Source organism: Lutra lutra, chromosome 4 (assembly GCF_902655055.1).
Source record: "Lutra lutra chromosome 4, mLutLut1.2, whole genome shotgun sequence".
In the NCBI taxonomy this organism is placed as follows: Eukaryota; Metazoa; Chordata; class Mammalia; order Carnivora; family Mustelidae; genus Lutra; species Lutra lutra.
The window spans coordinates 56,931,054-57,003,142 of NC_062281.1; the positions used below are offsets into that span (position 1 = coordinate 56,931,054).

A 72,089-nucleotide genomic window follows, 5' to 3' on the forward strand; every position below is an offset into this window, starting at 1 on the left:
GTTTGGTCTAAACATGAAAAAGCTGGGCTTGATTTTCCACAAATAGACTCCTGTAATGAAATAATGTAGAAATGTGTGTTTTTAACACTTTTTTCCATTCAAAAGGCAAGTTTCTAACAAATGTACTTTGTGCTGAGAAGTTTGCAAGTCAGGTTCACTGCAAGAGACGATAGAAAAAAGCTTTAAATCTTCTGAATTTTTTTTGTAACTATGCCTTTGACCATTGCCAATTTATGGAATACTTGAATTAAGATGAGCCAGAGGCTGGGCATTTGGTTTATTTTAATATGTCATATGGCTAGTTCTTGGAAATCAACTGATATTTACTTAGCTGCTTCCTTAGATCAAGGGCTTTATACTTTGTTACTCATGTAGCAGAATGCTGAAACATGCTGAATTGTAATCTGTGAGGAAAAAACAAGGGCACCATGGACTGTTTAAGGAAAAGTAGAAATCCAATTATAAAATGCACTGAGTTCCTGGGAATGTGAGACTACTGTCATTTACCTTTGATGGTCCTGAGTTAAATGGAACCCCTCATGTTAAAAAAAATGCAGAATTGTTTGCTTGAAATAAAGAACTTAATATGAAATTTTTGAGAATTTGTTGAATATAAATAAGGCATCCTTTTTTCTTTCTCTTCTAAATTATGTAAATATAACACAATTAAAAAAAACAACCTTAGGATGTTTTTAAAATTTATTTGGTAGGATTGTTATGGAAATCATATGCATTTCCCATAATATATGGCTTTGACCAAGTTTCTACATAGTGTACTACATTTTAGAAGAGCCACAAAGTATGTATATATTCCTGAACCAGAAATGTCCATCAACAAGTGAATGGATAAATAAATTACAATGTGTCCCTGTCATGGAATACTACTTGTCAACAAAAAGGAATAAACTACATAAATTCAATAACACGGATGAATCTCAACAAGGTATGCTGAATGAAAGGCCAGACATAGAAGAGTATATCCTGTATGGTTTCATTCATGGGAGTTTCTAGAATGTGGCAAGACTAAACAACAGATTCAGAAAGCATATCCATGTTTGCCTCACCAGGGATGAGGGATGCATAGTGACAGAAGAAAACTTTTCTGAGTGATGTAAATGTTCTGATCTCGATCACAATGGTACTTACACAGATGTATAAATGTGTCAAAACACATGGAACTGTATATTCAAAATTGATGTGGCTTATTCAGTACAAATTATACCTCAACAAAGTTGATTTAAACAAAACAAAACAGTTTACCAGGGTAGATTTCTGATCACGTGGCCCACCATGGAAGTATCTGGACACTTCTTTAAGCCACTAAAACAAGACTTATGGTCTTCTTGAAAGTTTCACCTCGTTAAGTACTGAAGTGCTTGCAGCCTGCCTTTCAACCAGAGCTTAAAGTGGAGGTTACCTTGGAGAAAAGTGAAGGTCCTTGGAGAAAAGGGAAAGGACATCTATCCAGCACCTTCTCAGATCTGCAGAAGGTGCTTTCAATACATGTATATATAGAGAGTAGTGTTTGAGAATTTCTGTCACAGAAGAGATTTCCTGTCATCAGGAAACTTCAAGATAAGCCATGTGGTGGGAATAATACATATTCAAGAGGCCCGAATGTGGTGAAACTATTCCACCAAAAACAAGGGCAGGAGATTGTGGGTTCCATAGGAAAGAATTTGGAAACTTAGATGCAATAGACCGAGTGGTTGGACTCAGTCAATGGGGAACGTTCATGGGATTTGTGATGGGACCCGACCACATAACCTTCTAAGTCTATAATAAAATCTATTAAGGTTTATAGCAGAGTTGGTGGTTTTGATCAGGGTGATCCAGAGTAGACAAAAGAAGTTAGCAAAGGCACGGGAGTCAGACTATGGGGCCCACTCACTGGGAATTTCAACAGACAACTTGCAAGGCTCCCAGGTTTGCCCATGATAAAGGCCAGGGTCTTCCCACATAAATCTGAAACATTTATTAGACTTTCTGGTTTATACAATATTATTTGTACAAGATATGTGTAACAAATTCTTAAAAATTATCTCAATGTAGCAAATGAGAATCATAAGACATCTTAGAGTAAGAGTTAAAAGGGATGGCAGCATAAAGGCTGGCTCTCAGTCTGTTGAAATTTATATACTCAAAGTATGACTTTGCTTTTGTTATTGTGGATTATGGGTAAATTCCAAAAAATCAATTATTTGTGTAAATATGTATTCTGAAACCAAATTTGTGTGAAACTGTGTTTTGGAATAATTTATTATGTGACATTTCTACTTGAGGTGGTTAAAATTTTAAAGATAAATTTAAGCAAAAATTTCAAGTGTTACTATTAAAAGTTTATTATGTAAATATTAGATTTGCTGTTATGAAGTTTTTAAACTAACACCATTTTGAATTTTTACTATAATTCTCTTAAGAGTTCTCTACAGTTAAATTCTTAAATGTTTCCTTTCTGTATTTAGGGGATAATTGAGACCAATACTTGGGGCCAGGAGTGATCAGAAAGAAAATCATCTTTCCTTATAAGTATGGAAATTTTTCTACTACCCCATTAAATATAAGCATTACCTTCCTTACAAACACAAAATTACCATGCTGTCAGGTAAAGAAAAGATTAATTCTGGTTTTCTTTTTTTTTTTTTTTCTTCTCAATTAGTGTTTGTGAGAACATTGAAGAACTATACTATTTTTCTTTTTCCTGAAAGGATAAATAACTTTAATTAGCCTATAGAAATTGGCCTAGTTGTTTTTGTTTTTGGTGTATAGATTAGGCTGTGTCAATTGCTGAGTAACTTTTTTTTTTTTAAAGATTTTATTTATTTATTTGACACAGAGAGAGAGAGAGAGAGAGAGAGAGAGAGAGAAGGAGAGAGGGGACACAGCAGGGGGAGTGGGAGAAGACAAAGCAAATCTCCCGCTGAGCAGAAAGCCAGATCCTGGCTCCATCCCTGGACCCCGGGATCATGACCTGAGCGGAAGGCAGCTGCCTAATGATCGAGCCACCCAGGTGCCCCACTGAATGACTTTTAGAACAAGATTTCTAATCTTCAGGTTAAAACCCATTGGTGGGTCATAAAATAGTTTAGTAGGTTGTGGTCAGCATGTTTTAAAAATAGAGTGATAGAAAATACCAAGAGTTCATCACATACAGCATTGTTTTGGGAAACAGTTTTAAGCTATATACGCACATACTTCTGTGTGTGTGGGTGTGTGTGTGTGAGAGAGAGAGAGAGAGAGAGAGAGAGAATGGGAGTGTGAGTGTGAGTGCTGGGTTGTAGGATAAAAAGTACTTCTCATTGTGGGTTGGAACAGCAACAATATTTGTGAAGAGTTCATACAAATATTTTAGAAGTTCACCAAGAAGTTTGTAATGACTAAGATAATTTGGCATCCTTTCAGTGAAGAAATAGGTAGCAAATTATTGTTGAATTGAACACTCATATTCACGAATTTCCTTACAATGGTTTTGAATAAGGATATGAGGTTCACAGATGGGTCTCTTATATCTTTTTCTGAAGTCATTGCCTACTTTTTTTATTCCTTGCTTACACAACATTTCTTAAAACACTATATCGGTATATTTTCAGGATATTTCGAAAATTAAAACATCATTGAACTTCTGTGGTTCAAATTTTGATGAAATATAAATATTCCATAATTTCTTTCCTATTTTCTATTCCCTTTGCCTGCAACACTCTGGCATCCAGTAGCATGTCATATAGACATAGTACTTTGGTCATACAGACAAGTACTTTCTAGTTGGTCATACAGACAAGTGCTTTTTATAATCCAGCTATTATTTCCAATATGTCCCCTAGAGAAGGGTTTCCTGAACCACCATATCTAAAAGATATCTCCTCAGTGTGTCACAAAAATATTTTTTTCTTTTTAGTAACACTATCACTTCTCTGAATTATCCTCTTTAATAATATATTGATTTTCTTTATTTTTCTATTTTGTCTGAAATCCACCCATAATTCTCTCAGAATGTAAGCACCCCCAAAACAAAGGTCCTTGCTCAACTGTCTACTGCTTGCCTTAAAAAAGTGTCTAACACTGTCATTCCTCAGTAAATAATTGTTGACTATATGACTGATTTAATTTCAGAAATGATAAAAATTTGCTGACTGTTTTATAAAAAATTTCTAAAAGTGAAAAGGAGGATAACTACAGCGATATAACATTTATAAGGAAAACTTTTTAACCCAGCTTTGCCCTCATTAGGCCTTATCTATTTATTTTATGTTTACTCTGAGTAGGCGTGTTCAGATTCCAAAACTTGAATTACTTAGGAAATAATCAAGGGGGGGATGAAAAGCTTATGAACAACCTGGGCCAGCAAGCACATTTAAAACTGGAGTCAACTATAACCATCATGGAGACAATTAAAATACTTGGAGTTTATAACTAAGGTGGATACTTTACTATGTTACTGTTGTTGTTTTAGGAGTCAACATGAGCCCTCAGTGTATTAAAACCTATTAATATACAACCGAAAGATTTTTTTTGTAAGCAAATTAATAAAAGTAGATGTGTACTCTCTCTATTACAGGATGGGGAAACAATATATCTCCTTAAGTGTACTAATTTGTATGGAAAATAGGTAAAGTATGCTGAAAAGAAATAGGACAAAACCCTTGAGCTAAAAAGAAGCTGGTCTTATATAAAAGGTTAAATACTTCAAAAATAACATTATCTGGGGAAGATTTTGCCTCTATGGGTAATTAAATTTAGTCTTAAAAATTTAGAAATACGTAACATTTAATAAACTAGATGCGTTTTTAGTAAAATAGTGATATTGATACATTTTGGCTGTGATGTAGCTTTCTTAACTAAGATATTACTGTGATTGTTATTTGAAATAACCTATTTGAAATAGGCTGCAGTTATTTGGCAGAAAGATCCCATAATAAATATGTTACATCCATTTTAATACCAAGGAGCAATTAATAACTTTCAAATTGAAATTCAGTTTATTTATATACATCCTTCTCCAGATTCTCATTAAGTACTACCCCCGTTTGTTATGTTTTAACAGATGTATGAAACACCAAAGGGGAAATATGTCAAATCAAATTGTTTATTATTTGATCTTAAAAGATGATCAAGAGGAGCAAATGTCCAATGTTTAAATTCTAGGACCTAAAATAAATATTTCAGAAAGACTCTCATCTTTTGTTGATTGCTAAAATACACCACAGGATGTCACTTTTTCATGACTTAATTCAATGTTAAGAAAAAAAAAATTCTTGAAAAAATTGCTTTGTCTGACAAAGACAGAAGGTCTACTGAAATAAGCATTATATATATATATAAAACATATGTATATATATGTACAATATTTGTATATATTGTATACAATATGACATCACTTTGGCAGCACATATACTGAAATTGGAATGATACAGAGAAGATCAGCGTGACTCCTTACAAGGATGACACACAAATTTGACGTGTTCTATATTTTTGGTATAAATGAAAGTTAAGAGAGTAAATCCCAAGAGTTCTTATCATAAGGAAAATATTTTTTTGTCACTGTATCAGATAGTGAACGTTAACTAAACTTGTAGAAATTGTTTCATGATATATGTAAATCAAGTTATTATGCTGTACATCTTAAACATATGCAGTGGTGTATATCAATTTTGTCTCAAGAAAACTGGAAATATAGATTGATTACATCACAAATGCACAAACTGAAAGGTAAAAATAAGAATAGCAACAAAATAATGTGAGTCTATCTTATTGAATACTGAGCTGGTAACTGGTTCTGAACAATCTACTTTCTTACAAAAACTCTAGGAAGTGCTTATACCAGTTATACTTCTTCTCAATTTACAGATGTAGAAAGTGATGATGTTTTCTTAGTTGAACCTCATAAACACTTATATTAGATGTGCATAAATACCAGTGAAAGAACTTTATTTCCAAAACATGACATGGATACAATGTTTTGGGGGATAATATACTTTTTCTATTACTGCCACAGAAACATTACTTTGGTTAAAAAGAGAACGATTGATTGGTTGATTGACTAGTTATGACAACCCTATTTACTCTCACTTTCAAATCTATTATCCAGAATGGTTCGGGGCACCTGGATGGCTCAGTTGGTTAAGTGACCAACTTTTGATTTTGGCTCAGGTCATGATCTCAGGATCATAGGATTGAGCCTCATGCCAAGCTCCATGCTGGGTGTGGAGCCTGCTTACACTTCTCTCTCTCTCTCTACCCCTCCTCCTGCTGCTACAGGTTTCAAAATGTTTGTAAGTAAGAAAGAAGGCCCTTGATAAATGCAGTGTTTTACTCTGTCAAAATGTAATAAAACTTTAATTAAAGTGACTATTGCTAAAGCACAATTAAACCTTTTTAAGGGCATGGTCTTTGGGTTTTTAACTCCCTTATGTCTATTTCAGTTTCCTTCAAATAGCAGGGAATAAGGTCTTCAAGGAGATCCTAAAAGGATTTATGTCTATGGTTAAAAACATTTTCCAGAAATACTCAACAACTTATGTTTGCTTATTCTGTTAAGGATCCACACATTATAAATTTAAAGCTAATTGACCATTGCCATACTACTCTTAACTTCCATTCTTACAATGAACAAAATAGTGACTGGGGGGCAAGTGGAAGATTTCCAGTTCATCATTGAATAGTAGGAATCACAGAGAAACTTGGTAATATAAGATTTGAGGTAGTTTAGTGAAGCCAAATGACCCATAATTGTCATACTAAGAACCCTCAAATACATGACTTTCGAAAAAAGCAACAATAAATATTATTAAATTTTTTTGACCCTTGAAATGTATGCTATTGCTCTATGTAACTCATATATTTACTAGTATATGCTCTTTCCCTGGTGACAATGATTGGTTCAAGGGTGGTACAGTCAGAGGGAAAAATAGACACTCATTGATTGGTTGTAGGAAACAGTCTCTTCCTGAATTAAAAAAGGAAGCTATGTAACCCAGGTGCAGTAAGCATTCCTGTCCATCACAAGGGAATCTGGTTTACAAGTGAGACTGCTACAGAGGAGGGTAAAAAAATGGCTGAAAAATTGGTTAGGATCACTGGTCAAGCTAATCTAGAGATTAGATTAGTTTTAGACTTTTCAGTTGTATTCAGCTACCCTATTTAATTTGCGTTGGATTTTTTAAAAAAAGAGTTCATTTATTTATTTGACAGAGAGAGAGATCACAAGAAGGCAGAGAGGCAGACCGAGAGAGGGAGGGGGAGCAAGCTCTCCGCTGAGCAGAGAGCCTGATTCGGGGCTCCATCCCAGGACCCTGAGATGATGACCTGAGCCGAAGGCAGAGGATTAACCCACTGAGCCACCCAGGTGTCCTGCATTGGATTATTTTATCACTCGCCACCAAAAATGGTTTAGCTAGTAGTCACCATATCTACTAAAATGATATTTACAAAATCTCTCCTAACTTTGATATGATTATTATGCTAACTTACTTCTGACACTCAACATATTGTTTCTCTACATATTCTTTAGTGAGCCTTGAGTACAGAAAGAGACCAAGTTTCCTGCAAGAATCTATTCCATTAAAAAAAAAAAAAAATCCCAAGGGAGTTTGTAGCCATTATAATTGAGGCAAAGGAGAGAAGTATTGCATATTGATTTAATGTGATTGGCCTTTCTTCAAAAAGAAAATGTTATTGAAAGTAGAAACATTTTTCTGTTAGCCCACAAAAACATCCTCAGCCCCAAAATACTTGGGTTGCCTTTCTATGCTCTTAAAGATATTTATATAGGAATTAAACCACACAGCAAGTTGACCAGCCTTTGGGAGTTACCTAAACTATTTATACAATCTGCTCATAGAAAATTAAGTTCTGTGTTTTAAAAAGTTACTAAAAAATAGACCAATAAATCTATCTAGAAATATTTTGTGGCTAAAATTAAAATTGATTAAAATGAATAAAGAAGTATTGGAAATGGACAAATATACATATTTTTTTAGGAAAGGGAGGAGAGATGGGGAGAGGCAGAGGGAGAACCCCAAGCAGGCTCCATGCTCAGCACAGAGTCTGATGCAGGGCTTAATCCCAGGACCCTAAGATCATGACCTGAGCCCAAATCAAGAATCAGACACTTAACTGACTGAACCACCCAGGTGCACTATACATAATGCTTATTTAACTTTATATTCATAAATTGGTGTTTAGGCTTTCTGAGGAAACTCTAAAATGCAACACAAATTAATGTAAATTTGTACACGGTATGTGTACATACACATTTATTTACACCCAAATCTCTGAAGGTAAAGCCCATTATTTGCCAGATTTGCAAAGAGATCTAGTATCTAAGAAACATTAAAGATCAAGGGCATAGAACTCAATTTTTGTAAGTTCCATTTTTTCTTGGGAGTACTATTGTCTATTACATCAGTCTCTAAATAGGAACAAATATTTGGTAGTTCACAAATCAAACTTCATGTATAATAAATTACTTAACAGAGAACATTCTGGAGTCTGTCTCCTAAGGTTTGAATCTTAGGTCTGCCACAAGTGACAACAGACAAATACTAATTTCTAATTCTCTCCTTTTACTTTTTTGTAAATTGGGAAATTTATAGTGCTTGCCTTTCCTTGTTTATTGGGCTTCACGTTACACTTGTTTATTGTGAGGAATATGGAGAAAATTCATGTAATACATTTAGAATATTGCTTAGTACAAAATAAATATTTATATATGAGTTCTTACAGTAATACTTGTCTTTTTGGGAGGAGGGAGTACTTGTGCAGATATATCTATGTCTATATCTATAGATATAGATATATATGTATGATTTATTTATTTTAAAATTGACCTGGATTGTAGAATAACTCTATTTTTACCTTTTTGAGGAACCTCCATACCATTTTCCAGAGTGGCTGCACCAGTTTGCAATCCCACCAACAGTGTAAGAAAATTCCTCTTTCTCCACATTCTCACCAACATCTTTGTTTCCTGAGTTGTTAATTTTAGCTATTTTGACTGGTATGAGGTGGTATCTCATTGTGGTTTTGATTTGTATTTCCCTGATGGTGAGTGATACTGAACATTTCTTCATGTGTATGTTGGCCTTTTGTATGTCTTCTTTGGAGAAATGTCTGTTCATGTCTTCTGCCCATTTCTTGACTGGATATTTGGATAAAGGAGATGTGGTATATATACAGTGGAATATTACTCAGCCATCAAAAAGAATGAAATCTTGCCATTTGCAATGACGTGGATGAAACTAGAGGGTATTATGCTAAGCGAGATAAGTCAGTCAGAGAAAGACAAATACCCTATGATTTCAATCATATGTGGATTTCAGGAAACAAAACAGGGGATCATAAGGGAAAGGAGGGAAAAATAAAATAAGATGAAATCAGAGAGGGAGAAAAAAACACAAGTCTCTTAACTCTAGTTAACAAACGGAGTGTTGCTAGAGGGGAGGTGAGTCAGGGGAAGGGATAAGCGGGTAATGGGTGTTAAGGAGGGCACACGATGTGATGAGCACTGGGTGTTATATGCAATTGAAGAATCACTAAACTCTACCTCTGAAACTAGTAATACATTATATGTCAACAAACTTGAATTTAAATAGTTTTAATTCTTTCCTTCTTTCTCCATTGTAGGGAAAAATCTCAGTTCAGTCTTCTTCTTGTGTGTTTCCTTTACTACTCATACAGTAAGTGTGTATGAGTAAGTACAGAATACTTCATTTCTTGCACTTCTGGACCACCAAATGTGTGGGCTTTTTCCCCCCACAAGTGGTGGTCTGAGACATTGGCTGGGTGTCCTATAATTTAAGTCAATCCTAATCCTACCTGGAGGTGGTGTCGGATCCCACAGGTTAGTGGCTCTGTCTCCTAGACTGCCTGCCTCCCCCAACTTCAGATGCAAGTCACGAGGAGTAGGTCCTCGGGTTACTCACGACTTCTCTCTGATTTGGCTACAAATCAGAGGTTCTCATGATCCCTTCCTCAGTTTCAACTGAGTTGTTAGAGTGGCCCACAGAAAGAACTCAAGGAAATTCTTGTTTATCAGTTTAGTGAAAAATATGATAAAAGATAGTGCTGAAGAGACACATAGGGTGAGGTCTGGAGGGTCCTGTAGAGTTGGAGTAAGCCACCTTCTCAGTGCGGATGTGTTTGCCAGCCAAGAAGCAATTCCAACTCATTGTGATTCTAAGGAGGCTCCTTCACATAGGCAGGATCAACTTTTTGCTCCATTGCCAGGTCCTCTCCCTTCTCCGGAGATTGGGGGATGGGGCTGAAAATTTGTAGCTTCCAATCATGTCTTGGTCTTTCTGGTGACCAGTCCCCAGGAGCCAATGTGAGAGCCCGCACAGAGTTTCCTTAATAGAAGATGAGCTTACAGTGTTCTTTTCACTTATGAAATTACAAATGTTTGAGGAGCTCTATACTGGGGACTGGAGGCAGAGACCAATAAATACATTTTCTGTGATCTCACAGTAGTAAAAGTATAAAGCAAGTACACCAATTTCAAAACTTTGGTTATTTTGAGGGGTAAAATAAGGTGGAAAATATATAAAGAGGAAGGGAGAAAGAAGTGACCAAATACAGTGAGAAATATAAACAGGTAAATGATTGTATTTAAATTGTAAATAAATTGTATCACATTATTTTCTATAAGTTTGAACTATATTAACAAAATATAAAATATGTATGAGCCTATATTCTAGAAATTTTAGTGAATATGGGCAACACTGGTAACTTTTTACTTGTTTATTACTGGTTCAGAACTACAAGTTATGAGATTATTCCAGAAGACCTTTTTTTTTTTTTAAAGATTTTATTTATTTATTTGACAGAGAGAGATCACAAGTAGACGGAGAGGCAAGCAGAGAGAGAGAGAGAGAGGGAAGCAGGTTCCCTGCTGAGCAGAGAGCATGATGCTGGACTTGATCCCAGGACCCTGAGATCATGACCTGAGCCGAAGGCAGCGGCTTAACCCACTGAGCCACCCAGGCACCCAGAAGACCTTTTTATTAAGTAGTTTCCCAAGTACTTTTAAAGATACACTGAATATATTGTTCACAATTTATAATGACTATATTGGATAACTGTAAAATAAATTCTTTCTTTTAGTAAAATAAAATATTTATACATTGACAAAAATTAAAATAACTATAAAATAAAAAATAAAATAAAAAAATAAAAATAATTAAAAAAATAAAAATATGTGTTGTCAGTAAATACATTTTCATTTATTAATTTTCTAGTCTGACATATAAAGAGGTAGATTATGCTGCATTAAATTGCTAATTGGGACAAAGTACAGCATCCCTTCCTGATCAAAACTCTTCAAAGTGTAGGGATAGACGGCACATACCTCAATATTATCAAAGCCATCTATGAAAAACCCACCGCAAATATCATTCTCAATGGAGAAAAACTGAAAGCTTTTCCGCTAAGGTCAGGAACACGGCAGGGATGTCCGTTATCACCACTGCTATTCAACATAGTACTAGAAGTCCTAGCCTCAGCAATCAGACAACAAAAGGAAATTAAAGGCATCCAAATCGGCAAAGAAGAAGTCAAACTATCACTCTTTGCAGATGATATGATACTATATGTGGAAAACCCAAAAGACTCCACTCCAAAACTGCTAGAACTTGTACAGGAATTCAGTAAAGTGTCAGGATATAAAATCAATGCACAGAAATCAGTTGCATTTCTCTACACCAACAACAAGACAGAAGAAAGAGAAATTAAGGAGTCCATCCCATTTACAATTGCACCCAAAACTATAAGATACCTAGGAATAAACCTAACCAAAGAGACTAAGAATCTATACTCAGAAAACTATAAAGTACTCATGAAAGAAATTGAGGAAGACACAAAGAAATGGAAAAATGTTCCATGCTCCTGGATTGGAAGAATAAATATTGTGAAAATGTCTATGCTACCTAAAGCAATCTACACATTTAATGCAATTCCTATCAAAATACCATCCATTTTTTTTCAAAGAAATGGAACAAATAATCCTAAAATTTATATGGAACCAGAAAAGACCTCGAATAGCCAAAGGAATATTGAAAAAAAAAAAGCCAAAGTTGGTGGCATCACAATTCCGGACTTCAAGCTCTATTACAAAGCTGTCATCATCAAGACAGCATGGTACTGGCACAAAAACAGACACATAGATCAATGGAACAGAATAGAGAGCCCAGAAATGGACCCTCAACTCTATGGTCAACTCATCTTCGACAAAGCAGGAAAGAATGTCCACTGGAAAAAAGACAGCCTCTTCAATAAATGGTGTTGGGAAAATTGGACAGCCACATGCAGAAAAATGAAATTGGATCATTTCCTTACACCACACACGAAAATAGACTCAAAATGGATGAAGGATCTCAATGTGAGAAAGGAATCCATCAAAATCCTTGAGGAGAACACAGGCAGCAACCTCTTCGACGTCAGCCGCAGCAACATCTTCATAGGAACATCACCAAAGGCAAGGGAAGCAAGGGCAAAAATGAATTTTTGGGATTTTATCAAGATCAAAAGCTTTTGCACAGCAAAGGAAACAGTTAACAAAACCAAAAGACAACTGACAGAATGGGAGAAGATATTTGCAAATGACATATCAGATAAAGGGCTAGTGTCCAAAATCTATAAAGAACTTAGCAAACTCAACACCCAAAGAACAAAGAATCCAATCAAGAAATGGGCAGAGGACATGAACAGACATTTCTGCAAAGAAGACATCCAGATGGCCAACAGACACATGAAAAAGTGCTCCATATCACTCGGCATCAGGGAAATACAAATCAAAACCACCATGAGATATCACCTCACACCAGTCAGAATGGCTAAAATGAACAAGTCAGGAAATGACAGATGCTGGCGAGGATGCGGAGAAAGGGGAACCCTCCTACACTGTTGGTGGGAATGCAAGCTGGTGCAACCACTCTGGAAAACAGCATGGAGGTTCCTCAAAATGTTGAAAATAGAACTACCCTATGACCCTGCAATTGCACTGCTGGGTATTTACCCTAAAGATACAAACGTAGTGATCCGAAGGGGCACGTGCACCCGAATGTTTATAGCAGCAATGTCTACAATAGCCAAACTATGGAAAGAACCTAGATGTCCATCTACAGACGAATGGATAAAGAAGATGTGGTATATATACACAATGGAATACTATGCAGCCATCAAAAGAAATGAAATCTTGCCATTTGCGACGACGTGGATGGAACTAGAGGGTATCATGCTTAGCGAAATAAGTCAATCAGAGAAAGACAACTATCATATGATCTCCCTGATATGAGGGATAGGAGATGCAACATGGGGGGTTGAGGGGGTAGGAGAAGAGTAAATGAAACAAGATGGGATTGGGAGGGAGACAAACCATAAGTGACTCTTAATCTCACAAAACAAACTGAGGGTTGATGGGGGGAGGGGGTTGGGAGAGGGGGGTGGGGTTATGGATATTGGGGAGGGTATGTGCTATGGTGAGTGCTGTGAAGTGTGTAAACCTGGCGATTCGCAGACCTGTACCCCTGGGGATAAAAATATATGTTTATAAAGCTGTAAAAAAAAAAAAAAAGAAAAAAGAAAGGATGAATACCCAAGTTTTGTAGCAACATGGATGGGACTGGAAGAGATTATGCTGAGTGAAATAAGTCAAGCAGAGAGAGTCAATTATCATATGGTTTCACTTATTTGTGGAGCATAACAAATAGCATGGAGGACAAGGGGAGATGGAGAGGAGAAGGGAGTTGAGGGAAATTGGAAGGGGAGGTGAACCATGAGAGACTATGGACTCTGAAAAACGATCTGAGAATTTTGAAGGGGTAGGGGGGTGGGAGGTTGAGGGCATCAGGTGGTGGGTATTGTAGAGGGCACGGATTGCATGGAGCACTGGGTATGGTGCAAAAATAATGAATACTGTTATGCTGAAAAAAATAAAAAAAAATTAAAAAGAAAATAGACACATAAAAAAAAAAAAACTAAAGCAGAGATAGTTCCTGCTTTCATGGAGCTTAGAGTAATGAAAAATATTAAAATATAGTGTAAAAAAAAAATAAATTGCTAATTGGATATTTAATTGGTTATAAGAACTGCTTTTTTGGCTGGGTTTTAGTTATAGTTAGAATTTTAAAAAAATCTGGGGATATTGGGGTGCCTGGGTGGTTCAGTCTTTTAAGCATCTGCCTTTGGCTCAGGTCATGATCACAGGGTCCCGGGATCAAGACCCGCATCAAGCTCCCTGCTTGGCAGAGAACCTGCTTCTCCCTCTTCTCCCTGCTTGTGTTTTCTTTCGCTATCTCTGCCTCTCTCTCAAATAAATAAATGAAAATCTTAAGAAAAACCTGGGGAGATATATATATATATATATGTTTATATATATGTTTATATATGATGTAGATGGATACATAATGCTGTTTACTCATTCCTATGATGGGTAAGATATTTAGATGATTATTTAATATGTACTATGTGCCAAGAGCTGGGATGGACTCTGAGGAGTTAACATTATAAATTGATTACCTCGAAGATGATTTGTAATCAAATAGCTACAAAATTGTGAATTATAAATTGTTTATATATCTGTGTAAAAGTGTTATAGAAGCCAAGAAAAAGGTGTGAAAACTTGCAGACTGTGATTTATGTGAATTTCTTTCTCAAAAGCAAGACTTTTAATTCCATCTTGGATACCTCTCATGCTGTCGTCTATGCAGGGGCAGGCTCCTGTAGGGGGAGGTGAAATGGTTGTTATTCACACACAACAACTAATGAAAGAGATTCTCTTGGAATTGTGCCAACTGATGGCTCTTTGCAGAGATAGTAGTAATTTGTCTAAATGAAGATAGCTGCCTTGATTAATGAGATAAAAAATATAGAAATTTGTGAGATTAGATTCTCTGTTAGAAAAGCAACATTTCATAGAATAAGCATGCTTTTGATATAAAAAAACACACTTTATTTTCTATCTGACACTCTGATTTGCTGTCAATAAAAGAGAGCAAAACTGGTTGTACATGTATCTTTTCTTTCTTAGTCCCATATTTACTAGCCACACCCCTTTCCACATATGGAAATGTTCATACACAAGGGGATATGTGACCAAAAATGAAGGACCCCACCCAGTGCAATGGGGATATGGTAATTCATAGGAAATGATGAGAAAAAGCTAAGCTAAGCTATTGGGAAAATTTTCTTTATTAGATAACAAGATAGTCAACATATAAATATCTGGTTTCTTACAAGATTCAGACTATATATTCCAGAATTTAATAATTTAAGTACAGATATAAACCATATATAAGAAGGAATTAATAATAGAAAACAATAAATAATGAATACAAAAATATAAGTGAGATAAATGAGTCTAGTGTACATTACCTAGTACCTTTGCCACTGTTACATGGTAAAGTCTTTTGAATTGATTAATTAGTTTAGGATTGGAGTGGAAAGAGGGTACTTTAGCCAGCATTTGAAAGATTGTTACAATTTTGTTAAGTGGAGGAAATACAGGAGGTTATTTTATTCATTCATTCAGTAATTCATCCACTTAGTCAATTAGTACATAAAAAAAATTTTTTGAGCATCTAAGAGGGACATCTATGTAGCAAAATGGGCTTGTCACTGTATAGACAGGTGTAAAGCAATTAGAAATGATCTCTGACTACATGGAACCATGCTGTAATATTAAAACAAATAACTTTTAATTTAGAATTCAGGTAGGCCACACAGACAGCTTGTTTGTGAAACAAATGCTTACAACTAGAAAAATGAATGGAGTGCTGGGACCAATATGTTCCCCAAAAATGAACCTTAGGAGCCTTTTCTTGGTTGCCTGACCACAGTCTTTCTTCCAGTGGCCAAATTCAATGTCCCTCAGAAAAGCCCTGCTTGTAGGTATAGATGAACTTCTTCAGTTCTCATAGAACATTACATGGCTTGATCACCCTGAATGCACAGAAACAGGGATGGGGGTACTTGTCTGTTGAGTAAAGACTTCAGTCTCTTGGGCCCCAGAATATCACTGCCTTGGCTGAGCAACATTCTCACAGGTAATTTTGCACATTCAAACTCCTCTTTTCACTTAAAACAAATAGGCCTTCATACTGCAATGAGAGGCGGATACCACTTGCTTATGTTCCCCTCTCATAAGTTCTCAGGTACACTTTCCCCCCAAATACATACATACATACATACATATTTTTTATTTTTTATTTTATTTTTAAAAAATATTTTATTTATTTATTTGACAGAGAAAGACCACAAGTAGGCAGAGAGGCAGACAGAGAGAGAGCAGGGGAGCAGGTTCTCCGCTGAGCAGAGAGCCTGATACGGGGCTCGATCTCAGGACCCTGGGACAATGACCTGAGCCAAAGGCAGAGGCTTAACCCACTGAGCCACCCAGGTGCCCCCAATACATAAATATTTTTTAAAAACGTAAATTAATCAATACCAAAAGAAAAAAAATCTCATTCTGTCTCTTTGAGAAACCATCATAAACCATATAACAGCTCTTACAAATATTTCCTTCAAATAGGAAAATGTGATAAATAAGCTTATAAATCACATCAGAAATTTGCCATAATAATTTGACAAAATCTATTAGAGAAAACCCCTAAAGCATTCTAGATGATAAAATCATGTGCAATACTTGATATTCATTCAGTAGGGAACTCAAACATTGAGTATGGGAAACATTTTCAGGTATCCTAAGCCTTTGTCCAGTCAAGTGTGATACATTTTCTAAGTAATCTAGGCAGGAATGATCTAACCTAAGAATTTTCTTTAATTATATTATTAGTATCAGCAACCATAAAATTACATTGTGTTCTCCGTTCTATCACATTTTTCTTTTTGAAATGCAATGCACTAACATTTACTTCCATGGATACAAAAATACACAATTATGGACAGTGAATATAGGTGCTAAAGATGTCATCAGCATGGTATAAATCCAGATATACGGAAATTTTCTTAATGTTATTTTATATACCTCCAAACAGTCTTATTTAGTTAAAAAAAAGTCTCAGAATATGTGCATAGAAGCATTTGTAGGATGGAAATGTGTGCTCTGGGATTCTTTTAATTGTAGATTCTGTGCAGAGGTGTTTGTGTTGATGAAATCTTGCTTTCATGCCTTTCTGTACAATGCTCTCAATTTCTTTAGATGGAAAGATTTCCATATTTGAAATATAAGGCATTATGCCCAATACGACCCAAGGAATGCTATTGTCAGAAAACATTACATGGCATCTCCTCCTCAGACATTTTAACTCCTCAGGGGAAAGCAAATGTCATAAAAATCATGCCAGGCTCACAATAGTGAGAATCCAATATGGCTACCTAACTCCTAGCTTCAGATTATGTTTCTGTTTTGCTAACCCAAAGCCTTTTTCCAATGTCCATATTTAATAATGTGACCATTATACATAAATTAAAAAAATAACCTGGAAGCAAATATGAAAAATCAGGAGACTAACAGATGAAAAATACATCGGCTTCTGTGGTTTTAACAACTGACATGTAATTAAGCTAACTCTTAACCTAAGCATTATTATTATTATGTTTTAGTATCTATGGACTTTTTATTACTTGACATGACATGTGCCAATGTGCTATTCACATACTTCTATTTTCAGTTTCATTGTTGTCACACTTACACTGTCATCTTTTCTGTTAATAATTTAATATAAAGGTAACCATGGAGAGCTTCTAACCCGTATGTCTCTGTGTATAAAAAGTTTAATGAAAATAGGTTCAGCAGTTTTGATTCCGTTTTCTGTTGTTTGGAACTAACTGAAAGTCGTGATTATTTAGTAAAACTGACCCTTTCAAAGGAATCCAACTGAGGCCAAATTAGAGAAACTTCTTATCTTATAAGTAGTAGTTACATTGAAAATCTATTCTGAAAAAAAAAAATCTATTGTTTAGAGTAGTCACCCTCATTAATTACTTTAGCTGGATCTTCTGGAGAACTTGCTGTTTCCCCTTGCACCCTGATGTTATGGAGACAATTTCTTTTCTTAAACTTCATGAACCAGCCTCCGCCAGTTTCACATTTTCTTCTGCAACTTCCTCACCTCTCTCCGCCTGAATAGAATTGAGGAAAGTCAGGGCTCTGCTCTGGATGAGACTTTGGCCTGCTCATCCAGAGACTGCTGTGGCTGGTTTGATCTTCCATCCAGACCACTCATTCTTTGTCCATGTGGACAATAAGGCCCTTTTGCTTTCTTATCACTTGTGTGTTCGCTGGAGCAATACTTCTATTAATCTCCTTCAGGACCTTTTCCTTGCATTCACAACTTGGCCAACTGTTCAGCACAAGAGGCCTACCTTCCAGCCTGTCTCAGCTTTGGACATACTTTCCTCCTTCATTTTAACCATTTCCAGCTTTTGATTTAAAGGGAAAGACTAGTGACTTTTCCTTTCATTGAAACACTTAGTGGCTGTCCTGGGATTATTAATTGGCCCAATTTTATTGTGTCTCATGGAACAGGGAGGCTCGAGGAGAGAGAGAGATGGGAAACTAGCCAGTGGAACAGTGACACAACACAACACTTACTAAGTTTGCTGTCCTGTTTGGGTGCAGCTGGTGGTGCCCCAAAACAATGAGCAATAGTAACATCAAAGACCACTGATCACAGACAAATATAATACTAATGAAAACCATAACAAATATAATAATAATGAAAAAATTTGAATTTTACAAGAATGTGAAATGTTACCAAAATGTAACAGAGAGACATGAAATGAGCAATGCTGTTGGGAAAAGGGCAGTGATAGACTTGTTCAGCACTAGGTTGCTACAGATCTTCAGTTTTGTAAAAAAACGTACTACCTGCCAAGTGCAATAAAACAAAACACAACGGGGTGCCTGGATGGCTCGGTAGGTTGAGTCCCTGCCTTTGGCTCATGTCATGATCCCAGCGTTCTGGGATCGAGTGCTGCATCAGGCTCCCTGCTCATTGGGGAGTTTGCTTCTTCCTCTGCCCCTCCCCTGCTCATGTGCTCAATCTTTCTCTCTCTCTTGCAAAAATAAATGAATAATCTTAAAAAAAAATCCCAAAACACAATAAAATGAGGGAGACAAACTATAAGAGACTCTTAATCTCAGGAACCAAACTGAGGGTAGTTGGAGGGGAGGAGGGTGGGAGGGATAGGGTGGCTGGGGGATGGACATTGGGGAGGGTATGTGCTATGGTGAGTGCTGTGAATTGTGTAAGACTGATGATTCACAGACCTTTACCTCTGAAACAAATAATACATTATATGTTTAAAATAAAATAAAATAAATAAGGAGGTATGTTATATAACAACTAGGTTGATACATAGATGACCCCAAGATGTACAGTGGCATCATCTGGGGTTCTGCACATGGCTTTGTTCATGGACTATGCAGACAGAACAGAAGAGGAAAAACTCAGCAACTGAAACGTTGACCGCAAAGAGATTTTGAGAACTCCCAGAAACAACTAAGCAAATACTTGTGGATAGAGAGTTAGATGCTATTTTTAGTGGGTAGATATTTTTAAGACCATAGACGTATGGGCTGCATTCACATTTTATTTTATTTTATTTTTATCCCGATGATCTTCTTTTAGGTGACCTGTGCCTCAGTTCAACCTTTCATTTACCTCAGAACATAACTGGTAATCTGTCCTTATGGGATGAGAGACTCACTTCTTGGTACTGAGATTATCCTGATTTTGCTTCAGATGCACATTGGGGCAGGTTATGCAAATAGACAACTGTTATAAATCTCAGTAGCTAGGCTGACACTCTGCAAGGATGTGTGAAACTCAATTTAGCTGTTAGAAGTGATTTATTATTTATATTTCCAAATATGTATGTGTCTCTGAAAGGTCTGTTTACTGCTAGCTCAGTGAAATATACATGTAAATGAGTGAATCACTGATTCTACTCACGGACCCACACGATTGTGTTTCATGTTCTGATCATTAACTGGACAAAATGTGGCCACTAACTACTGATTAAGTCAAGCATTTTCCAACTTCGCACAAAGTTATAGTACTAGATTCACCTTCTTGCCTTAAAAATCCCTGCACAGGATGACAACATGAAGCTTCTCCCTGTGATTAGTTGTCTGTTATATTTAGACATCCAAGGAACTCTGGCACAGATGATCTGCTTTATTCCACGTGCAATCTAAACTTTTCTTTTAGAGTTTCTATCCTGACTTGACTCACCAATTATCTGCACAGCTCCTGGTGCTTTTGTATTGCAAAAGTTTTTCACAATAAAGTTGATAAACAGCTCTTTAAGTTCCATGTGCTCGATTATTTTCAACAATTCCCATGAACAGAGTGTGTATCTATTATTTTATCTGATCTATGACACCTTTGAGGAAAAAAAGAAGCCATTAACTAATGGGGGCAGTAGAATAATCCCCATAAACTGGATTTATGTCCTCTTTACCTGTGATGCATGGGAATGTATTACACAGATTAGTGAAAACCTCAAGAGCCTCATGTACTCTTTGTATATATGCTTATATCTAATATCAATATTTATATCTATCTCTACATCATGTATATTTCTATATCTTGTACTTTGCAGATTATGCAAGACAATCAAGTACAGTGCCTTATGTGTCTACCTGTCACCACCATGGAATGATGTGACAGTCAGTGGCAAATAGTAGTACAGTTTTTGGGCTTATTATCTCTCTGGCTGGTATATACCAGCTATTGCCTTCTTTGGAAAATTTCTGCTGTGACGACTGCTTCTCTTTCATGACTTTACAAGATTTTTTTGGACTGATGGTGATCCAGAAAACTTTAACTAAAAAAAAAAAAAGAATTTAAAGAGGACCACACAGAGATATCTCCTGTGCCCATTTCTAGGTATAGTTTTCACTAGTTACTAAGTGAGAAGGAGCTGGAGGTTGAATTTTATATTACCTAGTGCTGGTTACAACTGTATTATGTTTGATGTATTTACTTGATTTTTTGAAGATTTTATTTACTTATTTGAGAGAGAGAGAGAGAGAGATAGCAAGAGAGAGCCTGAGGGGGTGGAGGGTTACAGGGAGAAGGAGCTTGATCCCAGGGGCTTGACCTCAGGACCCCAGGATCAGGACCTGAAGCAATGGGAGACGCTTAAGGACTGAGTCACCCAGGTACCCCATTTACATTTGATTTGACCAAGAAGAAAGTTTTTTAGTGATGTTATTTAGATAGAGCATTTTCAGTAAATCTTTGTTGTCTTTTAAACAAGCAATCTGGAGTTAAATAACCCTTGAGATATTGCTAAAGAAAAATATTTAAATCAGCCAGGGCTCAAAAGACATTGGCTATGTAAATTCTGATGCTTGCACATTATGGGGAAGAACAGTCTGCCACAAGATAGAAATACAACAAATTATTCTCTCTTTCTTACAATTGCCTTTCAATGTGGTTCTTCACAAAATTTTTTATGCTGAGAATCTGGAATATTCTGTTTGAGTAAGTACTATTCATTTAAGATAATTTTCCATGAACTATACTACCTCTCATCGATCATTGAAACAGGGCTTTAGCTTTCCTAGAATTTAGTACACATGATGACAGGTGTTCAGAAGAACAACTGGGTATCTAGGCAATGTGATGGGAAAAGTTTGGAATTTGGACTTGGGTTCACTTAAATTCTTTACACTCATAGGGTCATCTGCAAAATAATGATAGTAATACTGACTTTTTTTCAGAGAAAAAATATACTGTTTAAGAAAAAGCCTTCATACACACTTCAGAATACCAGTTCTCCTTAATGATGATTGTCACGGATCACTTTGCCAGTTTGTGTGAAATGTGCTTGTCTCCGCAGCAGTGATATGAAGGAGGGTATCATGGGGACCATTGCTGTGTCTTGTCTGGGACTTCCATCTGCCCTCAGCAGCCATACCTCCCAAAGGAGATGTGCTGGACTACCCCCAGAGTGATACAGTAAAGGGGAGAGGGGAGTTTATCCTGCCCTTGTGACTCTGGCATCTTTAATTCACTTTCGCTTTGTCCGTGGATGGGACAAAAGTCAGAAGCTGGAAAGCTCTGAAGACTACCTAGGTGCCATGACACATCCTTGGTAATGTCATGGATCATGTTTAGATCTCATATTTTATTCTCAAAAGTGGAGTTAGTTTATTTGAACTAGCTGTTTATTTCTCTCTGCAGAAAGGATTTCTAGGACGTGTCATTTCTCTGTATCTATCTCTTTCTTTCTGTTTCCCTGACTCTCTGTTTGAGAGCAGAACAATGATAAATCTATTTTCTGAAAAAAAAAATCACAAATTGTGAGAAATCTCTTTGATTAGCTTTTTCTCACTGCTTTCTTTGCCTCAAGAGTTAGAATAGTCTGAAAGCAAGCTTTTTGCAATAGCACTGGATTTAACAATTATCTCCGAGGCTCTTTGTTCAAGTGCAGCTTTGCACCGTAGCAAGTTCAACTAAAAGTGCTATAAATTAAACAGGTGTTCAAATTAACGATTGAGACTCCCACAAGCTAACTTTTGAAATAATAAGAGCCCTCAAAATCCAGCCAAAGAAACCAGGAAAAGACATTGGAGAGGTTGTCACAATGAGGGGATTTTGTCCTGACTTTGCAATATTTTAGTTCCTTTAGCTGAAGGGTTTGGAAAAAGGGGCACATTAAAATCCTCAAGTCAGGTCATGGAGCCTGATAGACTCTGTCTCCCACCACATCAATGGTGCTAAGGTGTGACAAATATTTGCCCTTTGACTTCTTTATGCCAACTTCCTTTCATTTGCCTCCTCTCCTCCTTTTTTGTTTTCTTCTAATTGCTTCACTTGACTCTCACGCAAACTCACTTGGACCAAAAGAGAGGTAAAAACAAAAAACAAAAAAGAATGTCACAGACATTAATTGAAGACGTTTGAGAGATAGTTAAATAAGTTTTGCCATAGAGGCTTCTTTATAATTGTTTATTAGAAAAAAGTAATTTTTCTAAGCTTGTTTACATTTTCGCAAATTGGAATCTAGATCATACCAGGGGAGGAAATGAAATGTACTGGCCAGGATCAGAAATCTGGTCAACTTAACTGGAAGACAAGACGCGCATCAACATTTACCACCCTTAGGATGCGGAGCAAGAGATTGAGTTTACATATGGGGTGCATATTATTCCTGTCACAGTCTCAAAAATTTGAACTTCCTACTTTCTATGTGGCTAATATGTTTTTAAACTGGTATGATATAATGCTGTTAATTGATGCTAACTTGAAATAATGATGTCTTACTTTGGGACAAAGTTAATATTTTAAAACTCATTCCACAACTGGAATGACATGGTTTATTTCAGAACATCCTCTTCAGGCACAGAGAACTTGGTTTCGGACTGGGGCCCATGAAGCCCACCTCAACGCTACGAACGAACCAGGTGGCCTTCCGAGTTCCCCTCTTGACAGGAAATCCGTGGAGTCTGATAATTGCCCTTAGCACACGAGTACGCAATACAATGTAAATACGCGAAAATGATTTGCTACACGAATGTGATGAAAAGAAGATAATATTGGTGCTAGTGAATATAACAGTCTGTTCTGATAGGGAGGTTAGCTCGGTGTCACCTGAGTTTCCTGCCAGGCCTCATCCTCTGATGCCTCTTTTCATCCCTGCTCTTTCCTGGCTACCCAGCAGCCTCTTCTTGCTCGTTGTCATACATCTAGACCATTCTGTGCTCTCCGCACCAGTCAGAGCCCCAGGCCTCATACACGTATGCTGCAATATTTGTTAGACATTTGTGTGTGTGTGTGTGTGTGTGTGTGTGTGTGTAAGAGAGAGAGAGAGAGAGATGATTAATATGCTTGGCTATCCTCAGGTAAAAGCACTTAGCCCGTTTACTAAAAATGAGATAAAAAGTTCTTATGTTTACGCAGCTTTATGCTTCTGGTATTTTAAAATCTACACCTGAGACCTTTTTAATAAATTTTCTCTCCAAAACCACAGAACTAAATAATATTTTAGTAAATACGCTTTAGCATATATGCAACAAAGGTGCTTTCCTGTGAAATGCCTTAATGGTTCAGCTAATGATTATCAATCAAGGAAGTATAAATAAAGCTAAATCTTTGTGTGTAATCCTCAATTTCTAGTTGAACAGATTGAATGCACACTTGCCTCTCTGGCACCCTAGAAAAAATGTTCAGTTTTTTTAACTTTGATTTTAAATGGACAGCACCTGTTCTCCCTAGGGAAATATTCTCAGCAGAAAATCCGGGAGTCCTATAGTCAATAATACAAGCAAAACAATATGAGAAATGGGGAAAATATCTTCTGAATAAATACATAGGTCAAGAAAAGAATGATATACTTAGAAGCATCTTTATAGTATCTGTACATCCTCTTTTCAGGGCTGGATTTATCAGCGAAATGTCCAGCAACGTGTGACTCAGTGTGACGCTCTGGCATTCAGAAGGATACAAATTTTTAAGCAAGGTTGTAAATGATATAAAATATCTCCTTTTAAATCTGAGCATATATAGTTATATCAACTCTATAGTTGTGGCACATGTTAAAGTAACTATAAACAATAATGTTTTCGACTAATAATATCTGGAATAGTTTTTTTTTTTTATCTTGTAATAGGTAAGTTCAGATCACCCCATAACCAGAGTGTAATGAAATTGTCAACATTTTCTTCATTTCTTCTTTTCCTGACAAATGGTGTGAACATATCACCTTTTTCTCTTAATGGAAAACCTAACTGGAATACGTCAAAATGCTATTAGGTTTTTCATTTTCGTCTACAATGCAATGCTCGGGAATGCATGCAGCCTTCATCTGGGCACCACTGCGGAATATTCCTGGTCCCTGATAAAATGACTGCAAAGGAAAATCAAGCAGAATTGTTCTCTGGTTTGTATTGCTGCTCCTTTGTTACAGTCTTTCTGAGAAAGTGTGCAGGGGGATTATCTGTGCTGCAGAAATACACATGGGTTATGTTAACTAAAATGTGTTTAAAATTTTACCCAAGTAATTTTAATGTGCAAACATGTTTAATGAAAAAGTCTTCATGTCCAACACTACCTATGCATATGCTGTATTTGGGAATAAAAGAAAGAGCAGTAACATGGACTGCTTGCCATAAGTTTCAAAAGACGCTTATTTCAATATTATGTAGGAAGAGGGGAAAATAAAATCAAGTGCCCTTACCCCATGGGAAATATCTGGAGTCTATTCATTGTTTAATTTATTTTGTCTTGAACTAAACCAATAATGGGATATAAAATAAATCCAAGTGAGCATACATGAGGCATAGAAGTCAGTATAGAATATCGACATTCTTGCCATCTATAAAATTTTACCTATGGATTGCAATTATTAAAAAAGAAAGTAACATTTTGTTCCAATGACAATTTAACAAGAAAAAAAAAACCTTAGTAGTATTTTTGTTGACGTCGTAAGCAATTTGATTACCTGCAATAAAATAAAAGCAAGAATATTTAAAATGGAGAGAGAGAGAGATCGAGAGAGAGAGAGAGAGAGAGAGTGTGTGTGTGTGTGTGTATCTATACATGTATGCATAGATATTTCCTCTAGGACCTTGATTTCTGAAAAAGTACTTATATGGCAGAAAGACAAAAATACAGATTTTTGAGTAATCGACACGAATCACAATGTCATTTTCGGAGAGGTGGTCCAGTGTGACCTAAGTAATCTGATCATTTAAGAAATCATGTAACCTGGATGTGAGGGCGATCTGGCTGCGACATCTGTCACCCCATTGATCGCCAGGGTTGATTCGGCTGATCTGGCTGGCTAGGCGGGTGTCCCCTTCCTCCCTCACCGCTCCATGTGCGTCCCTCCCGAAGCTGCGCGCTCGGTCGAAGAGAACGACCTTCCCCGATAGAGGAGAGGACCGTTCTTCGGTCAAGGGTATACGAGTAGCTGCGCTCCCCTGCTAGAACCTCCAAACAAGCTCTCAAGAAATCATGTAACTTAACGAAAAAGTACTTTAAAACTATTTTGAACTTCCCTAGGATTCAGCACAATAAAAATTACTTCGTGCGTCTTTACATCAGTCAGTTCTAAATACTTTAAATTGTTAATAAATTAAGAGACAATTGGATCTTTTCTTCAGGTCTGTTATTCTCAACAATGCTTTAGTGATTCTTCTAGCAATGTCTGAACAGCAGTATCTTGATTTGCTGTGAGTGACAGGTCCAGAGCAAGCATTTCTCCTACTGCTTGGAAAGAGCAATAAATATTTTCTTGGAGCTCTTGTTATGATTTATTTTTAAAATCCTAACTAGAGTTATGGGAAGACTTCATAGTGAAACATTTTCATTTTATTTTCACCTCAACAAAAACGTACCAGCTGTACAATGAAACTCATTTGCAGTACAGAAATGATGCCACAATATTCAATAACTGAACTTCCTAGAACAAATGGCTATTAAGGATACACAGTACAGTCCTTTCAATCCCCAAATAATTTACTACTAAATGTGGGATGGACATTCTGAAGCCAGAACATGCGTATTTATTTGTATACCCATTTCTCTTTTCTGTGCCTAAATAATTTCAAGGCCAAAACCAAGTATTTATGCCTCATATTTTCCTTAGGAGGACAATTTTATAAGGAAATTTATTTTCAAGTTGAAAATGAGGATTAACATCATACAAATTACATATATCCATGAGGGTGATTTGAGGGCTACTCAGCTACTGTCTTCAAATTCAGTTGATTTAAGGCACAATAGTCACTGTAGAGAAATTCGTGCTCTTTATTCAGGCTCATCAGTGTGCTAAAGCTACTGTCTCGGACAGATATATTTTCAAATCAGGAAAAAATAAAATAAAATGCACCTAGAAATCAAATGTCGAGGTCATTAGCTACCACCATTTGGTCTGGCTGTAATGACATCCCAATTGCATGCATGGCAATTTACATACCATTACCCATTATGCTCTGTTCTGCAATTTGGCTTTTGGAGGTCACTGTACCTTGATTTACTTTGTTAAAAGAGAGCATTTTCTAAGCATCAAAGTCATGCTGTTTCAGGGCCCACTATATCTCTGCTGGCAGTTCCTGTGAAAACAAGGTGCAATGACAAATTGAACTGGAAATCCTGAAATTTTAACCATTAAAAAAAAAATCTTTAGAAAAAACAAATACTATTCTATTTTAAGCAAATCAAAGGACAAGAAAGCTAAATCAGAAACCGGTGTCTGTACGTTTCACCCTTTGGTGCATTTTGCAGCTCTGACATAGATTTCTCTGGCTTCCTTATTTGTGTGGTATTTATTTGTTTTGTTTTTAATTATAGGTGTGAAGTAGCTGCCTCACTGATTCATTTACTCCAGCATTAGCTGCTCATGGTAGATGCTCAATCCACTAGATATCTGTCACAATTTTGGATTGGATACCCATTATCGAGATTGATAGCAGTTATCAAACCTCAAAATACGTGTGTGTTCTCTTTTAAATATTAGCTGTCAGTGTGTGATAAGTTGTGTTGGGTTGTATGGAGCAGGGTTGCACATATGACACAGGGAGGCTTAGTTTTAAAGACGAACACACTTTATAGCTGAAAATCCATGACAAAAGAGAAAGGCAGGCAGAATGCCAACGTGGGTAGAAGACAAACACCAGGGTTCAGTAACCATTCCAGATAAAGGAAAACAATTTGACCTTCCTACTTTGGTCTTATAAAATGATTTGTTTTAACTTTTAGCTTTAAAAAAGAATAAAAGAGAGAAAGAACATGAAATGGCTCTTGTGCAGGGTGGGTTGTGAGCTTTATTGTAAGGGCTCGGGGAGGCGGGTCTGTCAAAAAAGTATGAAATTCTTGAAATATGTATTCTGTGTAATGCCCGGTTTCATGAAAATATGAAAAATATTTCCATCTTCAAGACTTAATTGAAATTGGGATGGAGCACTTGGGGAACACATTTTTAAAAAGGACCTTCGTTTTTGAGCAGTGTCTTCTCTGTCATGGACTTAACATGTTTATGTTGAGCACAGCCTATCAGCTTAGCAGAGGTCCACAGTGGTGTAGCAAAGCACCAGGTTATTTATTTTGTCTTAGCAACTTGATTTTGCCCACTCCTGAATGGTTTTAAGTATTTTGCTTACATATTTTTCTGCAGAAATTTGTGCATTAATTCTATCTAATTGGCTATTCTACAGACTTTATGGTATCCCGGCCGAAGAGACGTTTGTAATAAGGAATCCCAGGCACAGCATTGCCTCTTTAATGGGTCATTTAAAAGTATGTAATTGTCCCTTTGTCCATACAGTCAAACAAATATGCTCTTCTTCTGACAAAGGATTACTGCTAATTTTATTACCATTGTGTTTTATCGCTCCAAAATATCCTCGCGAAGAGTTCACTCATAACCAAGTAAATGCAGTGTTTTAATTAAGCGGAAACTTGAAAAGGAAGTCTTCTGCGGAGAGGTTCAATTGCTTCCCACAACCTTTATGAAAAGGGCAGGGTGTTAAAACAAACCTCCCACTTTTATTTTCAAAGGAGAAAAAAAAAATCAGAGCTAAAGATAATCTCTCCATTAGTATTATTAATAGTGTCCGGCTTTCCTGACATGCTTGCGAAGCAGACAGACTGGTCCTGAGCATCCCATTTGCAAGCACTGTCACAGCTCCTGAAGGCTCTGGTGAAAGCCGGGAAGTGTGTTAACAGTAACTGCGAACAGCCTTTGGGGAACAATAGGCTTACCTGAGACTGTGCCCGGCTTTTCAAAATACAAGTTGCTATATTATACTCCATACTCACGTTAGTGAGCATGCCGTACTTGACCCAGCGTCGTTCTGTGAAGGCCCATTTCCAATTCTAAACTTGGCTCTCCTCCCCTTTGGATTGTCTGATTTGAGCATGATAGCATCTACCCACAGAGCAGGGATTCCAGTGTATGGGGTCAATGTTTCTTGCACCGGGACCTGGTTACTCGGACTCCTGGGTATCAGTTTTGCATTGTCTCCCCAATATTTGACTTTTTAGTTCTGTCCCATCTTCTAGCATTTTGGTGACAGAAGTAATTATCTAATAAAACTCACGGTATTAAGCTAATGGCTGTAGACGATCTTAAGATTTTCAGAACAATCGTGTCATGAAACTCTTCAAGCATAGCAGAAGTGCTCAATGAGGACAATGCAAAATTCTCACAGAAAATGGCTGTAACTAGGATATAATTTCTGTTTCACTGTTCTGTTTTGTAATTAATCTGCTCTATGTTGCCGGTGTCATTGAATAAAATACCTTGTAATGGCAGTTTCTCTATGCAGGCTGGCCAAGGGAATGGGCTAAATTTACATGACTGTATTTTGTTTCAACAGAGCAGTGGCAGCAGCATAATCAGTTTGAATAAGTAATCAGCTCGGATATTGTTTCGAGATTTGCTTTTTCCTTAGGTCAAGTAAGTCCCTAACTGACATACTTTTATAGAATTAGGCAAGGACTAACTGAGTTTGGCATCTAATATGTTTTAGCCAATAGTTCATTTTATCTATTGTCTCCATCCATTGGGAGTCCACGCTGCCCATCGAACAAACAGTGTGTGCTCTCTTTCTTTGTAGAAATGGTGTAAATTTTTGTTTCCAAGATAGACTATGAAACAAAATATCTCATACAGCCACATGAAAAAATATACAATAGCAAAACTGCTAAGGAGAGGAGAGGTGTCCAGAAGCAAGACAGATACATACATATATCTGTACAAACACTAGATAGAGTGACACAAACACAAAAAAATCCATTCTAGTTTTAGAGGAGGTTTCCCAGCACTCTGGGAAACCTCCCTTTGTTATTTGCAGAGGAACACTTAATGTACATTATGGTGCTCATGAAGAACATGTTTGACCTTGTAAGATTTTTAAATCCTTATGATAGAAAGTCACTTTATAATTGGATTTTTTACTGGATAGCTTTCTATTTAGGTATCTTTCTGTTTAGAGACTCTCCCTGCATAGGAATATCACAGCCCCATATACAAGCCAACTGACCTGTGGATTCTCATATTAAATATGGCATTGCCATCTTGAGACAGAGGAGGCAAAAAAGTAAGGAATATTAACCCACTATTATAGCTGTTAACATGTGATACACATTTATGAAATAGAAGGTAACAGAGAAAAGGAACATGAATTGTTTTCCTCGATAAATTTGAGAGGGTCAAGAAAAATTTCAAAATATTTTACAACTATTTTAATCCAGGAAGAAAATTTTCTTAAGTTATTAGAACCTAAATTGATAAAATCCCATCGACACTGCTGCATCTGCTTACACAAATGTGCGTGTTTACATGTTTTGGGCGTGCAGACATGTGTACATTGAGGCACACACTCACATACGTATCACTGTAATGACTTTTCTTCTTCCATTAATTAAATTTGATACGTAAAATACAAATAAGAAATGATGATGAACTCGTCCCTACTTATGATAGAAAGGAATATAAAATAAATATAATGTTATCTTGGCATTAGAGTCTACTATGGCTTCTTAGCCTAAAAGGAGTCCAGAGATATAATACGGTTTCATCTGTTGTTATTTCCCTCCCACCGAGCAGCTCCCTCCGACTCTCGGCTCTGAGGCTCAGGGAAAGTAAAACACAGCAGCTGAATTTCACCTCCTCGCCCTGCACCTGACTCATGGGTAAAGATAACAGTTCTGGTCCCTGTTGCTTTCAGGTCTTTCCTTGAGATGACTTAATTCATCACAAACGGAGTCAGCAATAAAAAATAAGGTTGAAGCTTATGCTTTAGCGTGAACATAAACTGTGCCTTATATAGATTCAAATTCCCGTCTAGTTGGAGGAAATATTCATGACTAATATTAAACTAAGCCCAGAATTAGGCAAAATGCAACAGACATATATTGAAGTGAGCATTTTATTATGTGCCATGTCAGTCAGATTAAAGAAAAGAGTGCATGACACCAACAGGATACTGCATGTATATCAAGCAATCTATTTATACGTGACAGGGAGAGTTTGATTTCTGGAAAGAGTGACAACCCAATGAAATAACAGCTTGCCTTCAAAATTACTGTAGTATAGATGCACATCTTTTAAGATGGAATTTTAAATCACAATTAACAAAATGTAGATGAATATGCTTAGGAATGAATAGTGACATACAGAAGAAAAGGGGCTGGAGAAATCTATATAAATGCAAAGGCTTCTCAAGCCCTCTGCGCCAGTGTCCAGCCCAGAATACCAGAGGAAACGTCCCGTATCCTTAACAGTCTAAGAGCAGGACATTTCACACAAGTTAATATTATTCTGCAATCCCAACAAAGAAGGGTGCGGTTATAGGAGGTAGTCACCCACTGGGACAAACTAGGACATAAAGTATAAACACTACTCTGTTATTAGCAACAGATGATCAGGAAATGATTATATTCATAAAACTCAGGTCAGCTCTATTCTTTATATTGACACTTTTTCAAGCGAAATTTTAAATTTCGCTCTATAAATAGCTTGCTTCTGTTTCTTTAGTGTGTTCCCTCATTTACTAAGGGATAAGGACAGAAAGAAGGCTGACTATTGGGCTAAAACAGCGTAATTACTCTTTGTCTTTCATGGAAGTGGCCTTTGGAAAGACAGAAAGAGAGAGAGAAAGAGAAAGACAGAGAGACTAAAGTTGAAACCACTAACTTCATTACCAGCAAAGATAAAGTGCAGTGAGACAGAAATTCTTTGAGTTCACAATCATTACACTTGGATGCTCTTACCAGGTTCTGGGATAAGAGGAAAGAACAATCAATGGTCAATTGACTTTATTTCCTTTTCTTAAATTATAATTTGTATGACTTTTACATGTTTCTAGGATTAGCTGAGCAAACCACACAGAGACCACCTGACAAGCAGTCCATAAAGTATGTGCAATGAGAAAAACAGGTTGGATGTGATGCTCGGTGAGCTGGGTTCTCATAGCCGCAGCAGGGAGTGCTCTGACAGAAGCTCCTCTCTTTCATTTCCAGAGATTTAGGCAATATCCAAGTGGTGCATGTGGGGGAGCTACAGGACAGAGGCAATCAGAGCTGGCTTTGTACATCAATAATGGCAAACTGTATTTTCTCATAACCTTTCCTTCTTTGTTCAAAAGGGGACTTCCATTTTAAACTGTAATCTGTGATTTTTGAAACAGACATTAAGGAATCTTGCCGACAAATACTTCTGGCTGATTTTCTTTCTCTGTCCCTCTTGCTGGTTTAAAAGAAAATCAACATGGCTGTCTTATGTGCAGGTGAAAGGTACCAGACCTTCAAGAGACAATTAAGCTCCCCTCTACCTTAAGATTTCTGATGGGATTAAGTTTTTAGGAAATGTTAATCAGCGTGGGACACTAATATGACAGTTCAGGGGATATTGGCCCTACATACTCAGATCAAGCCATTTCCACAATACTCGGACTAAAATCTTGGTTTGAACGTTTTCCACTTCCAATTTCAATCTCCATTGTACTTAATTATCCACAACTTCTGAGTGCATTGCTAATGCCATCTTAATCATAAATGGACATTTGATGGTGTAACAACAGCAACAAATGATGACTTAGGAACTATAAAACTCATACCATACAGAGTATGGTAAAGGTGATTTGCTATATGTAATTGATCATTGTAGCACGGTCTTGACAATCTCAAGGTAGAAAATTTAATGATGCTTGATTGGAAATGACTCTCTCTCTCTCTCTCCTTCCCTTGAGAGTAAGACTTTTTAGCTGCGTTGTTGGCAGATATGTAGCACACTGGCTAAATGTTACAGAAAAGTATCCTTTCCCAGGAGAGGTAGTGCAGTTGCCGCTGTATGATGCAAAACCCATGATTTAAAAAAAAAATATGTATCTTGTTTGAATACCTCCTATTAGGCAGCCTCAAATAATCCTCAACCCTTTGGGAGAATACTGAGAATCTGAATCTTTAGAACACATGAAAAGCATGGGTGGGGGGAAGGAGACGTGATAAACAGCAGTATTCTTTAAGGTGTAGTTATAAATTGGGCTCCAATATTTCCTTTTAGGTAGGTTTACAATTTTCAAGGCCATGTGCCATGGACAGAATTTAAGCGCATCTGGCATGTGTACCTTCAAAAAAAAGGCAGAAGGTGGTAAGTCATCTGGTGAAGCGATTTTATTATACTGCACCTCGAATTAAGCACACAAACCTCTCAGTAAGACGCAGAAGAGTGGCAGGGTTTTTTTGTTTTGTTTTTTTTTTTAGAATATTAGAAGACACTAGCTATTTGGAGATGAGAGATCATTCTGATTGGCTAATAAAACTAAGTGCATATCTAAAAATAATGATTGTGAAAAAGCATTGTGGTCAGTCTATGTTTTAATAACTCGGTTAATTTGAGGACCATGAAATCCAGTTCTAACTACGTTCTAACTACATATTTTTGATGATATTGGTACCAACTTCCTCATATGTCCTGTTGTACATAGAGGTTTTCCTAAGCCCCATCCAGTCTATCACTTCTCTATATGTTGAAGGCTGTCTTCTGAAGAAGCTCTTAGTGTTTGTGGTTCTGCTCTATGCTTCTCCAGATGTAAGAAGCCTTTACTCAGATAATACTCTATATCTGATACATTCACTTCCAGGTGCAGTGAGAAGGGGTAAATGCTCTCATGTAATACCTCGGGAGCAACAGCAAAAATTCATATTTAATCTAAATGCATTCTGTTTCTTAAATAATGTGAGGAAACAGAGTCATTGGGCCATAATAATATATAATAACTAATATGAAGAAAAGAAAGGCATTTTATTGACATGGCAATTTAGGCTTAGACTAGTGATACCTAAACTAGCAAGAAATATGGAAAATTCAGCTTCCCCCCCCACACCTGCCCTAATGTTTTATTTGGGATATATTTTCTTCATTAATTGTATCAAAGTTATTTCATTTGCTACTAACTTTGCGATGTTTGCAACTCCTTGGGAAGCCTTCAGACAATAAATAACTAGACTCAAAAGAGAAATGGAACACTGGAGAAATGTCAATTTGTATTCACATTAAAAAAATCACCTCCTCAATTCTCGTTCCATGGGAAATGCTTCACCAATTGTTTAGTAAATGAATGAGTAAATGAGTAACCACACAAATAGGTGAACACAGAAATTTGATTGTGCAGTTGCAAAAGGGTAAAATAAAAAGCCAAACTTGAACTTGGAATCGTGATAAAGATTGAATGATATTTAAAATTATTATTAAAATTATTATTATTATTAAAATTAATTATTACTATTTAAAAAATACATCCAGAGTATGCTAGACTGAGTGTTATCAGGAATGTTCCTGAAGAGTTTCAGTGAAGCTCTGTCCATTGCTGTTCTCCTGCGGACACCCTGTGTTTGACTGTAGTGATGGTGTAAAGCCACCGAGGGTCTGCTTTTGAACATACAGTCCCCTCTGTGCCTCACTTCTTTTCCCAAGCTACATTATTCCTTCTTACTTCTCAATTTATCCATTGTCTCTTGGTTGGCATTTTTCTTGCCTCCTCGAGTCCATGACCACTGGTTCACAATACTCAGACAACCTCCCAAATCCCACAAGACTCAGGGCGTATGTTTCTGCTACAATATTTCAGGAAGAGATTGTACATGCCATTCTGTGTCTCTTGAATTAGCCCATGTTTTATTCATTTCTTTAACAAACTATTTAGCATTGTGCCTGATGGAAAAGGGCAATCAGTACATTTGGTGACTAACTCTAGACTGGGGCATATAGATAACAGATATAAAACCATCCTGATGATATGAGTATACGTTAAATTATCTGGGATGGAACAGAATAGATATTAAGCTAGAAAGCAAACATTAAAAATACATTAAGGACAGGTAGCAACACTTAGGTTTGATAAGGACAGACACATAAAAACAAAAGTGTAGAAATTACTCATAAGGATGTGACTTTCAGGTATTTAGTAAATGTATGTATGCAATAATTACTTTCTCAGTTTAAAGCCTTTTGAGCTAGTCTCCCAAATGAACTGCATATGTTAACCTACCAAGGGTACTCTTGCTGCTTGAAAACACTTAGAGGTTAAATAAATCTTTTTGTTTTGTTGTGTTGTCTTTTGTTGTATTTGCTAAAAATGTAACCCTTCCCATTTATAACTTTTGAAGTTAATTAATTTTTGCTATGGTCTGGCATATGATTGGTTTTATAAAAGTTTATGATCACTTAGGAGGTTTTGCAGATTAAAAAGTTTGACATATATATATGTGTGTTATACCTTAACAATTGCATCATTCATTTGTCTTTAATTATATTTTGTCCATTCAGTCTACTAGAAAGTGAGTACATGATATTAAAATTCTCCCATAAAATTTTTACTTATATAATTTTTCCTAGTATTCCCCTATTTTATAATAGTGATGCAGTGGTACTTAGCACATATCAGTTCAATGCTATCATATTCTATACAAATTATATGCATTAAGTGTTCATCAACAGAAAATAACCTTCTTGTTCCATTAATTCTTTGGACCTGAAATTTTACTATCCCTTACACCTTGCTTTAATTTTACCTTTGTTTGACATATCTCTTACCATTGTCATTTTTAAAGTCTTTTTATTTTTCATTAATAGATACAGGTTTATTTAGATTGTCTATTTCTTGTCCTGTGAGACTGAGTAGATTGTGCCTTTCAAAGAATCAGTCTATTTCACCTAGGTTATGAATTTTGTGAACATAGAGTTGTTCACAGTATTCCTTAATCATCTTTTTAATCTCCATGGGATCTGTAGTGATGACCCTTCTGTCATTACTGATATGAATAATATATATTCTTGCTCTTTTTTTTCTCAGCCTCTCTAGAGGCTTATCAGTTTCTTTCATCTTTTCAAAGAACCAGCTTTTTGTTTATTTGAATTTCTCTATTGATTTCCTATTTTTAATTTCATTGATTTCTGCTGTAATTTTTATTATATTTTTCTTCTCCTTACTTTGGATTTAATTTGCCTCACCCTCACCCTTCCTAGCTTCCTATGGTGGGATATTAGGTTATAGACTTTAAATCTTTCTTTTTAGAAATATGCATTCAATGCTATTAATTTTCCTCTAAGCACTGCTTTTGTATGTCCCACAAATTTAGACAAGTTGTGTTTTCATTTTCATTTAGTTTGAAATATTTTTAAATTTTTCTTGAGATTTCTCTTTGATCCATGTGGTATTTAGAAGTTTGATTTTTATTCTCCAAGTATTTGGGAATTTTCCAGGTAGCTTTCTGTTATTTATTTCTGAGAGCAGACATTGTATGATTTATGTTTTTCTAATATTGTTAATGTTTGTTAAGAATGTAATCTATCTTGGTGAATATTTCATGTTAGCTTAGGAAGAATATGTATTCTGCTGTTGTTGGATAAAGTAGTCTATAGATATCCATTAGATCAAGTTGATTGATGGTACTGTTGAGTTCAACTATATCCTTACTGATTTTCTGTCTGCTGGTCTGTACATTTCTGATAGAGGGATGCTGAAGTCTCCAACTGTAATAACAGATTCATCTATTTCTTCTCACAGTTCTATCAGTTTTGCCTCATGTATTTTGATGCTCTGTTGTTAGGCACATGTACACTAAGGATCATATGTCTTCTAGAAAAATTGACCCCTTTATCATCATGTAATGCTGTTCTTCATCCCTGATATCTTTTTTACTCTGAAGTCTGCTCTTTCCAAAATTAATATAGATACTACTAATTTCTTTAGATTACTATTAGCATGCTATATCTTTCTTCATACATTTACTTTTAATCTATATGTCTCTGTATTTAAAGTGGGTTTCTCATAGATAGCATGTAGTTTGATACTTGTTTTTTGATCCACTCTGACAATCCTTGTCTTTTAATTTGCACATGTAAATCACTGATACTCAAAGTGATTTTTATATATTTGGGTTAATATTTATCATGTTATTATTCTCTATTTGTAAACCATTGGAATTCAAAGTGATTTTTATATATTTGGATTAATATTTATCATATTATTATTCTCTTTGTTGCCCTAGTTCTTTGTTTTTCTGCTTTTTGTGATTTTATTTAAACATTTAATGCTATTCCTTTTGCTCTCCTTCTTTAGCATGTAGTTATACTTCTTTTTTAACTCTTTTTAGCAATTGCCCAAGTTCATTTCAAATAACAGTATACCACTTACAGGTAATGTGAGTACTTTATAATAACAAAATGGTTCTATTTCTTTTCCCCAGCCTCATGTATTTTTACTGCCATTAATTTCAATTACATGTGAACATACATAAACATAAATAAATATAAAATATACATAAGCATAGATAATTATTAATAGTTTTGCAATTCTTATTTTGAAGAAACTGTTGCTTGTTATATTAATATGGAACGAGAAAAATAAAAATTTTTATTTTAACTTCACTTACTCCTTCTCTTATGCTCTTCTTTTCTTTATGTAGATCCATATTTCTGATACTATAGCAGCATTGAATATACCTTCAGTTTCAAAGATCTCATCTGTATTGTTCACTATTATGTATCCATAGAACATTCTCTAAGTCTAGGAGGCACTTAATAAACATTTTTGTTAAAATGAAAAAGAAAATAAAGGAACATGCTGTAGAATGTTGCCTTTACCTTTATTGCAAGGTACCTTTATTATACCTTTATTACCTTTATTACCTTTATGTCACACTTATATCACTGTCACAGAACAGAAGAACAAAATGGATGCCTATGTGTTCCAAGGTACTGATGCTGTTAGCATCAAGTAACATTTAATGAAATTGAAGGGAAAGATTACTAAATGTTCTCTTACCCTGAAACTATGTAACAAGTTTGCATTCTAAAATATATGATTGCTCAAAGACTGGCCACAGTTAAGCAATCACAGGAAGAGTTTTAAGACATTATTAAATTTACAGTTCCTCTTAAAAAGCCAATCTTCAGCACCCACGGGGATTTTAACCTCCCCACAAACACATTAGAAGAACACAAATATCCAAGTTTCCATGAAAACCCAAAACCTTGAGAAATGGAAGAAAGCGGAATTCAGCATTTTCTATTATTCACATCTTAAGATTCTTAGACATACCGTCATTTGTTTAAAGCTATGAATAAAAGTGAACTTTATGTTACAAGCATAGAACTTCAGAATAATCTGGAGTAATGTTTTTGTACTATTCAAACACAGCCACAGAGCCCTTTTTAAAAAGTGCACTATTTTTTTCTACCTTAAGTATGATTATTATGCAAATCTTTAATTCAATTTGTGAGAGTGCAGGTAAGAAAACCCTTGGTATTAAATTTCCACCAGGTTTGTCTTCTGTAAAACAAAAAGTTGTGTTTCCACCTTCAAACTGAGGATGGCTGAGGTGCCATATTCTTAATACCTTGAGTTTCTTAGAGAAGAATACCTATATAAACATAAGATAGTATTTTAGGGAAGTTTTGGAGCATCGAAAAAATGGTAAAAAAAAAAAACACTAATAAGAACAATAAAGGCTCTCAGAATTATAAAACCCACCTTCCTTCCCAAGAGCCTATTTACATGCACCAAAGGTCAATAGGAAGAGCAAGTCAGTGATATTTAATTATGACACTTGTGCATAGAGGGTTCAGATGGAAATAGGAATGTTTAGTATTGAGGACTGAAACTAAAGATTACTAGCCAAAATATTAGTAAATGCTTAATGGCCCATTTTATGCTGTTTAAATGCCATAGCTTTGCATATTTGCCCATGTTTTGGCATGCAGGTCTGGGAAACTGTTTTGTCTGTGAAAAACTCATTTGAACAAAGATGGACTTAAAAAAAAAATCCATACCAGAAAATGTTGCAACCTGCTGAAATTAATTTGAGTAATTTGGAGAGATGTTTATTCATCACAGCAGTTTCAGAGATGTATATTATTATCAATTGGCCTGTTCCTATGGTGAAGAGGACTGAAGAGAAAGAGCTTTCTGACAGTAAAGTGCTTCACCACAGGGACTAGATTAACTCTTTATGAGCAATGGGTCTTAAGTACAAGTAACCTTTTCTATGGTGTTAAGTGGTTTCCTAGAGACTAGTTAGTTTATTAGACTGCAGCTATAATAACAGAAAATAATATAATTTCCATTTGCTTCAATTGGTTTCTAAAACATACTTTGTTTGTATAATCACAAATTTCATATTTAAAACACACAAAAATGCCTGCATACAGAGAAGAAAAGGTATACTTCCAGAAGCAAGTGAATGAAATAGTTTGCTAATATATATATTATATATATATAATATATAATATATATATATATATATATAGGCTCATTGTGGATTTATTACCTGATTTTGAGATAGGCATCATTCTTTCTTTTTCTTTTTCTTTTCTAAAGATCAGCGACGGTATAGTTCAGTCTGTAGCTCAACCTAATTTTTTGAAGTTACTTAATGAAAAGTAGTTTTTAGCATATGAGAGAGTTTAGCATACGAGAGAGTTTAGTATTCTTCATTTAGAATTGAAATATTAAGACATAGCAACATATATATATTCAGTTGATTAGAGTTCATTGTTTAGAGTGAAAGAATACAAAATTTACACAATTTATTTTGCTTTTATTAAATTCATTTTGAGGTCTCTGAAATTTATCTTGTTTATGTTAAATTAAAACTGTGTGTGGTGCATAAACAATGAATCTTAGAACACTGAAAAAAATGAAATAAAAAAATAAATTAGTGTTGATTTTTTAAAATTTAGTGAACTTTATTTACCAAAACCTAGCTCCCCTCTTTGTCAAATTTTGATAATTATGCATGCATATCTTCCTGAAAGTGTTTCATAAACTTCAAGAAATGAAGAGTTTATGTAAATTATCTATGGTCCTTTTAATTGGCCTCACCCTTTTAATTCTTAATGTGCTTATTACTCTTTCTCATATATATATACATAAGCCTAAATATATACCAATGGATATATATTTGCAAAGAGAGAGAGATGGATAGTGATAAATAAATTAAGACCCAGTTATACAGTAGCTTTGTATGACATTTATGAGAATAAAAGTTCTAGTGGTTATTTTCCTCCATTGCTTTTAGAGTCGCCCAATGCCTATATCACAAAGCAGATATAATCTGTATTCTTGAGACACAGGTTACATTTCACTAAACCATAAACTACTAAGGCAACCTTGTTATTGCAATCAGACACACCTTTTTTGTGTTCTGCATTTCACTATCATCTCATCTCTCCAGTTCAGTTCACTGGCTGCTACAGCAGAACAAATTTTTTGAAATGTGATGGAAAAAACTAAAGCAATAGCAATGAAAACTAGCAAAGACTGCTACACCATTGGAAGTTCGATTTCAGATATAGATATAGACACAGATATAGTTATAGATATAGGTAGGTATAGATGATATAGATAGAGGTCAGCACAAAAATATTGAATACCTAAGATACACTGGCTCTCCACTAGACACTATGGTAAACTACATTTTGAAGGATTGAATCGGAAAGATGGGAAAAGTTATGTAGTTTCCTTATGCTATTTATTTGTCCCATTCTTTGTTTCTCCATTGTCATCTCCCAAAAAGAGTAAAAGACTTAGTGTGAATTCTCCCTAAGTTTCTCATTTCTTTATGTCTATCTTTGATGAGGTTTGAGGAGGACAGTGGGGGGAAGATAATTATGTACTTGGTTTTTAAAGTGTGCAATAAATAGCATTTCTTTAGTGTAAGCCTAAAACTGGTCATGACTAAAAGTGGGGGAAAATCAACAGGGGATTTCAATAAAATTTAATAACAATACTGAAAAGAAAGAAAGTGAAGATAAAATATAGCTCAGATTAATTAAAATAATAAAAAGCTGCCCACAGATAATCAAGTGTTGACTGTATAACCAAATTTGGGTAAAATAAAGACACTGACAAAATAATCTTAGCATTTCATTTAGATTTGAATAAAATATTTCTTTGTATGTTTTCTATGTGTGTTAGTATCATATGTATGTTAGTGACATATTTCTGTTGTGTAAAAACACCCAGAATTTTAAATTTGTCATCATCGTGAATTAATTTAGGAGAAACTCAATGTGAGCATGAATGTCTAGTAAAGGGCATGTGAGAATCCTGGTAATAATAGTACAGGAATCAAACAGGTATGCATGACTTTGCTATTAATACCACTTTTGAAATTATTTCCTTAGGGCATTAAACAATCAAATCAAATTTTTAGAGTGATGATATGACAGCAGTGCATGAAGCCCATCTAAAGAACTGAAAATCATTTTCTTAGCATCTCAGAAACTCACCTATACCTTTATCTGTTCCTTGTTAGTGCCAGTGTAATCATTTATAAGGGGTCATAAATTGTCCTCAGGCTGCAAGAAATGAAAGGGAGATGATAAACATGGTAAACATTAAGTACTAAAACTTGACATATTGTAAGTGGACGGTGGTACCTTAGACCTGGAAGACCTTGCGTGATCACCTCGCTTTAAAGATCCCGTCAGCATGTCCTCTATAATTGCCTGTCCCCGTGAGGGCAAAGTTTTAGCTAGCTAATGGGGTATGCCCACCCAGAGGCTAGAACTTCTTTCTAGACAGTATGGGTCCCTGAAATTAACTGCAGCTTCCAGTGGATAACTTATTTGGCAAGGCCACAAAGAGAAGCAGTGGTCTGGACTCCAAATCTGGGTCTAATTTCACAATTTGTGTCCTTACTGGGTTAACAATTTATGCAACCTTGTTATTTAGAAAATTCATGTCATAGTTCTAGGAACCTAGACATAAGAATATCCTTCTAAATTTCTTAGTATTTCTGGTCTATCAATTCTTTTTTTTTTTTTTTTAAGATTTTATTTATTTATTTGAAACAGAGAGACAGAGATCACAAGTATGCAGAGAGGCAGGCATAGAGAGAGAGAGGAGAAAGCAGACTCCCCACTGAGCAGAGAGCCCGATGCGGGGCTTGATCCCAGGACCCTGAGATCATGACCTGAGCCGAAGGCAGAGGCTTAACCCACTGAGCCACCCAGGCGCCCTGGTCTATCAATTCTTAAATAGCATGTTCTACACATCTACCACTACCTTTGCTCAGACGCTGATTCGATTCTGTTAAAATGTAACCAGTTATTTTTTGTGTTGTTCAGTTCTGACCAATTTGATTTGATGACTAGAAGACCAGCTACATTTTCCTAAATGCAATGATTTATTACCTGTTTCAACAGGTATCAGGCATTATGCATCATACCCTTCATATCCTTAAGTCTATATTGTCTAATATGGTTTAAACTACACTAGATACCTTTGATTAGTGTTTTCATATGTGTCTTTTCTTTAATTTTTTATTTTCACCTTTTTGTGTCCTTATATTTAAAGTGTATGTCTTGTAACAAGCATTTATTTTTATCCATTATGCTGATATCTTAATTAGAACATTTAATCCATGTATATTTAATATAAAAATTATATATATAATTGTAATTAAATAAATACATAAAATTGCATCATTTTTATTCCTATTTATCTCACATTTTCCCACCAAATATTTGTATTAGTCTACTTTCCACTTATGTATTTATTTATTTGAGAGAGAGAGAGACAGAGAGAGAGCAGAGCAAGCGAAAACATGGGTGGGAAGGGAGGGAGCAGAGAGAGAGGGAGAAGCAGGCTCCCTGCTGAGCAGGGAACCCGATGCAGGGCTCAGGCTCACTCTTAGGGTCCTGAGCAGAGGGCAGACACTTCACCTACTGAGCCACCAATGTTCCCCCTATTTTCCACTTCTATTAACTTGTCAATTATCATTTTATCATTCTACATTTCTTTGGAGATTACCAAATGCATCCTTATCATATTATAATCTACTACTTTACAAACAATGTTAGTATTTGGACCATTTTAATTGCATGTCTTTTTTCTCTCTTTTATATTAGCATGTCATTTTATTTTAACTCTATCTTTTATACCCCAAATACATTGTTTTATTATTATATAATATATTCAACATTTGTTTAAGCTGATCCATGTTTTATCATCTCCATTGCTCTTCATTCCTTTCAACATTTTCATGTTTCTAAGATTGTTAGCTCCTTCACTTTTTTTTAAAAAGATCTTTATTTATTTGAGATAGAGAGAGAAAGAAAGAGGAGTGGGACAAGGGAGAGGGAGAAGCAGACTTTCCACCAAGTAAGGAGCCCAATGTAGGGCTCAATCCCAGGACCCTAAGATCATGACCTGATGAATGGACTGAGCCACCCAGGTGCTCCTTCATTATTCTTTTTGATGTAGTTTGCCTCTAAGTTTTGCCATTATGGATTTATATTTAATTCCTTCAATTTTGAAAGAAAATCTTGCTGAGCATATAATTCTAGGTTATCAGTTATTTTCTTTCAGCAGTTAAAAGGTAACACAATCCTGCTTACTATTTTACATTATTAGTCTTAAGACGAGAGCTACTTGGGGGGAGGAGTCAAGATGGTGGAGAAGTAACAGGCTGAGACTACTTCAGATAGTGGGAGATCAGCTAGATAGCTTATCTAAAGATTGCAAAAACCTACAAATCCAACGGGAGATCAAAGAGAAGAACTGCAATTCTAGAAACAGAAAATCAACCACTTTCTGAAAGCATATTTTCCAGGGGTTGTTGCCACCCAACTAGTATTTTACTTGCTCCTTCATATACTCTTATCTGGACAAAATGACAAGGCGGAAAAATTCACCACACAAAAAAGAACAAGAGGCAGTACCAAAGGCTAGGGACCTAATCAATACAGACATTGGTAATATGTCAGATCTAGAGTCCAGAATGATGATTCTCAAGGTTTTAGCAGGGCTCGAAAAAGGCATGGAAGATATTAGAGAAACCCTCTTGGGAGACATAAAAGCCCTTTCTGGAGAAATAAAAGAACTAGAATCTAACCAAGTTGAAATCAAAAAAGCTATTAATGAGGTGCAATCAAAAATAGAGGCTCTCACTGCTAGGATAAATGAGGCAGAAGAAAGAATTAGCGATATAGAAGACCAAATGACAGAGAATAAAGAAGCTGAGCAAAAGAGGGACAAACAGCTACTGGACCACGAGGGGAGAATTCGAGAGATAAGTGACACCATAAGACGAAACAACATTAGAATAATTGGGATTCCAGAAGAAGAGGAAACAGAGAGGGGAGCAGAAGGTATATTGGAGAGAATTATTGGAGAGAATTTCCCCAATATGGCAAAGGGAACAAGCATCAAAATCCAGGAGGTTCAGAGAACCCCCCTCAAAATCAATACGAATAGGTCCACACCCCGTCACCTAATAGTAACATTTACAAGACTTAGTGACAAAGAGAAGATCCTGAAAGCAGCCCAGGAGAAGAAGTCTGTAACATACAATGGTAAAAATATTAGATTGGCATCAGACTTATCCACAGAGACCTGGCAGGCCAGAAAGAGCTGGCATGATATATTCAGAGCACTAAATGAGAAGAACATGCAGTCGAGAATACTATATCCAGCTAGGCTATCACTGAAAATAGAAGGAGAGATTAAAAGCTTCCAGGACAAACAAAAACTGAAAGAATTTGCAAACACCAAACCAGCTCTACAGGAAATATTGAAAGGGGTCCTCTAAGCAAAGAAAGAGCCTAAAAGTAGTAGATCAGAAAGGAACAGAGACAATATACAATAACAGTCACCTTACAGGCAATACAATGGCACTAAAATCATATCTCTCAATAGTTACCCTGAATGTTAATGGGCTAAATGCCCCAATCAAAAGACACAGGGTATCAGAATGGATAAAAAAACAAAACCCATCTATATGTTGCCTACAAGAAATGCATTTTAAACCCGAAGACACCTCCAGATTTAAAGTGAGGGGGTGGAAAAGAATTTACCATGCTAATGGACATCAGAAGAAAGCAGGAGTGGCAATCCTTATATCAGATCAATAAGATTTTAAGCCAAAGACTATAATAAGAGATGAGGAAGGACACTATATCAGACTCAAAGGATCTGTACAACAAGAAGATCTAACAATTTTAAATATCTATGCCCCTAACGTGGGAGCAGCCAACTATATAAACCAGTTAAAAACAAAATCAAAGAAACACATCAACAATAATACAATAATCGTAGGGGACTTTAACACTCCCCTCACTGAAATGGACAGATCATCCAAGCAAAAGATCAACAAGGAAATAAAGGCCTTAAATGACACACTGGACCAGATGGACATCACAGATATATTCAGAACATTTCATCCCAAAGCAACAGAATACACATTCTTCTCTAGTGCACATGGAACATTCTCCAGAATAGATCACATTCTTGGTCCTAAATCAGGTCTCAACCGGTATAAAAGATTGGGATCATTCCCTGCATATTTTCAGACCACAATACTCTGAAGCTAGAACTCAATCACAAGAGGAAATTTGGAAAGAACCCAAATACATGGAGACTAAACAGCATCCTTCTAAAGAATGAATGGGTCAACCAGGAAATTAAAGAAGAATTGAAAAAAAATTCATGGAAACAAATGATAATGAAAACACAATGGTTCAAAATCTGTGGGACACAACAAAGGCAGACCTGAGAGGAAAATATATAGCAGTACAAGCCTTTCTCAAGAAACAAGAAAGGTCTCAGGTACACAACCTAACCCTACACCTAAAGGAGCTGGAGAAAGAACAAGAAAGAAACTCTAAACCCAGCAGGAGAAGAGCAATCATAAAGATCAGAGCAGAAATCAATAAAATAGAAACCAAAAAAACAATAGAACAAATCAACAAAACTAGGAGCTGGTTCTTTGAAAGAATTAATAAGATGGATAAAACCCTGGCCAGACTTATCAAAAAGAAAAGAGAAAGGACCCAAATAAATAAAATCATGAATGAAAAAAGAGAGATCACAACTAACACCAAAGAAATACAGACAATTATAAGAACATACTATGAGCAACTCTACGCCAACAAATTTGACAATCTGGAAGAAATGGATGCATTCCTAGAGACATATAAACTACCACAACTGAACCAGGAAGAAATAGAAAGCCTGAACAGACCCATAACCAGTAAGGAGATTGAAACAGTCATCAAAAATCTCCAAACAAACAAAAGCCCAGGGACAGACGGCTTCCGGGGGAATTCTACCAAACATTTAAAGAAGAACTAATTCCTATTCTCCTGAAACTGTTCCAAAAGATAGAAATGGAAGGAAAAGTTCCAAACTCATTTTATGAGGCCAGCATCACCTTGATCCCAAAACCAGACAAGGATCCCAACAAAAAAGAGAACTACAGACCAATATCCTTGATGAACACAGATGCAAAAATTCTCACCATAATACTAGCCAATAGGATTCAACAGTATATTAAAAGGATTATTCACCACGACCAAGTGGGATTTATTCCAGGGCTGCAAGGTTGGTTCAACATCTGCAAATCAATCAATGTGATACAACACATCAATAAAAGAAAGAACAAGAACCATATGATACTCTCAATAGATGCTGAAAAAGCATTTGACAAAGTACAGCATCCCTTCCTGATCAAAACTCTTCAAAGTGTAGGGATAGACGGCACATGCCTCAATATTATCAAAGCCATCTATGAAAAGCCCACCACAAATATCATTCTCAATGGAGAAAAACTGAAAGCTTTTCCGCTAAGGTCAGGAACACGGCAGGGATGTCCATTATCACCACTGCTATTCCACATAGTACTAGAAGTCCTAGCCTCAGCAATCAGACAACAAAAGGAAATTAAAGGCATCCATATCAGCAAAGAAGAAGTCAAACTATCACTCTTTGCAGATGATATGATACTATATGTGGAAAACCCAAAAGACTCCACTCCAAAACTGCTAGAACTTGTCCAGGAATTCAGTAAAGTGTCAGGATATAAAATCAATGCACAGAAATCAGTTGCATTTCTCTACACCAACAGCAAGACAGAAGAAAGAGAAATTAAGGAGTCAATCCCATTTATAATTGCACCCAAAACTATAAGATACCTAGGAATAAACCTAACCAAGAGACTAAGAATCTATACTCAGAAAACTATAAAGTACTCATGAAAGAAACTGAGGAAGACACAAAGAAATGGAAAAATGTTCCATGCTCCTGGATTGGAAGAATAAATATTGTGAAAATGTCTATGCTACCTAAAGCAATCTACACATTTAATGCAATTCCTATCAAAGTACCATCCATTTTTTTCAAAGAAATGGAACAAATAATGCTAAAATTTATATGGAACCAGAAAAGACCTCGAATAGCCAAAGCAATATTGAAAAAGAAAGCCAAAGTTGGTGGCATCACAATTCTGGACTTCAAGCTCTATTACAAAGCTGTCATCATCAAGACAGCATGGTACTGGCACAAAAACAGACACATAGATCAATGGAACAGAATAGAGAGCCCAGAAATAGACACTCAACTCTATGGTCAACTCATCTTCAACAAAGCAGGAAAGAATGTCCAATGGAAAAAAGACAGCCTCTTCAATAAATGGTGTTGGGAAAATTGGACAGCCACATGCAGAAAAGTGAAATTGGATCATTTCCTTACACCACACACGAAAATAGACTCAAAATGGATGAAGGACCTCAATATGAGAGAGGAATCCATCAAAATCCTTGAGGAGAACACAGGCAGCAACCTCTTCGACCTCAGCCGCAGCAACTTCTTCCTAGGAACATTGCCAAAGGTAAGGGAAGCAAGGCCAAAAATGAACTATTGGGATTTTATCAAGTCAAAAGCTTTTGCACAGCAAAGGAAACAGTTAACAAAACCAAAAGACAACTGACAGAATGGGAGAAGATATTTGCAAACGACATATCAGATAAAGGGCTAGTGTCCAAAATCTATAAAGAACTTAGCAAACTCAACACCCAAAGAACAAAGAATCCAATCAAGAAATGGGCAGAGGATATGAACAGACATTTCTGCAAGGAAGACATCCAGATGGCCAACAGACACATGAAAAAGTGCTCCACATCACTCGGCATCAGGGATTTACAAATCAAAACCACAATGAGATATCACCTCACACCAGTCAGAATGGCTAAAATGAACAAGTCAGGAAATGACAGATGCTGGCGAGGATGCGGAGAAAGGGGAATCCTCCTACACTGTTGGTGGGAATGCAAGCTGGTGCAACCACTCTGGAAAACAGCATGGAGGTTCCTCAAAATGTTGAAAATAGAACTACCCTATGACCCTGCAATTGCACTGCTGGGTATTTACCCTAAAGATACAAACGTAGTGATCCGAAGGGGCACGTGCACCCGAATGTTTATGGCAGCAATGTCTACATAGCCAAACTATGGAAAGAACCTAGATGTCCATCAACGGATGAATGGATAAAGAAGATGTGGTATATATACACAATGGAATACTATGCAGCCATCAAAAGAAATGAAATCTTGCCATTTGCAACAACATGGATGGAACTAGAGGGTATCATGCTTAGCGAAATAAGTCAATCGGAGAAAGACAAGTATCATATGATCTCCCTGATATGAGGGAGAGGAGATGCAACATGGCGGGTTAAGGGGGTAGGAGAAGAGTAAATGAAACAAGATGGGATTGGGAGGGAGACAAACCATAAGTGACTCTTAATCTCACAAAACAAACTGAGGGTTGATGGGGGGAGGGGGTTGGGAGGGGGGGTTTGGGTTATGGCCATTGGGGAGGGTATGTGCTATGGTGAGTGCTGTGAAATATGTAAACCTGGTGATTTACAGACCTGTACCCCTGGGGATAAAAATATATTATATGTTTAAAAAAATAAGTAAATAAAATTAAATTAAAAAAAAAAAAGAGGAGAGCTACTTGTATTACTGCTGCTGCTTTAAGAGTGATGCAATTTTATCCCTCTCTCTGGTCTTTAAATGTATTATTTGGTTTTGTTTTTAGGTTAACACCAATTTTTGAACATATGGCAGCATAGTTTTCATTGTTTTGCAAATTATCCACTAATAACTATTCAAATATAGTTTCTGCTTTAGTTTCTCTCTCTTTGTGTTCTAAGGCTCAATGACACATATTATTTCTTATGCTTTCATGTATATATATTTGCTTTTCTTTGTGCTCTCTGAGCTTTGTCCTGGACACTTTCATCCCACTTATCGCTCAGTTCACTAATTTTCTCTTCTGTTATGTCCAATCTTCTGCCAACTCTTTCACAATTTTATAATTTCATTTTTAACTTTATAAATGTCCATTGTTTTTTTTTATAAGTTTTAATTTTTTTGTGAAATATTTCATCTGTATTTGAACATTTTTATTACACCAATTTTGAATTCAGTGACTGCTAACTCTCTATCACCTTTTTTTTATTGTTCTTGTTGTTTGTGTTTGTGTTTATGTGTATATATACGTGGGGAGGGCTGTGCGTGTCTGTTTCCTAGAACATCTAGTAATTTTTTGTTGAATGTTATGCTTTATGTATGATAAATAATAGATATTTTTAATGATGTGATCTTCCTTCAGAGAGGATTTATTCTTTCCTTTGATGGGCTGATAAACTTATTGGAATTACTTTAATTCAGTGACTAATCATCTGATTAAAAGTTGGATTAGACCTTTTATAAGGTTTCACTCATCTCTGGTTTACCCTGGCTCTTAGAACACAACTCTCCAGGGATCCCAAATGAGATATGCTGCTTACTAAGGATCTTCCCTTTTAGCAGCTCCTGAACTAGTTATTTTTTCTCTTTTCCTGAGATTGTACAATGTTCCACCCTGCTCTTTACTTCAACTTTTAACCTCTATTTATGTTGTAGTTTAAGAATTTGTCTAATGCCAAGGAGCAAAGTTTTTGAATATAGAGTTCACTTCTTTGAATTTCATTTTTCAATCAACATGTTTTGGCTGCTTTGATGGCCCTGACTCTATTTTCTGCTACACCAGCCCTATATAATTACTAAATTTTCTGCCTTTGTTAAAACCTTCTATGACTCTTATTTGTAGGCTTTTGTTTCACTTCTTGGGATCCAGTGTAATGCCAATAATTAGCCATTATGCCAGAAGAAAATTGGCTTCTGATCTATAGGTTCTCATCTTTCTACATTTTTATTTTCTAAGATCTTAGCCCCTCAAATTCTGATTGACTTGGCGCTCACCAATAGCTTAAAAATAATTAAAAAATAATGTACCTGGATTGTCTAAGTAGTTTTAACTCTAGCATTATTCTGTTACAAGATAAATACATCCTAGCTCCAAATCAAGTCTCTAGAAAAAAAATATAGCTTATGAAAGAGAAAACTTAATTTCTATTGTGGTGATAGAAATTCATCAAACTAACAACAAGCTGAAAAAAGAGCTCCTGGTTTAGGTGAACAACTTATCTGGTTTTATAATCATCTCTTTTAAACTCCAATTTAGAAGATTCTAAGACTGAACAAACATAAAACTATTGTGCCTTCTCTAATTATAGTCCATCTTCACTCCATGAAATTAATACTTAAATGTTTTATTATTTAAAATAAATCATGGAAAATGGCTATCTCATCTGTAAATAAAGTGTTAATTTCAGGTTAATGTATTATGCTGAAAACAGTCATTATACACTTGGGCCTACATTTTATTTATTTATTTATTTAAAGATTTTTTTTTTTTTTTTACTTATTTGAGAGGAGGGGAGGGACACACACAGAGAGAGAGTCAATCTCAGGCAGACTTTACACTGAGCATGGAGCCAGATATGGGGCTCAATCTCATAACCTTGAAATCATGACCTGAGCTGAAACCAAGAGTAAAACTCCTAACTGACTGAACCACCCAGGTGCCCCTGAGTCTCCATTTTAAAGTCCTTCCTCTCTTATACCTCCTCTGAGAACTTTTCATTTGCTGGCATCTTAAATAATATATTTAAGAAGCAGTCCATTAATTACTTCACAGTTCCCTCTATATTTTGGTATTGGCATTATGCAAAGAAAACATATTTGTTTTTTAAATTTCAGTTTTATTAAAACTTTATTTAATGGAGTGGAATACAGAGACACCCTAATCGGAGCACAATCACATGCGTGACTAATTGTAACACAGAGAAGAAAGAAATACCCATCAAAGTTGGACTACAATGGTCATTCTTTTGACTTTAGAATGATTAAATTTAAGTAACACTCTAAAACATTATACAATATCTAGTCCACTATTACTTTTTTCACAAGGAGGTAACTACTTAAACAAGATTAAATAGTTTTTACTAATATTCAGTGTATTAGTTTAAAAATCTCCAATCTTCAGGTACATTCTTATAGTCAATTGTTACCTATGCAAGCTTAAGTTTCAGAGATGTTGGTAATAATAAGCTTCTGATGAAATGTACATTAAAGAGTTTCTTATATATATATATATATATTTAGTACTAAGTTCTATCTATATTAAACCTCATCCTTTGATTATTAAAAGTTTATAAAAATTCTTTGTTCTAGTTATTTTCTTTCTATATATGGAAAACAAAGTAATTTAAAGAAAATTAAAAGAGGCACATTCTATAAGGAACAAGAAATACATTCCTATCTCAAGAGTAGCCCCAAAATTGGTCTGGGTATTTATAGATATACTTATTTCTTATTAAATGTGGAACTAGTTCTCTGCTACAATAATAAACATCTCAAAGAATTATGGTTTTTATATATTCATAAACAAAAATAAAAATAGAACTGTTCAATTCTTTGATGATGACATGTGATGACATATTGTGACAAAAAGCAATGTATGGGGTTTAAGATTTCCCAAAGAGACGATACTCAGAAAATACTATGTGATATAATAAAAAGATAAACACACCCTTTATATGCCAGCAGTCACAGGTAATTTGTAAATTCATGTCTTGAATAATTTCTAAAGGTGAGCAAAAAATATTTCTATTTTCAGGTGGAGCATTCTTTTGTGTCTGCCATGTTGTTTTTGTGCACATGTTGATTGTCATTGAGAAGTAAGTGAGAAATAACATTGAAGTAGATTGAACACATTGTGAAGACACATTATTTTCCACTGAACATATGTTTAACTTGTGTGAATTCCAATTTCTTTATTCAGAAGTTGGATTAACTGTGTAAAGCCTTGTCTCAAATACCACCCTAACTGTCTGCATTTTATTAATATGTGATTAAGTAAATGTTGACTGAGCTAGGGCTCAGACTGGGAGATTCTTAGTGAAATAATAAGGACACCAAATGTGGTTTATGTAACAGAACTAAACTAAACACATTAGTTTTCCAGAGGTTAACATATAGGATTTTGAAGAAGAAAGTCACATAATAGTATAATGCCTACTTCCTGGTTTTGTTGTAGATTGAAATTGCCCAAGATAGATTCAGTATTCAAAGAATTTCCTGCAACATGAACATGACTGGAAAAATAATTTTCAACATTAAATTTGGTGAACTGCTGAACTTTGTTAATATTTTTTGCAGTGTTCAATTTAATTTTAATAAATTGCATAGCTCTGGCAGCTGAGTGAAGTCTAAAGATTGAAAGCCTGAATAGGTCAAAGGAAAAGTTGGCTTGCCAATGCAAGCCTGTTAAAACACTAACTAGAAAATTAGGCAGGAAAAACAGTTTAAAAAAATATTGTGAGTATCTTTGATCATCAGCTGGTTGAAAAGAAGTAATATGACAAACAGGAAATTACAAAGAATAACTATTTTGACTGTAGTGGAAATAACGACTTAGGTAGCCACATTTCAAACTAAATGCGGAATATTTTCCTGGAATTTAAAGAAAAAGTATCCAGATGTCTAAACATTCTACTCAATGCAGCTTTTATTTGGAGTTTGGCAAGCCTTCAGAAAACTAGTAGTCAAGTTTAGTTGGAATGCTTTTTCCACCCTATTTACATAATTTCATACGTATTTTATGCTTCTGCATTACATTTTTTTTCAAGCGGTGGCCATACTTAATTTTAGGCTTTCTGCAATGTAACAAATGTTTGCATGGATTATTTTATTGCTCCCCATCAAAATGTTTTGTGGGTAAACGTAATACTTAAACCTTGGACAACTACTGAAAATAGTAGTGAAGACAAACTTACATAATGATATCATCAAATCCTCTACTGAGTGTCTCCGTACAATGATCCTACACTGCTCTTAAATCAGAAAAAAAAAAAAAAAAAGAAGAAATCCTACTCGAGGAAGAGATGGAAGTAGTCTCTTTTTTACAGATTTTACACAAATTAGTTTGTTTTTTAGAATCTAAAAATACCACATAAACAAAATTTGCTTTATGGATAATTATAGCATATTAAATATTTTGGTTTCGTATAATTACATGATGAAATTTCCCTTATAAAGTTTTTATTATGAAAATATAAAAATACAAAAAAACCTAGCAGGTGCTCTAAATGATTGTAAAAACAACAACAAAAATAGCAAATAGGTCATTTATTTGCATTATCTGATTAAAATTTAATTACTGGTTACCCTTTGTGTTAGATCCTAGAATCAAGCCAATTTTTAATATGAAAAAGCCATATGGAGTTTTAGTGCTGTGCCTAAGGTCACAAAGCCAGTAAAATTATAACCAGTATTCAAATCCATTTAGTTTGATTTTAGACTACATTTAACCACTCTACTAAAAAAATAAAATAAAATGCAGAAGAATGAACAAAACGAACAAAAGGGAAAGGATCAGCAGACAATTAAGCCAAACTGGTTGGGAATATGGCAACAATTGAGAGACCCGGATTCATATATTTAAGGATACATGCAAGAAGCATTTCTTAAATAACGTTAGGAAACAACAGGAGGGAAACAGAATAAACAGTTCCTGATCTCAGGGAATTGAGTCCAGGTGAATAGTATACCAATCAGGGTTCTTAGTCGTAAGCAACAGAAACTGGTGGCTTCTTTAATCAGAAAGGAGAAATGTTGAAAGTGTATCATGCAGCTCACAGATGTCTTGGGAGTTCTGGAGTACTGAGATAGAAAATGATAAGGGATAAAAAAAAAGCTGGTGCAGATGCACTTAGAGCGCAGAGCGATTCCACTGACGATTCCTGGTTATTACTACTAGACTCGTGAAGCTGCAGTCTACACCATCATTGAAGAGGGCCCTCGATCCTACATCCACGCTCTAGCACTGCTAAAACAGTGTTGCCAGTGTCCTTGTCAGAAAAGAATCCCCCCTGCCTCTGTTTCTTTGCGTCACTGCTCTCATGCAGATGCCTTGGACAGCTGATCCTTCCTCTCATGTCCACATGAAGGATTTGTAAGGAAGCCAGTTTGCAAGCTAAGTTAACCCAAGTCCACAAGGAAGCAGTCAGGATGGAAAGATCCTGGGGATCCAAGGGAGAGAAATTACAGTCACAGCTGTGCCTCAGAGACCCTAAATTTCAGGAAGGGCCTATTTCCTTTTTAAAAGGCTTATACTGGATTTATTCAGGTCCAACTTGGAAAATCTCCCTTTTGGTTAATTCAAAAATCAACTAATTTAGAACTGTAATTGCATCTACAAAGTTCTCTTACAGCAACATATAGAGTAATGTTTGATGGAATCACTTTGAGAAAGTGTGTGTTTGTTCTAAGTAGCTGCTTTCTCCCTACCTTTTTTGATTTTCACTGAAGAAACTCCTCTATAATTTACCCTAACTGGAAACCTAGCAGAAAAGAAAGTCTTGGAATGCAGTTTAGCTTGCCCGTGTTGACACATCACCAAGCCTAATGAATCTACCTATTGTCTCCCAGGTGTGTGTACACATATCTTTAAACCATACTCAGTCTCCAGATAAAGATAGTAACAAAGTATTAGTTTCACTAATCATAAAGCAACTGCCCTACAGACACCAAAAACCACTAAACTAACCTGCAGAAGAAATACAAAGTCTTTGAACAAAATATTCTATGACTTCAATACTTAAAAATAAACCTTATTTTATTAACACATAGTAGATGATAAGGAGAAGAGAGAAGAAAAATAAAACAGTTGGCTAATATATATACAGACCAAATTTAAAAAAAAAACATAATTACAACTACTCGATCGGTTCTTGTTTTGGCGACTGGTCATGTGATCATAGCTGGTATTAATAACTGCTTTTTCCATTACCCTCTCTGTATTCCTTTTGGCCTCAGTAAATACTCCAGCTGATCATGGTTTTTTTTGCTTAGTGGGATGATTCAGATCTTCGATTTTGAAGGGTACAGGCCAGAGTCTTGCTTGAATTGTTTTCCATTTACTTCAGTCACAACACAGAATTTCACTTGTATTCCAGATGTACTCCTCTTTACTCCCTTGTTTAAGAGCAACTGAATTTCCCCTTCATAGTCAGGATCAATCAGTCCAGGGAGTACAGTAACTCCTTTCTTTGCCTGTTGATTCAGAGACATTAAAAGACCAAAGTGTCCAGGTGGCAGCCTAAATTTTCATTTTAATAGAATTATTGTGTCTCCTGGTGGAAGTATTTCTGCCATTAGAAGTAAGACCTCTAGACCAGCAGAGCCTAAACTCATGGGCACCAGGAAGAAATGTTTTGCAGAAGATCATTAAAAGTAAGAAAAGCCATTCCTATTTCCACTCCTTTGTTTCTGACTGTGAGAGAAATGGGACCATATATTAAACACAGATTTAGAGCATATACTACATCCTTGCACTATAAAGTAATGTCACATATCTGAGATTTTAAAGGGCTATCCCACCTTTCTATCAAGCAAGCTTCTCAGGTTTATGGAGAACATGATAAGATCAGTGAATTCCATGAACATGGGCCTATTGACGTACTCTATTTGTTGTGAAATGAATTCCTCCGTCATAACAATACTTCTTAGAGTAGCATAATGGTGGATATGGCATCCTGTTAGTCCATGGATGGTAGTTTTGGCAGAATCATTGAAAGCAAGAAACAGAACTCTATTTTCAGAGTAAATGTCAATTCCTAAAAGAGCACAGTATTGTCCTTTCCATAGTGGAAGTTGTCCAATAGAATCAACCTGACACCAAGTGTCTGGGGAATGACACCCAGTATTGGCCCCTGATGCTAACAGATTGGGCACACAGCTGTGACTATATTGCAGGTCACCTTAGGTGTGTGAAAGACCTTGTTGTTGAGCCTATGCCTAACCTCTCTCTATTCCTGCCACTATGGCCACTTTGTTCATGAACCCACTGAGCAATGACAGGAAAAACTTGAGAAAGAAGCTGGCTGGCATCCACAGACTGAGTCATCCTATCCCCTTGATTATTTAAATTCTTTACTTTTTAGGCTATCTTTTGGAGAGCCTACATGGGACACAAATCTCCTAATAATCTATATTCATTCAGAAGAGGTCATACCTCTTCGCCAGACTTCCTTGCCATCAATTTTCCAATACCATTCTAAGTCCCTAAAGATCTATTCAAACCACTGGCCATGGTCTTTGAATTGAAATAGCTTTGTTTCACTGTCCATCCCTCTTCCCAGGAAAAATTACTAGCTAATGGGCTGTTTGAACTTCTGCCCACTTTGATGACTTTCCTTTACCACTGTTATTCAGAGTTGTCTCAGAGTGGGAAGGAAGTATTGCAATGATTGCCTCTCTGGTGGTATCTGAACCATCAGCTAAACAGACTTGAATTTTTATTACCTTGGTATACTGGTCATAGGGAACTTCTCATGGAGTCCTAGATGTTGACTGAGTGAGAGAAAAGGCAATGTATCAGGAGTAGGGACCACTGAGAGCAACTTCCACATGCAACTTACCTGTGCATTCAGGATTTATTTGAGTCTGATATCATATAGACCACTTATATTTGAAAACAGAGTGCTGCTGTGTCCCAGTCTTATCACCCGGTGCATTAAACAACATCTAGTGCATGAAAGGCAGTTCAGGCTACACAGTACCATTATGTTCTATGGTTGAGCAATCAGTCTCTATAAAGGCCCAGTCACAAAGCCAACAATATTCTAAAGGGAGAGAACTTGTCTACAGAAAATCTATAGTTTTGCTTTACTGTTCTAAGGGTATGTGCTTTCACTTGACTATACAGTCCTGCCATAGGTTCCAAAAAGCATCCCTATAAGCAGGAAGAAACTTTAGACCTTTGCTTGAAATTCTCCTTCACTATATAACTAAGCATCATCTACACATGCTGTTTTCACATGACTGCAGTCAAGACAATATTTCTTTTTAAAAACTGTTTATTGATTGATTTTAGAGAGAGAGAGAGGGATTGGAGTGAGGGGCAGAGAGAGAGAGGGAAAGAGAAAATCCAAAGCAGACTCCCCGCTGAGTGTGGAGACTAATGCAGGTCTCCATCTCAAGACCCATGAGATCACCACCTGAGCCAAAATCACGAGTCAGATGTTTAACCAACTGAGCCACACAGGTGTCCCAAGAGGAAACTTTTCTAAGCGACTACCTGACAGCCATCCTTTCTCTGCCACTTTCCAGTAATGTTTTCCTCACGTCCTTTTGAGCCCTTAGTAATAGTGTTCTAAAATTCTAGATCTTTACTAACAGTCTGGTTAAGGCAATTTAGGCTTTCTCTATTATGCCCTTCAAAATTTTTCCAGTCTCAACTTCAAGTTTCTGGTCCAGCATGTAAGTATCTTAGAAGTCATCACACCATTGTAACAACAAGTAAAAAATTGAAGAAAATGAAAAAGCAATACGTCTTCTATGATCCTTCAGAGAAATGTGGCCACATAGCAAACTGCAGCTCCCGAAGTTGGAGCGACAGACAGGAAGATGCAGAGGATCACAGCTTACTGGAGCAGAAACGAGAGTCAGGGCAGAAAAACCTCAAGTGTAATTGGGCCAATTGCTGGAGCCTCAGTGTAGACGACTCTGAGAATTAAAAGCTCCAAGGGACCCAATCATGGTGAGTTTTATATCTAGGAATTCTACTAGTCCTCACAGTGGTTATCAGAAAAAAAAAAAAAAAAAAAAAATTCCCTCTTGCTTCTGGCAGGGGTACAGGGAAAAGCAACCATTTTGAAAGACTTCAGAACATCCTGTCCTTCTAAACAAGGCCTGCTTTTAGAAGGAACTATTTAACCAGATCCTAAACTGCTGGAGACTCATCAGAGCTTAATCTACCTGAGAGGGAGGGAAATGCCTAACTTCCCCCGCTCTCTAGCCACCCTGTCTCACCTAAGGAGGTGGGAGGAGAGTGGGTATGCACTAGTGAAGGGCGCAGTCCAGGGGTACAGGCTTACCCAAAGTCAGACCTAATCACAGGACTGTAGAATACTTTCCCTCCTCCATACCTTATCAGGATCAGGGGAAGCTGAACATGGGTTCCTGTTATTCTGAATGACATAAGAGCCCCCTTTAAATATAAATTTAAAGAATCATTATAAAGTTAAAGTGCTGTATATTATATAAGTTTACATGTCACAAATTGTAGCTGTGCAGAAACGTTTTCATTGAATGATTGAAGAAAAAACAGATGCTTCAAACTCTCTAAGACGGCTCCTTGTGGCCTGAATTGTATTCCGTATTTTTATTTCTATTCAACAAAGGAAGTAAGTATTTATCCCTTTCAAGATATAGAATGAGTACAGGACCCAGCTGAGTAATTTTAAACTAAGTATTATATTGCTTTAATATCAATAGGATAAGAATAGTTTCTTAGGGGAAGTTACAGTTTTATGGCAAAAGCATTAAAAATCAAAACCATGCTCTCCAAGAAGCCCTGAGACTAGTTTTCTTATATAGTGTCATCTCTGAAGAATCTTTGTCTTTTTCCCTGTTATTTTCTCCTTTAGCTGTTTGCTAGTGGTTATTTGGCTCTTCCTCATTTCAACCTCCTTTATAGTTCATATTGTAATATTACATGTAATGCCCAAGAGAAACTAAGGGAAAAGCAGTTGCTGTCTCAAATACAGAAGTGGTTTTTGTAGTTAAATCAGGATATATTGCATCTCTTGGCTATCTTATCTTTAAAATGGGAACACTCAATTTGGAAAATATGTGGAGATTAGATAACACCATATAATCCACACATAATCAAGAGAAAACAATTTTTAAATTGTCAGATTCTCATCTATAAAACTATGACTGCCATTTTTTCAAGCTGATCTGATGCTGCATGGTTTTCTGCTTCAAGTTTTTGTTCTTTCTATTCCTTTATATTGAGCAAAATGCTTTTACTTTTAGAATCATGGTTCTGTTAAAGTATTATAACTTTGTTAAGTTAACTTTTTTTTTTTTAAGAGAGAGAGAGAAGTAGTGAACTGGGGAGGAAGGGACAGAGGGAGAGGGAGAGAGAATCTTAAGCAGGTTCCATGCTCAGTGCAGAGCCTGACACAAGGCTCAGTCTCATGACCCTGAGACCATGACCTGAGCCAAAATCAAGGGTTGAATGCTTAACCAACTGAGCCACCCAGGTGCCCCAAATTAACATTTGTTAAGGGAACACAGGGTGCTGTAGGTGGAGCCCCAATTCAACAGTTGAACAATGGACCAGAAGAGGAATTATAAGAGAAAAGTTTATTATTAGGAAGTCCTGGAGAAGGTACACTCCAGAGAAGGTCCTCTGCTTTGTAGGACCACAAGGGGAGGTCAAGGCAAGGAGCAGGCAGAAAGAGAGGCAGGAGCTGGGGCACATGATTTTATTAGGGCCTGTGGGTGGAGTGTTTTAAAGTTCCTGGTCTAACGTCAGATTGGTCAATTCAAACTAAAAAAGAAGAGGGTTTGGTCATCTGCCTGGGGATTTTATCTAAAGGGCAGGATAAGGAGAAGGCCCTGGGAAGCAAGAGAGACTATTGGGGAAGTCCCATCAGTAGCTCATATTTGCTTGTGGCCCCAAGGGCTGTTATCTAGGCCAAGCACTTGCACCAGGAGACCAGTGTTGGTTTAAGGACCCCCACAGTCTCCTTGGCCGAACAAAACGGATGCTGACATGGCAATACCATGGACTGGCTTAGCTAAAATCTTGATATGAGTTATTCCACATTAAATCCCAGGAAAGTTTGATGAGTCTCCCTGAAACCTTTCAAGACTTTATTTGGAGTATAATTCTGTTCAGATACATTGTGCACAGTGCTCTTCTTAGATGCTCACATGGCCATGCCTACCACCACCACCACTGTGCCACCACTGCCATCCACCATAGACAATGTTTGTGCCATTAAATCAATGCTTCATTTTTTGTGGATCCACTTGACGAGCTATTGCTACATGTTATCTTTGACTATGCTTAATTTTTTGTGAGTATCATAACATACTTTAGCTTAAGTGTAAATAGAATCACCTTCTCTCTAATCTTTACTCACAGACTGTTTGCATTTTATATCTCAGAAGTACAAAAGAGTTCCCAAAAAAAAGAAAAAAAAATTAAATAACAGCTAACCTTTCTTGAGAGTGCTGAAAGGCATGAATGCAGTATTTCTTTCTTTCTTTCTGTTTTTTTTTTTTTTTTTTTTTAAATACAAACGAGATGGCATTGCTGTCATGCCAGGTATAGAGCTTTAGAAACTGAGGCATCAAGAAACCATGAAACTTGCACAAGATAGCCTACCAAGCAGTCTACCAGCGCTGACTCAAGCTCAACTCCTCTTTACAATGATTAATCTTCACCACAGTACTGCATCACTCCTGTTCTGGGTCACTTTCTTTTAGAAGTGGGTGAGATTTGGCAGAGGGTAAGTGAGGAGGGCAGAGACCATAAACAAAATTCCCTTTGCCTTCAAGAGTCTCCATGTGATGGGTATTTATCACAGAGTGATTTGTAGTAGCCCATGAAGATAATCTATTTTCTTAATGTGAAGTAAACGTCGGTAAAGAGCATAGATATTTGATCTTTTCAAGGGATACTGTTGTGATTTTTGCCAATTTTCCATATTACAAATGCTATAAAAGTATATTATTCATTTTATAAGAATCAATGGAGAATAATGGGAACATGTTATGGAACTGCTTCATACATTTAACGACAATTATGTCTTTAAGGTGATGACTGGAAAACAACAACACTATGCTCATATATGAAGTTTGGACAGTTCTTAAGTTCTCTTTATCACCAAAGAGATTTAGCTCCATCTAAGGAGAACTTGATTAAAATTTACGCTTTTCCTACACCATGAAAGAATTGAAATCACTGATGTCAAACTACAAACTCCTAGAGCTTTTTGACTCTTTGTCAGAGACTGGTTAAAGACCAGGAGAAAAACTAAAATCTGAGGGCATGACTGCTCAGTCCCAGTGAATCACAGAAGTGGTTCCTGTGACTGAATAGTATAGGAACTGGGCAGTGTAGGAAGTATAATACTGAGGAGTATAGCTCAGTATAAATTGCTGAAAATCTTGGCCATTCTATCAGACCCTTCCAGAAAGCTACTGAAATTCTTCCTTATTATGAGCAGGTTATTCAGTATAGATACTAAAAGAAACAATTTTTAACCTGAAGATAGCTATGTTTAAGTTTACTCAATTAATTGGGTAACTGCCACACATTTGGGCAAGGGTATCATAGGTTTTACAACCAGTGTTTTCCTTTCAATTGTCTCTTAATGTTTGTTAACTTTACACTTTAAGCAAAAAATTCACCAGCCATTTCAGGGGGAAATATATTTGAAGGAAATAGTATATTGTTAATGTTTCTCAATCTTTATAAATCCATATTTACTTTTTTGAAAATTAACATATAATGTATTATTTGTTTTAGGGGTACAGGTCTGTGAATCCTCAGTCTTACACAGTTCACAGCACTCACCATAGCACATACCCTCCCCAATGTCCATCACCCAGCCACCCCATCCATTTCTCTACCCCCCATCAACCCTCAATTTGTTTCCTGAGATTAAGAGTCTCTTATGGTCTGTCTCCCTCTCCGGTCATATCTTATTTCATTTTTTCTCCTCCCTTTCCCCCACGACCCCATGCCCTGTCTCTTAAATTCCTCATATCTGAGATACCATATGATAATTGCCTTTCTCTGATTGACTTATTTTGCTTAACATAATACTTCCTAGTTCCATCCACATCGTTGCAAATGGCAAGACTTCATTTTTTTTTTTTGATGGCTACTTACTTTTGATAAACAGATACTTACCATATCCATCTTTATATTAATTTGAAGCCTCATAATAAATTATATCATATGACTACTAAAAAACATTAGTAAAACAATAATTATTTTGTGACAGGCTTTTTCAGATTATCTGAACTTCTGGAAATATGTACAGGACCTCTTATGGGACCATCTCCTTATTTCATGTCCAGTATACTTCTTCTCCAATTGAATATTTTAAGCAAGTTATAATTTAAATTAAACATTAAGAATCAATCATTCCCACTCTAGAATGAAGTTCAGAGCAGAAAGAGAAGAGAAACATGTCACTGGCAGAATGAGGAAATTTAGAATCAGTTGTGGTAGAGATAACCGCATTTGGGAAATAAGACATGTAAGAAGAAACATGAGAGGATAAGATTAGGGTGAAGAGGAAAGATGCTAACAATGAGGTGGGACAGGGGAAAGGAAAGAATGGAAAATGGGAAATATACCCCTCAAAATAACCTGTAAATTTGTTGTTGAAAAGTTGCCTTGAATCAGAGTGTAGAATAAGACAAAATATTATATGCACATGCATTAAAGCTTGACTAGACATTGTTGGGGCGCCTGGGTGGCTCAGTGGGTTAAGCCTCTGCCTTCGGCTCAGGTCATGATTCCAGAGTCCTGGGATCGAGCCCCACATCAGGCTCTCTGCTCGGCAGGGAGTCTGCTTCCTCCTCTCTCTCTCTCTCTCTCTGCCTGCCTCTCTGCCTACTTGTGATCTCTGCCTGTCAAATAAATAAATAAAATCTTAAAAAAAAAAAAAAGCTTGACTAGATATTGTGATGGGCATATGTATTGGTTTGAAAGGAGTCATCCCCAAATTCACGTCCATTTGGAACCTCAGAATATGATCTTATTTGGAAATAGTGTATTTGGAGATGTAATCAAGTTAAGATGAGGTCATATTGAATTATAGTGGACCCTAAATTCAACATAATTGATGTCTTTATAAGAAGAGGGATATTTGGATAGTGAAACAGTCTTAGAGAGGAGAATGCTACTTGAAAGCACAGATGCGCACTCGGGAAGAACACCATGGGAGCAGGAGGCAGAAACTGGAGAGATGCAGCTTTAGCCCAACAGATGCTAAGGATTGCCAGCAGTCACCAAAACCCAGGAAGAGGAAGAAAGGAGTCTTCCATAGGGCCCTCAAAGAGAGAGCACGACTCAGCCAACACCTTGATTTTGGACTTCTAACCTCCAGGACTATGAGAGAATAACTTGCCGTTGTTTTAAGTTGCCAAGTTTATGATAATTTGTTCCAGCAGCCCTAGGAAATTAATACAGCACATGTGAAGATAAAGGAAAAAAAAACCACAAAACCTTATCACCTAAGGATGACACAACTATGAAGATTAAAGGCAGAAATTGGTTAGGGTGCATTTAGCACTGACTGAGTGGAAGCCTGACTCAGAGTTCAAAAATCCTACTCCCTTGAAAAGATTTTCACTGTATTAGGAAAGAGTGTCAAGCAGTCTTAGCTTAAGGACTTCTTGTTAGAATGTTTCTATCTCTTTGACTTTAATTTTACACTTTCTAGAGTAGTAAACGGTCAGATTACAATTTGGTAACTTGTTCATCTCTGTTATAGGAGAGAATGTCTTTAATCACTTAAATGTTGAGTTTTACAGTTTCCATGGCAATGATGTCTCACTAAAAATTAATAAATTGAGAACCATGGGTGTCTTAAGCTTGGTATGCACATTTGTGGGGCCTGATCATCCCTGGGCACTGATAAGAGTAATAATTCTAAAGGAACCGATAGCAGGATTACATAACTCCTCAACCATGACCTTCAAATGCCCACTCTCCTATTCTTAAAACTTGCATATCACCATCTCAGACTTTACATACACATATGATATGTAAAATAATATCAGAATTGAAAGGAGTTCTTATGGTTACTAAGTCCAATCTCTACATTAGGGGATCTCAAATAGTTCAAAAAAGCCCCAGAGGTGGTTCCCCAGTCAGGCCTGAGGTAGCACTTCAGTTAGATGTCCTAAATTAATCTGTTTTTTTTTTTTTTTTAAGAGTGAACTTCATAAGATTCTATTCAAAAAGACATTTCTAACACACAGACAGACACACACACACACAGAGTTTGAAAACTACTGCTTCACTGCTATTAATGTTTTCTCTCTTAGATCATAATGAAGGAGAATAATGTGGATCTTTTTAAAAGCAAAGTAGTACAATAGTAATTCTACATAGAGTGTGAAAGTTAAAAATATATAATATAATTTCTAGAACAGCCCATAATGCAAAGAAGTATAATTTCCTTCCTCAAAAAATATAAAGCCCAAAAGAAGGAAGAAAAGTTGGAACAAAATAACAACAACAAAAACAGCCACAAAAAAGGAATGGAACACCAGAAATCAGATTATTAACATAATGGACTTAAATCCAACCATATCCATAGTTTTGCTAAATGCTGATAGACTGAACAGTCTAATCAGCATTCAGAGATGGCTAGAATGGATTAAAAAACAAGATACAACTGTGTGCTGCCTTGATGTGACATAATAGATCAAGTTATGCTTTAAAAAATAGAGTATTATTAGTGGTAGGGCATTTCAGAATAATAAAAGCATCAGGTCATCAGAAAAACATATTAATATATCTTTATGTACCTTATATTCAAACATCAAAACAGATGAACTAATAACTGATAAAATATCAAACACAGAAATGCAAAAAATTTCTATTAACATAGGAAGTTCCATAATTATACAGAGAGAGTTTAACATCCCACTCTTGGCAACTAGCAATAATTAGACAAAAATCACTACAGATATAAAAGATATGATCAACACTATCACTACTTTAATGAAATTTTATTTGAAAAACCATGTGCAATAGTTGTGGAGCACACATACTTTTCACATGTCCATGGTTTGATCTCCAAGACTTGCCATATGCTGGTGATTAATAATTGAACAAGTGTTAATAATTTTTTTAAAAGATTGAAATTAGAGAAGGTATATTCTTTGATGAACATAGAATTAAGACAGAAATCAATAATAATGAGATATTTAGGGAAAATAAATTTTTGGAAAATAACAATATATTTCTAAATAATTTATGAATGAAATAAGATAACATCTTAATATATTATGTATATGGAAAATCCTAAAGAATCTATGAAAAATGACTATTTTAAAGGATCTATAAAAATCTAGTATGGGGCACCTGGATGTCTCAGTAGGTAACGTGTCCAACTTTTGATTTCAGCTCAGGTCATCATCTCAGTGTCATGAAATTGAGCCCCAGCATCAGGATCCTGCTCAGTGAGTAATCTGCTTGAGATTCTATCCCTCTCCCACTCCCTCTAACCCCTCCCCCCGACCAGCACGTATGTGCTCTCACATGCACTTTCCCTCTCTCTCAAATAAATAAATAAATCTTTAAAAACAACTATAACAACAACAAAAACTAGTATAAAAAACTAAAAATTGAATTTAGTAAGTTAGCAGAGCACATGGTGTATAAAAGTCAATTATATTTTTCTAAACTAGCAATAAAAAATTAGAAAGTAAAGGTAAGACTTTTATTTACATGGCATCAAAAAACAAAATATTCAGCACTATATTTAAAAAGTCACAATAGGGACGCCTGGGTGGCTCAGTTGGTTGGGCAGCTGCCTTCGGCTCATGTCATGATCCCAGCGTCCTGGGATCGAGTCCCGCATCGGGCTCCTTGCTCATTGGGGAGCCTGCTTCTCCCTCTACCTCTGCCTGCCATTCTGTCTGCTTGTGCTTGCTCTCTCTCCCTCTCTCTCTCTGACAAATAAATAAATAAAATCTTTAAAAAATAAAAATAAAAAGTCACAATAATTTGATGTGTACAGTAAAAATAGTTACCTTTTTTGCTAGTGAGTACACTTGATGTCTATTCCCTTAGCAAATTGCAAGTGTACAATACATTATTATTAACTATAGTCATCATGCTACATATTATGTCTTCAGAATTTATTCATCTTATAACTTAAAGTTTATAGTATTTGATCAGTATCTACCTTTTTCCCTACCCACAGCCTTTGGTAAACCCTGTCTGCCATATTACTGTGAGTCTGTTTTTTTGTTTTTGTTTTAAATACATGTAAGTGAGATTATGTGATATTTATTTTTCTGTGTCTGGCTTGTTTTACTTGGCATAATGTCCCCCAGGTTCATCTCTGTTGTCAAAAGTGGGAAGAATTCCTTATTTTTTAAATCTAATTTAATCCCATTCTCTGTGTGTGTGTGTGTATACATATATATGTGATAGAATACAATATGTATATATTATATATATAATTCATATGTATATGAAAATTATGTACATACATATCCTTACCACATCTTCTTTATCCATTTATCTGTCAACAGACGGGGATTTTTAGCGTATCTTGGTTACTGTGAATAATGAAATGCTGCAATGAAAATGAAAGTACAGATATCTCTTTGAGATGGTGATTTTAATTCCTTTAGATGCATACCCAGAAATGAGATTGCTGAGCTGAAAAAAAAAAAAAAAGTAACAATCAGTGGTGATGGATACCTTAATTAGTTTGATTGTGGTCATCATTTAAGAATGCAGATCTGTATCAGAACAAAATGTTGTACACCTCAAATATATACAATTTTCTATGTCAAAAGTAAATGAATAAATATAAAAATAAAAATAAATATAAATAAAAATTTAAAAAATAGAAATAAGACATTGTTGGGAGAAATTAAAGAAAACCCAAGTCAATGCAGAGATACACCATATTCATGGATTACAAAGCTCAGTATTCTTAAGATGTTATTTATCTTCAAATTGTTCTATGGATTCAGCATAATTCTGATAATAATTTAAATGGGCATATTTATAGAAATTGTCAAGATGGTTCCAAAATGTATATTGAATCACAAATAACTAGACTATCCAAAGCAGTCTATAAAAGAGAACAAAATTGGAAAATTTGACCACCTGGCTTCAGGAATTATTATAAAGCAATGGTAATCAACGGAGCATGATATTGTCATGAATAGAATAGAACAAAATAGAGAAGTCAGAGAGAAGCTCAACTTACATGGTCATTTGAATTTGCAAAAGTGCCAAAACAATAAAGTGGAAGAAATACAAATGTATACAACAAATTTAGAATATTTTCATATACATATAGAACAAACTCAAACCTTTCCTCTAACTATATATAAATATTAGAGTTGAAACACAAATCTAAATGTAAACACTAAAACCATAACTCTTTAAAAGAAAAACATTGGAGAATATTTTGTGATTTAAGTGTAAAAAATTTTCCTTTTGAAATGTAATAAGCCAAAATGAAATATTTGACCAATAACAACAACAGGAATTTTCTGGGACACATCACATAAATTAATTATCGCAAAAACAATGAAAGTCATCAAAATTAAAAACTTCTGTTTAACCAAGACCACACTTTAGAAAAGAAATGGGCAGGCCACAGACTGCTGAAATTATTCACAAAATATGTATTGGACAAAGGTTGGAGATCCAAAATTATGAATAATTCTTATAATCTAATAGTAAAATACAACCCAATAAAAATTGGGTAAATTTGAAAATTATCTTACAAATGAAAATATGCTAAGAGTCAATAAGTGCATAGAAAAATACTCAACATTAGTTTTTTTTTTTTAATTTTATTTACTTATTTGACAGAGAGATAGAGTGCTCACACAAGCAGGGGGAGGAACAGAGTAGGAGAGAGAAGCAGGTTCCCTGTGGAGCAGGAAGTCAGACATAGAGCTCAATCCTAGGATTCTGGGATCAGGACCTGAGCCCAAGGTAGATGCCCAACAGACTGAGCCACCCAAGTGCTTCTCAACATTAGTTATCATGGATAATTAAATTAAAACATTATAACATTACAAAAGTATCAGAATGTCTAAAATTAAAAAGATTGACAATTAACAAATGTTGACAGGCATGTGAAAAAAATGAAACCTTAATTTTTATCAAAATATAAAATGATACAATTATTTTAAAAAAATGCTTGGCTGTTTCTTATAAAACCAAATATAAACCTCTTCTGTGACCCTACATTTCTACCCATAGGTATTTATGCAAGGGAGACAAAAAACACTCAGAAAAAGATTTGTACATGAATGTTCTTAGCAGCTTTATTCATAAAACTAAAAACTGGAAACGGCCCATATATTTACCAACAGGAAAATAATTAATAAACTTGATACAATAGAAGTGTAGTCTGTAACAAAAACCAACAGACTAGTTCCTGATAACAATGCAACATACACGAAACTCAAAATTATACTGAAGAGCAAAAGGACTTACACAAAAGAGTATACACTTATAGGATTTCATTTACACAAAATTCTAGAACAGACAAAAAAGTTAACTATGGTCACAAAATATCAGAGCAGTGGTTTCTTCTTGGTGGGTGGGAGGATTAACTGGGAAAAGAAATGAAGGAACTCTCAGGGTTGATAGCAATCCTCTATGTTTTGGTAGAGGTTTGGGTTTCACAGATGTATGCATTTGAGAAAATTCAGCGAATATACATTCACTATTTGTGTATTTCATTTTATGTAAATTTTGCATGAAGCTTTAAACAAGTAGTGATATCATAGTTAATTATATTCATCAGAAATGTTTTGACGGGAACATATAATGACAGATTGACAGAGATAGGCAGATACATATGTGATACACCAATATAATAAAATGTCAACGATAACATTTGTGTGGTGGAAATGTGAAATTATAAAATTCTTTCAGTTTTGCTATATGTGTGAAAACTTTTATTAGAAATGATTGGAAAAAGACAAAAATTAATTTTTATTGAGAGAAGAAACCTTTTGCTGGTATGTTAGACTAGAGATGCACCACCCATGATCTCGGTTCCATGAACGGGATTGTTTTCCCACTTGTTTGGAATGTAACTGCTTGGAATGAAATAACCTTTAACTGTTAGCCCCTAAAGAATTGCCTCAGCTGCACGGAGCTTCCTCATCCAAGTTCATACCCTCCCTAGGCAATCCAGTGACTGATGGAAGTGGAGGATATGAAGTTCAAGCCATTTTGGCTCAAAGTGAGACAATCATTGGACAGGCCATTTCCAATCCAAGAGCCTCCCCTCCCTTCCACAGGTGCTGCGCCCAAAGTCGCTCTCCAGTAAACTGCCTGTGCATTGAAATCTGTCTAAACTTTCTCTGAGGCTGGCTCCTAGAGAATATGTGTGACAGGCAATCGATTAATTCAAAGTATTTTACTTTTTTTTTTTAAACTCAACTAGAAAATGATGTGTAAAGTTTAGTCAATTATAGGACAGCACTTTTAGCTTTCTTTGCTCTTTATAATTCAGGGTTGATTATATAGGCACATAATTCTTGAATCATTTAAAAACTTTCTTTTATGATCTTCATTTTCTTTTTTTTTTTAAGATTTTCTTTATTTATTTGACAGAGAGAGATCACAAGTAGATAGAGAGGCAGGCAGAGGGGAGAGAGAGAGAGAGAGAGAGAGAGAGAGAGAGAGAGAGAAGCAGGCTCCCTGCGAGAAGAGAGCTCGATGTGGGGCTTGATCCTAGGACCCTGAGATTATGACCTGAGCCGAAGGCAGAGGCTTTAACCCACTGAGCCACCCAGGAGCCCCTGATCTTCATTTTCTTGGCAACTTTTATTTCTTTTTATTTTCTCAATGCCTTTTTAAAAATTTTGGACAAAATTATTATCTTGTGGACACCTTATATTTAGGCTTTGTTTTGGCAATGATTTTATTACTTTTCTTCATTTTCTAAGTGTTTTTTTTTTTTTTTTTTTTTTTTTTTTTTTTTTTTGTCTGCTTCCACTGTGAGTCTTGAAGTTTCTGGTAGTGCATTTTTTCAGGAGTTTTACTTCACAAGATTCCTTGATTTGTGGTTGTTTATTGGTGAACATCTCCATCAATTAACATGTTTCAATTAACATTTTCTGTTTTATTCTTATAGACGCGTTGTATAGATACCGATTTGCTTTTTCAATTATTTTTCAAATGTCTCAGGTTTTAGAACCAGAAACATTAAGAGGTATGTTTTTATTTCAAAACCTCTCTGTTGCTAGGAGGTAAGTACAGGGAAGAATTAGAGATTTTGCAGTACTTGCAAATCAGCCACTGAACCTGCTGTTGTTTCGTAGATGTTAGGAAAATATAGAAACAAAAAGCTTTACTGTTCACAACCATCAAACACCATATGCTTCCTTGTCATGTCAGTTTTACTTGCTCCCAAAGTCCCATAAGGGTAACATGGAACGGCCCAGAGAGAGGCTTTGCATTACTAGATAGTGGGTTTGTATAACAACTCAGAGTCCAAACCTTGGGCAATCCAAATCTCTCAAAATGGGCTTCCATGTAAACTGCCAGACCATTGCCCAGAGGAAGGTATTTTTCTCCATCTTCCAAAGTGTTAGTGATACACTTTTCATTAAAAAGGTCAGAAAAGGGGCTATTAGTATTTCTTCCCCAAATATGAGCAGAAACATAAGAACCCCATGGAGAATTGACTCCCACATAGTGAATTACAGAATAACACTTTCATCATTGACTCGTGTGTGTGTATATGTGTGTGCGTGTGTGTGTGTAGAAGATGGTTGGTCTTCTGGTTTCGTGATCATCTTGTTTCTGTAGGATTGTTAATGTCTATCACTTCCTTCTTTTCTTCTACTTCTATCTAAGAGGTGTCTGTCTGTCCTAAGTTCACTCGTAGAATGATGCCATATATGACTGTTATTTCTGTTCTTATGAACTCTCAAGCTTTTCCTTTGTTTCCCCATCAAGCAGTTTTCTGATTGAATCAGTCTTGGGTTTGTTTTAAACATTTTCCCACATAATGTAGAAGGTTTTTTGGGGGGTGGGGGTCAGGTTTAATTTTTCCTTTCTTGGGACGCCTGGGTGGCTCAGTGAGTTGAGCCTTCAGCTCAGGTCATGATCCCAGGGTTCTGGGATCGAGCCCCACATCAGGCTCTCTGCTCGGTGGGGAGGCTGCTTCCTCCTCTCTCTCTCTGCCTACCTCTCTGCCTACTTGTGATCTCTGTCAAATAAATAAAATCTTTAAAAAAAATTTTTGCCTTTCTTTGGCTACTGGTATGACTCCAGTGATTTCTTTCATTTTATTTGTCTGACTCAATTCTGTTGTGTATTCTAGGACTGGCTGTAATGGTTTCAGAATGTTTATTTCCCCCCACACACGTCATTAAATTTTTTTTAGCATACTTGTTTCTTTGGGATATGAGTAATTTAAATGTTCCCTTTGTGGGATTGAATGGCTTTTGGAGACTGTACAAAAAAATTAATATTTAGATGACTTTAGTTATCCAGTGTGAGACCACCAAATTTTTGTTGAAACTAAATTAATTTTATTAGAAGAAACCAAACACCTTTACAATATTAGAGTTTTGCACCAAGAATAATGCTATGGATCTTCATTTATTTGTATTTTATTTTCTACTCTCCTATAATTTTTGTCTATTTAATAATGTCTTTTTTATTGTTTGTACTAAGATGTTTCATTATTGTTATTTTTGTTGTAAATTATATCCTGATATTGTTTTCAGCTTGATTTTTGTGAATACTGTGTAATGCAATTTAATTCTGCATATTTAGTTAATGAAAGACATATTTTCTGAATTCTCATGAGGGTTCTAATTTTTTTTTTTACATTGCTTCTCTTGTTTTCCCTCCCAAGGGAACATGCAACTAATGAAAATTTATTTTCTTCCCTGCCAATATTTATAACTCATTTTTTTTTCTGATTCTGTTGGATAAAACTTTTTTTTAAAGATTTTTTATTTCTTCATGTAACAGAGAGAGAGATCATAAGTAGGCAGAGAGGCAGGCAGAGAGAGAGGGGGGGAAGCAGACTCCCTGCTGTGCAGAGAGCCCGATGTGGGGCTTGATCCCAGGACCCTGAGATCATGACCTGAGCGGAAGGCAGAGGCTTAAACCACTGAGCCACCCAGCCGCCCTGGATAAAAATTTTTTTTTTAAGATTTTATTTATTTATTTGAGAGAGAGACAGTGAGAGAGAGTATGAGCTAGGAGAAGGTCAGAGAGAGAAGCAGACTCCCCGTGGAGCTGGGAGCCAGATGCGGGACTCGATCCTGGGACTCCAGGATCATGACCTGAGCCGAAGGCAGTCGTCCAACCAACTGAGCCACCCAGGCGTCCCCCTGGATAAAACTTTTAAACAGAACTGAATTATGGACACAGG

At 35.9% G+C, this 72,089-nt stretch overlaps 1 long non-coding RNA gene and 1 pseudogene across 1 annotated transcript; one reads left to right on the plus strand and one right to left on the minus strand.

The window, feature by feature from the left end:
- The first annotated feature begins 5,371 nt into the window (after nt 1-5,371).
- LOC125099502 (uncharacterized) lies at nt 5,372-5,471 on the plus strand (annotated as a pseudogene).
- A 17,913-nt stretch (nt 5,472-23,384) lies between these two features.
- On the minus strand, nt 23,385-37,460 carry LOC125098492 (uncharacterized). The gene is made up of 3 exons (XR_007126845.1): nt 37,350-37,460; nt 26,938-27,022; nt 23,385-23,709 (listed from the first exon to the last, which is right to left on the minus strand). It is a non-coding gene; the product is annotated as an uncharacterized LOC125098492 (long non-coding RNA).
- Nucleotides 37,461-72,089: the final 34,629 nt, after the last annotated feature.